Genomic DNA, 72089 nt, shown 5'->3' with positions numbered 1-72089 from the left:
GCAAACAGCAGCTGTACAGGGCACTGCAGGGGAACAGTTTGCAGCCATCTTGGTCAAGGCAAAAGGCAAAAGCCTTTGTGCAGAGTAATGTCAGCTAGCTGAATCCTGAGTGTTGGGGTGGACAGGGGAACCAGATGTCTGAACATGGGGCTGTTAATTACTGTTAAAGAATGTCTACCCTGCAGCTGGATGTCAAAGAAGTTCCAGGTCCAACCCCCCTGAGGGCAGCTCCTCTCCAGGGCTACTGGTTGCAACACGGGCCCTAGCAGCCAGTGGCCTGACATGGTGGCACTGGGTGAGCCCTTACCTGCAGCTCTGGTAAATCTGGTACTCCTAAATACTCTCAAGCTTTCGGGGATGCCTCAGCTAATCTGAGAGAGCGTAAGCAGAGATGAGTGCAGGAAGGCAATTATTTGTTAGCAAAGTGAGGCTTTTGTGGGCCTCTACCGAGGCAAGGCTGTGCCTGCCCACTGCTGCCCTGAAGGCCTGACACTGCTCCAAGAGCCTCTGCTCACCATGGGCTTTGGTATCATGTTGTGGTAGGAGCTGGAGCCACATGGCCAGGCACCTAAACCATCCAGAGAGTCAGTGACAGATTTCCAGGGGTGGAGGTGTGCACCCTGTGTGCTTGCTCGGGGCATACAGGATTAACACACCCTCAGAGCCAGACATCTTCTGGGGGGCTGTAAAAGCTCCAGCCCAGCCTTTAAAATCCTAAACACGATTGTTGATTCCCATGCTCCACACATGCAGTGATATATGTACTTATATTGGCAGGGGGTATATATAGTGGTGTATGTAATTATATTTATCTTGTGGTTCACTGCACAAAAGTAGAGAGTCCTAGCCAACGGTGGGAAAGTTTAGTTAGATAAAGCCCAAGATTTAATTTCTCTGCTGGGGTAGAAAGCTGTTATCACCCACACAGTGAATGAATTCGGCCCTCGGGTCTGATTCATCATTCTGCTACTTTGGCGTTGCTTTGATGTAAAAGCAGGGGACAACTCAAAATGCAACAATTACAGAGCATTCCTTCCTGCTGCATTTTATTACAGTGCTTCCTGAGTTTCACTTCATACACTTCACCTTATGACTGAAAGTACAGCAATAAGTTTCCATGAGATCTTGTCAAAATTTGGTTTCCTTCAGAGGGGCAAGCTCATAAAACCTTATTATTGTCATGCGTATCTCAGATTCTGAAGCAAATGCACGCAGTTACATGAAGACTGACAATGGCAATATTTGCGTGGCCTCTGAAAACTGCTCTTTAACAATTTAGATGGCTGGGATCTTTCCATGGCTCTTTTGAAAATCACTGGCTGGAAATAAAAAACAATATACAATGTAATTGTTATCCATTAGATAAAAGTTTGTTCTGGAATCAAAATAACTCATCCCTGGACTGAAATGGAGTTGTATTATAATTTTAGAGTAGCACTTTTCATTCTCATGCAACATATGCATTTGTAGGAAATGAAAACTGACCTATTTTCACTTTTTTCACATTTTTTTATATGTTCTTCTCTAAAATCATTCCAACGTTCATTATTTGAATTTAGCCAATTTTCTTCAGCACTCTAAGCCAGGAAATTTATAACCTGTACTTCAAATTAAACATAAAAATCATCACAAATTTTTTTGCTATAACTTAAAAATCTTAAACAGTTTTTCACATGGAGTAGCTTTAGATTCCTGCATATTATTGGAGTTTCCTAAGAACTCAAAAAATAAATAAAAAACCAACCTGGTTTTATGACATATTACAGTGTGACATGAAGACAGGTTGTTTATAATGTGTAAAGAAAACCTAAACCTGTAAAAATTACAATATTTTGTTAATAATGAGGAAGTTTTAAGTTTGAACTAATTTTATAAAGTTTTGAATTAATGTTGGATAGCTTCTATGCTAGAGTCTTGTGGGTAATTACAGTTGAATAGATATTTTTTGACTAATGTTTTTGTGAAAAAGAGTGAAGAATGTATGAAACCACCTTCATTTAAGGGTGCTGTGGAATGCAAAAAGATAAATCAAATACATATGGGTATATTTGCAAAAAGAGAAGTCAAAGTAATAAGGAGCCTTTCATTTAATACCAATGGGTCTAAGAACGTCTTCTAGATGTTGAGTTATTTTAGAAAAGTTAGAACTTCCAAATAAACAGCAAATTTGCTCCTATGCCTTGGATGTCTCCAACCTTGATTAAGTTGACTTAGAGTGCAAGAATCTTACTGACTTCAATGCTTACTGCATTGTGTGAGTATGCATGTATATGAGTATGCAGGTGAAAGAATGACTACACATGAGTCATATAAGAATCTCATCTGCAGTTCCATACTGGATAGTCTACAATTATGGGATGCATGCCAGAACAATTTACTTAGCACATGGCTCACTCTCTTGTTATTTTTGGGAAAGTCCTGTGTATGAGCTCCAAGCATGAGCTTGGAGACTTATCTACCATATGCACAAGACACAATTATCCTTAGGAATTTGAGTGGGTATTAATAGTGGCTTGTGTTTTTCTTAAAGAAAAAATAGGCTAGGGAAATTATCTGAGGGTTGCTTAAGGCCAATAAGTTCAGGAAGGAGATTGAGCTGCTGGAGCAGGTCCAGAGAAGAGCAAGGAGGCTGTGAAGGGATCCAGCACAAGTCCTGTGAGGAAGGGCTGAAGGAGCTGGGGGTGTTCAGGGGAGACCTCATCACTCTCTACAACTCCCTGAAAGGAGGGTGTAGCTGGGGGGGGGGGGGGTGGGGTCTGTCTCTTCTCCCAGTTAGCTACCAGTACGACAAGAGGGCATGGACTTAAGCTCTGCCAGAGGATGTTTAAGTTAGATATTAGAAAAAAAATGCTTTATAGAGAGGGTGGTAAGGCATTAGAGTGGGCTGCCCAGAGAGGTGGTGGATTCTCTGTCCCTGGACATTTTTAAAAAGAGAATGCATGTGGCACTCAGTGCCATGGTCTGGTAACCACAGTGGTAGTGATTAAGGTTTGGACTTGGTATCAGAGGTCCTTTCCAACCTGGCTGATTCTGTGATTCTGCGATTCTGTAATACTAAAATTTAATCCATTATTAATGAATTTTATTGTAACTTACAAATTATCCCTAGCAATAGCAATAAAATTATCACTAAAGATGATATACATACATTTAATTCACTGTAGCTTATTCAAACTGCCTCATCTTCCTAGAACTATTCACAAATAGTAGGTGAAAAGAATGACAGAGTGGAGGTTTTAATAGTTAGTCAGGTGATTTATTTACCCAACTATTCACAAGTTATTTTGCATTCCAGTGACAAAGGAACACTAAAGTTTACTGAAGATCCTTGTTGTGCTGGAGGGAGAAGGGACATGGAGAATGAGAGATGGAAGAAGGGTATAGATTAAAGTTGACTCCAAAACTTTATGCTGACATCTCCACCAGATAGAAAGTGTTACAGTTGAATGAAATGAAATGAAACATAGGATAACCAGGGAAGTGCAAGTCCAGTAGTTCAGTATAGCTCAGTTTTATACCTGGTGTTGGTAAAACAAATGTGATACATATAATTTTCAAATGCCTTAGTCATTCTCTGTGGGTGCTACTTACTCTTTACTGAATGCAAGCTTAATTTTCATAGCTGCCTACAATTATATATACCTAGAGGCATCCAAACATACTTGTTTGGATTATCAGAGTTCTCCCTGAACATTTTCTTCTTCCAAAACAGAAGAACTGAGACCATGAGTGTCCCAGAGAGATGCTTAACTACTGAGGAACACTCCCTAAAAGGTGTAAAAGCTGTAAAAAGTGTAATGCTGAAAAATAACCCTAAAAAAATAGAGTAACCGATGAGGCTGAAACTGAATTCTTGTTTATGGATGCTTTAATTCGACTACAGACACTGCTCTGAATTTCCTTATTGGTGCATTTCAACTATGAATTTTTTCATTCCATCTGCCTACACTATCATCACTCTGTCCTTAACTATGATTACATTGTTAATTTATAATTACTGATATATATCTTTAGATGTGACCGAACAACATTCTGAAGAGTTATCTATGAAATTGTTCAACAGCTTCTTGGCTTGCCATCCTGAACATTCACACTCATCAGTGAAAAAACATGACACTATTTTTGTTTTTTGAGTGTGTTGGTATTTATATACCAGCTATGTCCTGAATAAGAAAAGTATTTAAAAATATTTTCTTGAGAAAATTGTGAGGTTTGATCATATTTCATTTCAAATTTCAGTACAAATGTTACTCAACTGTTTCTTTGACAACCAGCTAGATTTTTTCTTTTGAATTTTTCTACTTGCTAGAAAACAATTCATTAGGTAGTAGTATCTGTATTATGAAAACACTTCTTAGGAATCAAGGACATTTTCTGAGAAGACAAATTAAGTGAAAGACATAGAAAAAACTGCTCCTTTTCTCTGTGGATAAGGAAATATACCAATTAGCTAATTCTTTCAGGATACTGTCCTAATTGCTTGCAAACAATTTCTAACAGCAGTGAAGTAACTGCATAAGATGGATTCTGTCTTTGTTCACTGTTTTCCCAAAATGCAGTTTTCTAACAATATGTGAATAAAATACAAGATTTGTCTTGAAGGAATAAAACAGAAACAATAAAAGATGTAGGAGAATCCTATTTAGGACCAGACTGATTGCCTGGCCTTTAAATTCCCAGCTAATATCAGACATCCGTGTAATAGATGTTTAAGTCTATCTGCAATGACAAAATGCCTGCCCTGTATATTTATGTTTCCTGGGATTCCCATGACAAAAATTTCCAAAAAAAAGCTTAAGATTTTCACTATTAAGACTTGTCACTGTTTTGTTTCAAATGCTGTCCCCTGTAGGGGAAGGGAGTGACTATTCAACCATTATCAGCTGTGCTGTTAAGAATCAAAACAAGTGTGTTACAAACAAAGCTACATACACAGAAAATGCACAGGTAATTTTCTTCAGGCTTTGAAGTGGCTTTAAGAGTTGCAAAAAATTTCAAAGACTCTTTTTCATCTCAACAGATTTGAGCATAAATATGGCCCAAAAGTGTTGTGGAAGTGTGAGAACAAAAAACTGGAAGAGGTACATGATAGGACTATCATATCATATAAAACTATACTTAACGTCTAGTCATATACACAGCTTGAATCATATAACCAATAAGGATTTTCTGTAATAAGTAGAACCTTTGACTTGTACTGTTAGTTTAATTGTGACAGAATGAAGAATAACTTTTTTTGTTAGACCACTAAAACATTATTTAGACTAGCAAACTGGTTTCCTATATTTTATATTTCCTATATTTTATATGTAAGATGGGCTCCCTTTTCCCCAGAATAGCCATTTGATGGTAGCATCAGGAACGATTCCTTACTAACTATTTCTCACTACATAATTTGGTTCTTGACGTGGAGAAAAAGATTGGGTCAATAATAGGATTTATGAGCATTTAAAAGAAATAAAATTATTTTTAAGAAAATAAACCATGGTTTATATATAAAGATTAGAATCCCATGGATTTTTATACATGATATAATTTTTTAATATTTGTATTCAAGCATAGACTCTTGAGGCTAATACTGAAGCTATTGTATTTACTTTGATTGTAGAACAGTGTTTTACTGATACCAAACTACTTTTAAAAAAAACTACTGATTGTAGTAAATCTCAGTAGGACAGGGACATTCTAGAGTCAAGAACATCATGACATACATTCACTATTACATTTACAGATGCAATAGAGATAATCAAACTGATAGCATGCTCAGAACTCAGGAATGAAAGCACATCATCTGAGATTGGAAAGAAGGAAGGATTAATATGGGAAGGAGATATATTTCTAGGAGCTGACCTGGCAAATTGCATTAACATCAAAATTGTATGAACATAAACAAAAATCTGTATGAACATAAATATTAATGAAGCAGCTAATATTTATGCTTTCAAGCTGGGCAAAATTTATTTTAGGTGAGAGAAAAAATGAATGTTATTGTACTGTCAGGAAAGCCTGTAAAATAGTGGAAAAAAATTATTGACATATTAGCCGTTCAGCTAATCTGAAACATAAGTCTGGGGATATATGGGCTTTATAGTTTGTTTAATGTGCCTGCAGTAGCTATATTTCCTTATGTTGAATGTAAACATCTACTTGAACATGCTATTTGTGGGACATGCCTTTCTATATGACTTGAAAGCTGCAAAGTATCCATATATAATACTTGTAAAATAATTGCAAAGGAATTTTTAGGTATCTGATACTGTATCACTAAAAAGTGAACAAATGCATTGTAATAATTTACTTTTAGTAGCAGTTAATTTTGATTTTTATGACATTCTTTCTCACAGTTTTTCTGTTTCTAAACCTTCTTAGTAATTTGTGATTGGAGTGCCTGTCCTGCTCTGTCCTGTCATAACCTGCCCTACTTTCCTAGGATTTGACAAGGATATATATTTAAAACATAAAAGTCCTTCTACTCCAGGATCCTTTGGCCAGTATCTATGCTGAGGAAGAGGATAAGAGCAGGGCAAGAATATAATGACACTTCCTCAAAGCCTCATTCCAGTAATCCTTGGCATAGGGATTTTCTGATGTTGATGTTGTATTTTTGTGCTTTTTAGCCCCAGGGAACCTTCTTGCTGCGAGTCAGTTCAATTGTTTTTGTATACCTTCATTAGGGTTTGGTTTTGCTCACTGTGGAAAAAAATTCTACAGTTTAAATTGTGTGGAAAAATATTTTGGTCTGAATCACACACCTGAAAATCTCATTGTATTGCCCCTACCTTTGCATGCATTTATACAACTGAATATTTGTAAATATTGAAGAGTGAAGAGTAGGTATTTGAGTATAAACACTTTTAAAATCAGGAAATAAACATGCAAAGTAAAATTTGAGTTGAAATTCAATGAAAACCTTGTGCACACTTGCAATATAGGCAGAAAGAATAACAGTAAGTAAAATTCTATCCCTGGATAGATACTAGTTATACAGTTAAGAATTAAGCCAAATAAAAGACTTCTGACTTTATATATTTACATATAAAAAGGAGAAACCACAGAAAGAGTTTCTCTGCATAAGGTTAATTCAGCAGACATTTAGTAGGCAAAATCACATCCTCCAATAACCTGGAGAGCTGAAAATTGATAGGTTCCCTGAAAATGAAACATACATTCCTTGTGTGATAGTGTAAAATAGTTAATATTTAGATTTATGAAATCTAGTGTGCCAAAATCTTCAGCTGACATGGAATGGAGAAGCTGTGGTGGTATATGTGAGCTGAAAATGAGATGTTTGGTTTTACCTTTTGGAATAATCAATATATGCATTAAGAATAATATTTCTTGAAATATACTTACTTTGAAAGTGTTTGATAATAGTTTGAGCGGAAAGTATTTTATTGGATTGGGAAAATGTTTTCTGAGACCTTTACTAGTATATCTACTCCTTAGATGAATTTATTTTTCTTTTTATTACAAATTATGAAGGCCACTTACTTATATTTTAAGTCTTTCCCACACTATTTTTATTGCAATCTCTCAGACACGTATTTGAGGTAGGAATAATATTTTTAATGAATCATTTCATAAAACCACATAATAGAATTTTCACTTAACACAGGCAAAAAAAAAAAAAATGGAGATACAGTACATGGTCTATAAGCCAGGCCATACTTGAATATTTTTTCTTCCAAGAATTTCAGCTTTAGCATATGTGGTTTCCCAAACCTCAGTGACAAGATGACAATTATTTGTAAACTGTATGAATAAGACTTAGAAAAGTGCTGTTATTAAAAGACAATTGAACAGTCCATCTGTGTTACTACAGTTCATGTACAAGATGTTCAAATAGAGCAGTTTCTGAGGTGTTATTTTAAATTGGTGACCGCATGCACTTACATACTAATGTGTTATAGTCTAAGGAGCTTTTTTTATGATTGGTTTTTGTATGTTTACTTTAAGGGAAACAGCAGTTCCCTTCAGTATGTCAGATTTAGCAAGATAACATTTCAGAAGTGGTCCAAAAGGAGAAAAAGAAAAAGATGCAACATTAACTGAGAGTAGAAGGATGTGCTATACACTGCAATACAGACTGGTTACAATAGTGTGTTTATTGTGGATGATTCAAAGACTTACCTTCTAAAACAAACAAGAAGAAAAAGAAAAATAGTAACATCATTGCTATATATTATGCCTATTGAAATAACATCTATTTGCTTCATATCTATGCAATTCCACTAGCCCAGTGGAAGAAGATGTGCAAAGCACTCCTAAGTGACCTATTCCAAATGAAATTACATTTTTGCATACAGTTACAGTTTAACTACAATAAATACCCTGTTAATTGATATTAAGATATTAATTACTATTCTCTTTGTTAATGTGAAGTTTGCAGTGAAGATGATCACCATTTAAAACTATTTGGAAGGGTTTGATATGTGTTGATATCAGGTCATATTAAAATTGTCAACAATGGGTCCCTGAAAGTTCGGTTGGCTGCCAAGATTCCTTAAATCCATCCAGAGCTGATGGCTGATATAAGACAAATGCACTACCTAAAGAGTTCCAGACAGAACTCTAAATAATGCATTTGTGCATTATTTCATATAGAGGAAAATTTAATTACTTGGAAAATGAAAAAAATTTCATGGCTCATTCACTTCATAGAATAATGGAATCATAGAATGTCAGGTTGGAAGGAACCCCAAGGATCACTTGCACAGGAACAACTGATTTGGGGTAAGTTTCTAACTCCATTTCCTTAGAATGGACCAAAATCATTATCTTTTATCAATTATTTTCATCAGTCATTTTTATGTTGACCATAAAGAGCCTGACTTTGTGAGGTCCTGACTTACACTGTCATGGTAATTGTGACTGAGCAGCTGATGAGGCTGCTGATTGTCTTACATGAATCACTTTGACACCTTTGAAACAATAGAATCTGATTAAAAGACATTGTTAGTACAGAGTTAAACATCATTATTTCTTCATTTTTGCAATGAGCAGTTTTGTAAACCTTACCTAAAACATAATTCAGAATGGTAGTAAATACAAAATTAATTTGAAGAGAGCAGCAAATATTTCCTATATCTTTCATCCATATTAATTTAAACTAAATTCTAAAGACTCACAATCTTTCCCTTCCCCCACCCCCAGGAAAAAAAGAGATTAATTTCTTAAAATTATTGCTATATATATCAGCTCATAACATCACCAACATGCACATTTTTCTGATTTAGATTTAATACAAATATTTCAAAATACCAGATCTGAAAAATGCTCTCCATTTTTATTACAGGCCTATTCAATAAAATATATACCTTTGGTATTATATGTTTTATTGCATACAGCAAACCATTTTCATTATCATCAAAAATACATTTTAGCATTTGTGAATTATAGGGAACTTTAATTCCTCACATAACCCACAATATTGGATACAGGATCTTGAACTGGCTCATAAAGATGTAGACATGATAAATCTGAGAGTTCTAAATTTACTAGTGATGAAGCTACTTAAACTACCTTTATGCTACTTTATTAGATGCATCATAAGACATTATTTTCATTGAAAATATGCTTTAAATAAGGCAAGTTTTGTAAGCATTTAAATAACATTATTTCTTACATGAAAAACTTCTTTACTTATAACATGGTCATGCCTCCTTTGCTATCTTGAAATCACTACACACAAAGCAATAAAATTACAGAGCTAAGCATCCTCGGAGGATGAAATCACAGTGATGAAAGCTGTGAAATACTTTATGCTGTTAACCATGTTGTATCAGATCACATTGTATGATGATACCACAATAGAAGAGAGGTGGTTATTTACACAGTGGTTCAGACTGGCAAATGTAAACAAAGATGAGTCAAGCACCTCGGCAATGCATTGGCTTGCTAGGTCATCTCCAAGGTTTTACGATGTTGTTCATTAGTTCCATTGTCAACTTGACATGAGGCACCTATTTTTAAGGTAAGAAACGGATCAGTTGATGAAGTGTCAGTGGGGTTTTCAAGTAAGTATGAATCTGTTCCCTTTTTTTCCCCATTATTCAGTCAAGGGTACACTAAGCTATGATCCAAGACAGATGAAATGCTGTTAGATATGTAGGCAGTTTAAGGAATTATATGGCATAGAGTGACTTGTTTTCTAAAATATATGAGCTAAGAAAACCTCCAGTACAGCAAGTTTAGGTAAAATCCGCATTTTAATATAGAGTACCAGAAGTTTGATGGATATTCAGAAACTCTTAGTCCAGTTGAAATTATTCTGAAACAGTTGTAATTGGCTTGGAAAAGCTAAAGTCTACTTGATCATCAGTGTAGATAGGAACACTGGAGCATTAAAAGGTATGACAGTTGGAGCGTCTTTCCAGATCTAAGTACTCCCTTCTTTTTAAGGTCAATCTGAAGGTGATTCCTGTTGTGAATTGGTTTTCTCCATCAGAAGGCTCCATTTTAAAGAGGGATTCATTGTTGCAGGAGACAGCCTGTCTAGCTATTCTTCCTCACTTCACAGTGTGCTTCCCTTCACTGAAGAGGTGCCTGCTGTCTGCGGAAAGTCTCCATAGGAGATCCTGTCACAAGAATCATATTTCTCCTTCTACTAGGGTCATAACTAGCATCATCTCTTGTCTGTTTTTTAAAGGTGTCTAATTATTCCAGGTTATTCATCACTGTGGTAAACACCTAATTATTGGTTTGAAAAATGTATCTGAGCCAGATTTCACAGTAGCCTGTAAATACATGTCACTTCCCGGTGTTTCAGGAGGTTAAGATTCCACTAACTAGACAAAACTTTCATCCTCACCCACTCTTCCTCCTAAATGCATTAAAATTCTTTGCGTGGGTTTAGAACTCTACTGTACACGTGAGAATGGTCCTCCCTCGCTTATGTTTCTGGGAAGTGTTTCCCCAGAAAATTCTCTGGGGTACTTGGTTTCATGAGTTACTTTCTCTTCAGAAAGAATAGTGGCTTATATTTCTCTTCCCAACCCTCCTACACCTTTTTTTCATGCCCAAACATCTTGAGCTGATGAATCATGACTCTTCTTTCCTTGCTGTTTATTCTCCTGCCCTTGTAGCTTTGAAGACAGTCAGTCAGGTATATTTCTCCTAAGAGGTTTTTTAAAATTGAGGACTCAATTGAGAATGTCATTCCTATAGTTTAATCTCAAAAAAAAAAAAAAAAAAAAAAAAATTTGTTGTGTCTGTGTTAGGAGCAAAGCAATATAGTTAGAGGTATTTATCAAAAATCCTAACCAATTTTCTGGTAGCTTGATTTCTCACATCAGATTTCCAAATATATTTTATAGTAGTCTGATTGAATCTTTTAGGAGAGAGGTTCACAGAGATTTTAGAACTAGAACCATAACCTGGCCAGAAGAAGCAGGCAGAAAGTGGTAGGAATAATTTTGTGATTTCTTTTATTGAGCCAGGCAATATGGATACTTGGGTTTCAACCTCTTTCTAGTTTTTTATCTCCACTTAAGGAAAAAAAATGTACCCATGCATAATTTTATACTTCCCTCAAGGATATCATTGCATTGTTATATCAGAAACATACTGTTGTATAATGTGATCTGTATGCCAAGGTTCTGTAACCATGCAAGGGATTTGATCAAAGTGCTTTTTGGTGTGGAAGAGATATTTCACTATAATATTTAACAGTAGGTCTAATAAAACAGACATTTTATTTGGATGCTCTTGAGTGACAATAATAGGATTCCCACTGTCAGACAGAGTCCACCTTCACTTGGTTGTTGTTTGTAATCAATGGAGAAGGTTTACTTTTCATCCTGTCTCCTGCATCATTAGAACTGTCCTGGAAAAAGAATTTTGCTGTGCAGCAAGTCACAATGATTCTCTTGTATTCTCTTCTGAAGTTCTGGTTCAGCAGTCCATATATGATAGCATTAAGGCAGCTGTTGAAATACGCCATGTAATAGCTAGATACAAACAACCACTCTGGAATCCTAGGGATTACAGTTGCTGGATTGACAGCCACAGCAAGGCCTATAATGTTCAAAGGAGCCCAGCAGACAGCAAACAGTACAAACACCACAAACATGGTTACGAAGTTTCTGAAGTCATGTGGTTTCAGTCTGGGGTTGTTATCTGGTTTAACTCTTCTCCTTACCTGAATAACCAGGATCCATATTCTCAAGTAACAGAAAGTAACTATGGCCATGGGAAACAGGAAATGGAAAAACACAACTGCTATTGTATATGCTGAGCTCACAGATTGTGCAAATGTACATGAGTAAATCCTGGGGTCATATTGGAGTGATCCCACAAACAGGTTGGGTACAATAGCAACAAATGTTAGGACCCAGATAAGAACAACATAGCACAATGAATTCTTGTTGCTGTACAACTTATCATATTTGAGACTGTGGCAGATATAGCAGTACCGATTGATTGCAATGCCTGTAATATTGAAGATGGATCCAATGACACTGAGGCCCATCAAGAAGCCACTAATCTGGCAGTGAAGGTATCCCAGATTCCATCCGTTGTGAAATACAGATGTGAGGACCAGTGGATATGGGTAGATTGCTACGACCAAGTCTGCAACAGCCAGGCTTACAACAAACACATTTCCTGCAAAATAAATATTAAAAAAACAAGTATTAGTTTTTCTTTTCCTCTTTTCTGTTACTTCTTCTGGTAGTATATTAATGAACAGCTTTAGCTGAACACTTTAAATATATATAGTTTCTATTTTCTAGATCAAAGCTCATTTGTATATCAGAAATAAGACACTTATTTTTAATCTAGAAAGGAAGTAGCTTAACTTAAAGATGCACTTCTAAAAAGATAACACTCTTTGAGTTTGATTACCATGAGCTAATGTTTTTATCACCATTATTTAATTCCCTTGACTTATGTTATCCCTTAACTTTTCCAGTCCTGAAATGAAAGTCTTTTTTTTACTCATTTGTATTTCAAACTTATGTGACTTTTAAAGTGACTCTTACTGAGTCTCCTGACCAGCACTTAAATAAATCTAACTTCTAAGAATCTAGCTAAATACAAACTTATTTCTTTCCTAAGTTGAGAGACATAATTAGTCTTCAATAAAAGTGGCTCTGGGCAGTGACCTAGACAGCTCCCAGACACTATTGATGCCACATGCTTCTCTGTCTCCGAAGTGGGAAATTAAGCAATGATCCATTCCCTTCGTTCATTTTTTTTAATTAAAACAAGGGGAGATTATTTAGACTGTGTTAATTCATGATGAAATCCCTCTCTCTTCTAAGACAATGAAACTCAAGGTAACTACATGTTTTGAATTAATATTTTGAGCACAGATTATACATTATTTTCTTAGTTGCTTAAATGATAACTCACCTGGATACCTCCCAATCATTCTAGTTTTTAAGGTCATAAGATAAATTCATATAGTTTTTATTATTTATGTTTTTAAAATAGCTCCTACATATATTGGTCTAGATATTTGTCTGTATCTACAGAAAACTATAAATATATATATGTGTGTGTGTGTGTATGTATATAAAAGCATGTATAGGGATGAATAAATAGGTATGTATGTGTTGAGATTACATTTTGCAATTCTGAGATTATTCACTGAGTATGAAATGCAAGTTCCTATTACTATGTGTAAGAAAACATATTGCTAGTTTTAGGTGAGGTGGAACTTCATTATTAGTCAAAAGTGAGCATGGTGAACTGTTATATACACTTATTTTGACCAGACAAAATAAAAATACATAAGAATAAGTTAAAAGAAAAGAGAAATGTATCTATAGCAACAGGGCATTTTAGCTGCTATAATTCTCAAATCTTTTTTTTTTAAAAAAACATATACATTCTCTGACTCAGGATTCTACTCATTCTCCTTTGTACCACACTTGATATTTACACTAAGGACAGCTGGAGCAAATGATTTGCTACACCAGTTTTCACAGGTCTTTTATCTGGATTTATAAATAACTTTCTCTTGATGGTGTCTGTAGCTGTTTCCTCTTTTACTCAGGAATTCACTGCCAGACTAAAATATGCTTATCCTGAAGGCTTTGGCAGAACTCCAGATCATTTCAGGACAAATGGTAGAGCTCCTTTAAGCAGAAGAAGACAAGGGAAAAAAATACAAACCACCATTGCTTTCAGCATGTACCCTTCACATAGCGGAAACATGATACAAGAATGGATAAAGAGGCTATAGGAAACTCAGAGCACTGTTTCTCTTATGAATGAAAAGGTGGAAAATGAATGAAAATACTTAAAGCAATGCAATGCATACAAGTATCCTATTTATATTTGCTTAAATATTTCTTGCATAGCTGGAGACTGGCCATCCCTAGCTTCTCTCTGTGTGTCATTCACTGAAATTTCTGCTGGCACTCTATATGAATATTGCTCATGTTATCATTATGTACTCACTTGAGCCAAAAGATTCAACGATAGGAAAAAGCTGAGTGTGTGTGGTTTTCCTCTTAACAAGACAGGTGGTACTCTTTTCTTTGAATAGCTATAGTAACCCTCTGCTTTGGGAGCAACTAAATCTAGGAAGAGTAGGTGCTCTGTCTAAATCAGCCCAATTTAGGATTCCATCAACTAGTGAGCAGTGTTTGTCCCAGCTTATCTTCTCAGTCAGCTGCTGTAGAGCAACAAACTGAAAGTCTTGGAAATACAAGCTGTTTCCTATGGAAACTGAAGGCTAACAGAATATCCCATGATTTTGTCTTAAAAAAAAAAAAGAAAAAGCATGAGCTTGGATATCAAGTCGCAGGCTGCCACTTCCCAGTTAACGTGTGCTAGATAACCAAAGCATTGGGCTAGAAACTGCCTCTAAATCAGATACATGCTTGCAGAGAGGACTTTTAACCTGCCTTTTGGGAAGGGTAATCCTCCTGAAGGCTCAGCTCAGGCATGCTGATAGCAAAGAAGCGATTGGTGACAGCCAACATGGCTTCACCAAGGGCAAAGCCTGCAAGACTAACATGGTAGCCTTTTATGATGGGGTCACAGCCTTGGTGGACAGAGGCAGAGCAACAGATGTCAGCTACTTTGACCTATGCAAAGCATTTGACACTGTCCTGCACAACGTTCTGGTCTCTAAAGTGGAACAATATGAATTTCATGGATGGACCACCCATTGGATAAGGAACTGGTGGGATGGTTGCACCTAGAGTTGTAATCAATGGCTCAGTGTCCAAATAGAGAAGTGTGATGAGTGGTGTTCCTCAAGGGTCAGTACTTAGAACAATGATATTTAACTTTGTTGGCAACATGGACAGTGGAATCAAAGGCACCCTCAGCAAGTTTGCTGGTGACACCAAACTGTGTGGTGAAGTCAACATGCTGGAAGGAGGGAATGCCATCCAGAGGGACCTTGACAAGCTTGAGAAGTGGATTCATGAAAACTGTTCAACAAGGCCAAGTGCAAGGTTCTGCACTTGGGTTAAGGCAATCCCATGCACAAACACAGATTGGGACGAGAAAGGATTGAGGGCAGGCCTAAGAAGGACTTTGGGGTGATGGTGGACCAGAAGCTCAATATGAGCCATCAGTGTGTGCTTGCAGCCCAGAAAGCTAACCAAGTCCTGGGCTGCATCAAAAGAAGCACAGACAGCCTGTTGAGGAAGGTGATTCTCCCTCCACTCTGCTCTTGTGAGACCCCACATGGAGTACTGTGTCCAGTTCTGGATTCTCAAACATAAGAAGGATTTAGAGTTCCTTGTATCCAGAGGAGAGTCACTAAAATGATCAGAGGGCTAGAGCCCTATGAAGACAGGCAGAGACAGTTGGGGTTGTTCAGCCTGGAGAAAAGGAGGCTCTGAGGTGACCTTACAGCAACCTTCCCATATCTGAAGGCGCCTACAGGAAAGCTGGGGTAGGGCTTTTTACATGCGTGTATAGTGAGAGGACAAGGAGAAATGGTTTCAAACTTGAAGAGGGGAGATTTAGGTTAGACATCAGGAAGAAATTCTTTCCTTTGAGGATGGTGAGACACTGGAACAGGTTAACCAAGAAAGTTGTGGCTGCCCCCTCCCTCACAGTGTTCAAGACCAGGCTGGATGGGGCCTTGACCAACCTGATCTAGTGGGAGGTGTCCCTGCTCATGCAGGTGGGTTGGAACTAGATAGTCTTTAAGGTCCCTTCCAACTCTAGTCAATCTTTAAATTTGAGTTCAAATAAATTTTCCTTATGAGCCCAGAAACTTTGTTGTTAAGATAGAAAATTCAAGTAAAATTTTATTTGGGGTTGGTATGCTTGTTCTATATTTTGAGGTTCATTGTTTCAGACTCTGAATCCAAATCTGAAGTGGTGCTGAACTTTCATGCTATATAGTAATCTATTTTAAAATATGGTGCTACATACAGGCACCCACCTTTAGTGGGAAATACTGGTATTTTATGAAATTCCCATATATATATATAATGGCATATTGTGAAATTAAATTCTTATATTTGCCAAACACTTGGTACTGTAGAGGTGAGTACCATTAAAAAACAAATAATGAGAAAATATCTTTATAGTTTGATTTGAAGACAGTGGTTTAAAGCAATGCCTAAACTCCATACTGAACCCTTTAAAAAGGTAAAAAATAAAAGGTTTTTATAACTTTCCTTTGAGAAAAAATTAATAATTCTCTTTAGAGGGTGATATTACATTGATGTGAAAAAACAATGTGGTTTATCATAGATCATGGAATAGTAGGAATTGGAAGAAACTTCTGGAGATTATCTTGTCCAGTCTCCCTGATAAAGCAGGTGTACCTAGAGCAGGTGGCAGAGGATTGCACCCATACAAATACCGGGTATCTCCAGAGAAGGAGACTCCACAACCTCTCAGCAACCTTTCTAGCCTCAAAGCAAAGCAGTTATCTCTCAGATGGAACTTCCTGTGTCCCACTTGTTTCTGTTACCCCTTACTGGATTCCTCTGAAAAGAGTTTGGTGCCATCCTCTTGACACCTGCCCTTTAGATATTTATAAGTGTTGATAAGAGCCCCTCTCAGTCTTCTCCAGGCTAAACAGACCCAGGTCTTTCAGCCTTTCCTTGCAAGACTGATGCTCCAGTCTTTGTAATCATCTTTGCAGCCCTCCACTGGACTCTCTCCAGTAGTTCCTTGTCTGCTTCTAGATACAGTCTAAAGCAATGTTCCATTAAGTATTTTCACCACCCTTACTGAAAAAGACAACTTTCTGCTCAGCAAACATGTAACAACATCAGGCCTATGTGCTGAATAAAAAAAAATGTATTAAAGCAACAGAGAACAAAGTGCTCTCCTGGACAGTTTGACATTTCCAAGAGTAAATTACAACATAAACGGAATATAAATGCTGTGACCCTGATAGATTATTACAAAAATGCTTATGGAATTGTCATTATGTCAATATGAACTCCATGATGTAGTTGCATTGATAGCAACTTGTACCTGCATAAGACATGCAAATCATTATGTGGGTTATTTCCTAGCTGTAGTGCTTAGTATGTCCTGAAGTTAATGGGAATTAGAAAGTTTCCAGAAATTTCTAGCAACTTAAATACGTGTAGAATATTAACAGAAAAAAAAATACACCTATTAAGTCTAAGTGGTGCTGAATGCCTCCCAAAGACTTAGACTCTAAGGAGTCTAAGTGTCTAACACTTTGCCAGCAGATCAAAAAGGACAAATCCATTCTGCAATTTTAGGAGAACTGAGAGACATATGGTGTTCAGAGCTCTTTCCTCAAGTGCTGAATCTGTGAGGTATTTTAACTCTTCCAAAACTTTTAGCCTGAGCAAAAAATAGGCAGTAAAGACGGGACCTAGCTTATCTACAGAAAAAAATAACGATTTTTTCAAGCGCATAGAACTTCAGCTAGAAGATTTTAGTACTTAAAAAATCTGAATTGAGAGATCTCATTTTTCTGACAACATCGATAAGACTCCTATTTCTCTTCCTTTTTTTTTTAATTTATTTTTCCAAGATATTTCTGTACCTTTCAATACCGGTTGCTAGGTCACAATTTCTGTTTACCTATTTTAAATTATTTCCTGTATAAGTAATGTATTGGCTTCTAACAACAAAAGCTTTTCAGGCACGATCATGTTTTCATCACCGTGCTACATTTGGAAGTAAATAACATTAAGTTTCCTATTTATGCATTAGTGCTTCAGATTGTACCAAATTCAGCCAAAGGAATTTAAAGTCTTCATTCTAACTGGAAATGCTTTTGCTTTTAGGCAAGACTGACTGCTCAGTGACCACGGTTTCTTAGGCAAAATCCCAAAGCCAAGTAAGGTTACCTGGAAAAGCAACTGTGCAGACAGTCCCAGCTTCAGTGAAGAAAGAGTTGAAAAGTTTAAGAAACTGACAGTCCATGCAGCTCAGCATCATAATGGCACAAAACAGCTGAGTAAAAATGCAGGAATAAATATTACATAAGGTCCTGTTACTCCTGGGAGCTTCATTCACTTTACAGATCATAATATCTGCTCCCTTAGATCTGAAAAGCCTATTTTTAAACTAAAGGCACTATTTATAAACCTGGCCTGAATCAAGAGGTCCACGTGCACATTAAATTTGAATTGCGTGATGGGCCTGTGGGCTTTGCTTCTCATCAGCAAATTAACTCTGATGCTGCAGGTGGTGGTGCAAGGAAATCTGAATGGCTTAAAGGCCACAATGAACCTTTCAGTTTTAAGCATATGTAGGAAAACCTTTCTTGTTCCTTTTAAGCTGAAAAAAGACCTTGTGTTATGTAGTGGTTTTCTTAAAACCTCATTCAAAAGTACAGATCTGTCATTATACATAATAGAAAGGATTTTCATATCCTTTATCATCTAGTAGGGACACTAATGAAACCAGCTGTGTAATTACAGACATGGCAACTGCCTACAGGTGTAATGATGTCAGGCAGGTATCTTGTTAGCACTGAGGAGAGAGTATTAAATATTTATGATTTCAAAATCATTTATCATTGTATGAAGGAAGAGATTCTGTATGTCATAGACAAGATCAGATACTGTGATGACCTAAGTAGCCTCAGCTTTTAACTGCAGTTGATAGAAATTTTGGGTGCTGAATCTTAGAGGTCTGGACATTTGGAGAACACATAACAGCGTATTTGAGAAATATGGAATAACAAATTTGCTAAAGACCATGTTATCAGAATAGTCCATATTGTAATACTTTATTCCAGTGTGCCGCAAGTTGAAGAATATTTGACATGATCAGCACAGCACGAATGAAAGATCATACTGATGCACTCTGAAAATAAAATGTTATCCTGTATTTAGATTATAATAATTATCACACAGAAACTTCGAGTGAACCTGCAGCAACATTTTAATTTGAAATGCCTGTGCCATCTTCTGGCCGAGAAAATTAGATGCATGAAAAAGTACTTGGCAGAAAATGGCAATGAGGAATGAGAGTCAGCATAAAGGAATAAATTATTTGGTGTCAGGTTCAAGTTGGCTGTAGCTGAACAGTATGCAGATGTGATCAAGTAGATGTGCAGATATGCCAAATGGCATACAGTTTTCTGTGAATTTGTTGCCTACAATATTTTTCTGCAGTCCCATGGCACAGTCTGTGAGTGAGACAACTACTGCTATCCTTACATTCTAAAAATATTTGTCAGTGCTATTCTGGGTGGTTCAGTCATGAGAGGAAAGTGATGTGAGTTTTACTGTCAGGCAGAGAATTGAATTGAATCCATATGCTGGATGAGTGCTACAGACCTGGGGATGTACCTTGCCTCTGGCAGTTCTGTATGACATGTCAGGGCTGCTTTGAAAATGTCTCTTGTATTGGACCTCTCACATGATAGGAGTAGTTAGCGTGTACTAGGCAGCAGATTTATTAGGTGCATGAGATACTGAATATCTCAGTGCTGGCAAGACTGAGGTAATTCTGGGTCTGCCAAGGAGGATAATGCTATCCACTGTATGAATGCATGTGGTGTAAAATATAGAGCACCTGAGAAAAACAGCAGTAAGAAAAATGCCTAGACTACCATTGCACATTTAGGCACCTTATGTAGGAGTAGATAGGACTTGTTTGAACATCATTTGTAGGACTTAACTTAAAAATCTAGAGGTAGTCGTGGTTTGTGTCTATTTTAAGGATTTTTTAAAAGTGCAGTTTTGAAAAGGACTTTAAGTAGCAAGTTGGAACCATCAGTGAACCTCAGGATACACTCATCATTCTGTTATATTATGCAGCACTACGATATATTTTGCTTTGAGAATCTAAATAGTAGGTTCATGTCCAAGATATTTCCTTTAGAAGCATCGGCAAGATTATTTTTTTTTATGGAAACTTCTATATCAGAGTAATATGTAGCTTATATATATATTACCTTTCATAACAAGACTGTATTAAACTGGCACTGACATACAGATTTGTATGTATAATTTGTTGTATAATATATAGATAATAGATGAGAGTGACTTTAGTTAAATAATTAGTCCTGAAATGGAACAATTCCATTTTCTAAACACTTTGTTGACAAGTCTCCAGTACATGCTGATAAACAGCTTAATTGCTCTTTGACAAAGGGTGCTGTACACATATTTCCTGATATTCAGAATAAATATGGCTGTAGTTATGAGCCCCATTCAGTGTCTAAATATATGTTTTCTTTCAGTTCTGTGGGTGGTTTTCACTAAAATGAGAAGTCATGATGACTGGTCCAGTCAGGTATAGTTCTGATTAAATTGTTCTTAACTTAGGTTTTCCTTGTCCATCCAGCCAAGGATGAACTAAGATGTAATATAAAATATCAAGAAGGCTTCTAATAACATTGAAGTGAATCAAAAAACCCTCCTGTATTGCAGGTGGAAGCTAGAAACCAGAGCAGGCAGATGTAGGGGTGGATGTCTTGAGTTCAGCAACCCTGGTTTTGGCGCTGGTATCTGCCTGGACTGTACTTTCTACAGTTCACTGGGCTGGTGTGTTTTCAAGCTGAGGACATCTATTCCCTTTGAACATCATCCCCTTCTGCTGTGATGACAATATTTCAGAAACCAAATAGATTTGCCCGAATAACTTATCCACTTTTACAGAAGGGAATTATATTACAACTTTTGATTTGATCTTTTCTATCTCTAATTTCTATGATTCATTTGGGAAGAAAAAAGTCCTGCAGAGCAGCTTGTTTTCCAAGAAGGTATTGCCTAGATTTAACAGAACACTAAGGTTGTCATCACAGTTCAGCAAGCTGTATGGAACTGATTAGAATAACAATGCTACTGATGTCAGAGGATCACGCTGTTAAACTGCATCACAGCAGAATCAGCCTTAAGAGCACTTTTCCCCCCTTCAACTGTGTTTGCAGTAGACACTTGAAATAAATGGAAGGACCAAAATGGAACTATCACAGTAATATCACAGCTCAGATAAATAAAACTAATAATACAATTCAGAGACTAAAACAACTGAAAAGGAAAAAAAAAAAACCAGGAAAAACCAGAGAGCGATGCTTGTGAATTATGTTTTGTAGTTTTACAAAATCTCATAGATCATTAAGGTTCCATGCTAGAAAATGGGAACCTACAGCCTATTCTGTTCCGTTTTCTAAAGTGTATTTTGAGAAAACTAGGATAAAAAAGGATACTTAAATTGAAACCACATAATTGACAGCAGAATTCTATACTGTATATAATATTGAACATGAAATCCCTTTCCTGAATCTCTTTGAGAGGCACAGTTTTATGTAACAGCATTTTCTGGCTAAACTGTCCACAGAAATAATCATGGGTAGAAAAAAGAAGTTTAAAAAACCTGTTAAGAATACCAAAGAATCAATTTTCTTCCTATTATGATGATAACAGTATAGTTGTTAATCCAACCCCATATTTAACCACAGAGTCTGCAGTATACATCAAAGCTGATGACATTTGTGCTTAAAACAGTCTTTCTAGTCCTTTCTCCTATAAGCAGCAAGAGTAGGATATAAGCTAGGAAACTGGAAACAGCACTATGGAAAATATCACTTATATACAATTAAACTTATGGGTACTTACTCTCCCGTCCTCTATTTCTCTATTAATTTTCTACCTTCCATCACATCTTTCTTTACCACCTAAAAAACAAAATCTTCTAACAGTAGCCTTTTTCCTCCCTTCCCCCACTTTTTTTTCCCCAAGTTCCTTAAAAAAGTTGAGAAGACACCAAAAATTACTGTATTACCCTCCCACCTTAGCAGTTTGATTATTTTCAGCTGTATTCATAGAAGGAATCATAGAATGATTGTATTTGGAATGGACCTTAAAGATCATTTCGTTCCAGCCCCCCATTGTGTCATTATCAAAGACCCACCTGACTCCAGTTCATTTCTTCATTCTTAACAAAGTTACCAAGCCTTAGGAGAAGACTTTTTACTAGCAGCAATTGCCTGAATAATGATTTAGCTAACTCCACTGACTTCAGCCATGTCGAAGTATAGGGTGAGCAAATCTGTGTTTTGATTTTCTTTCATAATTTTATTATTTAATTACTATTCCACTCCAGCTTGCTTCAGTTACTTGCCTCTTCTCCTGGGTTTTCTTTCATGAACAGTAGTATGGAATTTTTCAGAAAGTATTTATTTTTCTGTCATGCAAATCTAGGCTGGCTCTTTATCAGGGAATGCAGTTGAAGGACAATGAGGCTATGGCACTAGATAGTAGGAATGAAACACATAAATGCTGTAGACTATCAGCAGTACTATATGCTGATAATACTGCTAGTACTATACGTACTATATATATATAGTATACTATATATAGTACTAGTACTATATGTAGTCTGAAGACTACATATGTCTTCCAGAACTTATGCTACTTCAAAACACTCAGGACTTCTACTTGTCAAGTAGCACCACAAAAATTTGTCCACTACAATGAAATAAATTGCTGAACCAAATGCTTGCTGTCAAAAGTATTGGATTTTGTATTGCCATCATTTCAGTATGATAGGGTTTAAAAGTTGTGTTATGCTATGTCATCTGGAGTATTTGTACCCATTGATTTTTGTTGTCTCAGAAATATCCTAACTGCTGATCTTGAGAGTCCAAACACAATTTGTAAAATCAAGTTCAATATCTCCGATGTAAAAAAATGTGAACTTTTCTCTATGAGAAAATAAATAGATTTAGAATACTATACCACAAATATAATCTCAGTCTCATAATATTACATATATACCATCTTGGCTGTTGGACCTCCTTTCTCTTCTTAATGCCTATTTTTTGTCTTGTACTGCTTTGTCTATTAATTTAAATGTTAGAGAGTCTTAAAAAAAAAAAGCTTTTAAGCAAGATGAAAAGCTAAATATAGGCAGCTAAAGATAGTATCTTTTTAAATATTCAGGAAAAACTTCACCTGTTCTCTCTCTGAACCTTACTTCTGAGTTTTTCATCTTTCTTTTAGGCACAGGTTTTTAGTGTGCCAACATATTTCATTATTCAACAGAGTTTCACAAACCAGAAATCAACACCTGTACTTAGGAAGCTAAAAATAAAGAAGGCACCCAAAGAATGTTGGGGTAATTGTCTCAATTAATGATAATATATATATATATATATAAAAAAATCTATGCTTAAAGGATGCCAGAAATAAGAGATTCTGTACAATCCGTGTATGTAAAAGATATAGTGAATTTATATGTGTTGCAAAACATGACATGAAGTTTATTATGAAAAGGATAAAGTGTAAGGCAGCTTTAGCTTCAGACAACACTGAATAGACCCCTTTGGGTTTTTTTGCTTTTGTCTATTAGGGAATAATCTCTCCATTTTTAAACATTGTCCTTGTTAAATATTCTGCAAGAGACTGACAGAATGTTGGAAAAAAAGGAGGGGGGAAGTGTCTTCCATATCTCAGCCAAAGCCTCCTCTGTTTTCTTACTTTAATTTCAGAAACATCTGTATTTAGCTTTGTAGGTGAAAAGATTCCTTCAACAATTTTGAAAGTGAAAGAAGGCTTGAGCTCCCCAGAGAGCCACTTCAGCTATTTCCTTGTACAAGCACAAACAGGTCTGCTTTAGCAAATTAATGTATTTTTTCTAAAGTAGCAGCAGAAGATCTAAAAATTGTTCTCTCTTCAAAAAAATATGTAAACCTAAACTAACAGGCTTCATTTGTGTGAAGTGATCAGTCTATGATGCAGAATGAACTATTTTAGTAACATATAAAAAAGCCTCTTCCAACTTTTATTGAAATTGTATGTGTCAGCTGCAACCAGTCATGGGTAACAGCAGTATTTGCTGTTATTATATTAATTTTCTGATAGAATTGAATTCATATCTTGGGAAAGTCTAAGGGGATTTTTTTAATATAAATTCCAGTATCTGGAATGGCTGTGTTGGTTCTTTACAACATTTTTAGGTACATTTTATTAACAAGGTCAACCTAACTGTAAATTTGGTGTGGCAGGATGTTGAGCTGGTCAAAGCTTTAAAACAGATCAATTATCCATCTTCTTACAGTGAGCTCGATAAAGAAAACCATTTAAGACAGAGAAAAATAAAAATAAACCAATTTCTCTGTCTTTTTTTGTACTTTCAAGTCAGATCCTTTCTTCCAGGATTGATTTCAGTGATTTCAAGGACTTTGATGGTCTCCTGTGTTCCTCTTTTCCTTATTTCTTAGGCCTGATCTGTTTTATTTTCTTCTCATCCATCTCAGTCCCTGCTGTAGCTACAACCTGTCTTCTTCTTGATGCCTTTCTATGTCTGGTCTTCCTCTTGGCCAGAGCTTGCTTTTATTGACCCTCTCAGCTACTTCTGAGAGAGTTATCTCCACTTTCTTCTTAGGGATCAATCTCACTCAGACATGCCTTTACTAACAAAATGTAGCACAGAGTCAGAGAAAAGGAAACACGTGCCTTTAGTCAGACTTACAGGAGTGAAGAACAGTGGTTACACTTTTCATCTTCAAGACAGTTCCTGAAAAGGTCTCTTTTAAGTCTGCAGGGAATTAAAAACCTATGCTAAAGTGCCAAGTCAAACAAATGAACAAACACATCCAACATTTTTCTTTCAGGATAACAAACTACTTACAGGAGATTTTCAGCAGATGTATAAAAGTCAGCAGACAAAGAGAGCAGGAGCAGGTTCAGCAGTGCTGATGAAGAATCTACCTCAGCTTGGTTACCAAACCTTTCCCCTGATGATTCATTGTGTGAACATCAGGACAGGTTGGAGACAGCAGCACTGACAAGTATTGCTCAAAATAAGAACTTGTTCCACATTGCTGAACAACTTTTCAACATGGGAAGAATAGGGGGTAAAACAGATGGTAAATGTAACAAAATGGTAAAATTCCTTCATAAGACTGGATACTGAGACAAATGAAAAACACAAAACAAACCAAAAAACACTAGAAGAGAGAAAGAGCCCTAGTGTAGAGAGAAAAGATTTTGCCACAGAGGAATATGCTATTCTGGACTAAACTTATTAAATGTAAATTACATGTGTTAAAGAGGAAAATAATACAGTGTTGTTCCTTAGTTACTTTTCCCTTTTAGTAAATCCTATTCTATAGTACACAGTACTCTTTTGCTCCAAGATTTATTTGGAAGAAAAATAAGAAACCTGTTGACAACCTCTGTGTTTGGTAACCTTAGGCAGGCATAACTGAGGTTCAGCTCTTATTAATCAAACACCTAATATGAAGACAGGAATCAGATGTTAGCTTCTTACTATTTTCCTCTACCAAAAGGAGAATTTGTGTTCCACAGATAAAGGGCACACCAGAATCCAGTATTTTGTGCCAATTTGCAGTGTTTTGCTTGGTGTCTTTAATCTGTTCTAGCACATAAATTTTCATGGAACTAATGCTGTAGCTCTGTGTTCCATATCAAGCTCTTAGTTTCCTCTATTAGTATTAGACAGAAAGAAGAAAAAAAAAAAAAAAAAAAAAAGGGAAAATGCACCTCCACATAAATCTGACAAATTGTTCTAAATATAATTTTCTTTCTTTTACCACATCTCCAGAAGGAAAAGTGGCTGCTCAGTTATTTATAATTTCAAATGGGAAAAGCATTAAATGGCAGAAATAAGATTGGATTCTGCCCCTGCCTCATAGTGCAATGAAACTATACTAGAATTTGTATTCCTCATTTGATTAAGTTTTTCCTTTATTCCTCTTTTCCATTCGCTATGCATTATGTATTTATAATCACTCTTTGGACAAAATCTATATTCTCAGTTTTATATATACTATTACAGAATGACAGAATGTTTAAGTTGGAAGAGACCTCCAAGATCATCCAGTCCAACCTTTGATTAACACCACAGTCAACTAATAAACCGTGTTCTTAAGGACCAGGTCCAAATGCCTTTTAAATGCCTCCAGGGATGGTGACTCCACCACTGTCCTGGGCAGGCCACTCCAATGCCTGACAACCCTCTCAGTGAAAAAATATTTCCTAACTTCTAGCCTAAACCTCCCCTGGCACAGCTTCCATCCATTTCCTGTGGTCCTGTCACAGTTTACTAAGGAGCAGAGGCTGTTTCCCTCCTTGCTCCAACCTCCCTTGAGTAGTTGAAGAGAGCTCTAAGGTCTCCTCTCACCTCCTCTTCTCCAAACTAAACACCCCCAGCTCCCTCAGCGTCTCCTCACAGGACTTGTGCTCCAGGCCCTTAAGGAGCTTTGTTGCCCTTCTCTGGACACTCTCCAGCACTTCTGTGTTCTTCTTATAGTGAGGTGCCCAGAACTGAACACAGTACTCAAGATGTGGCCTCACCAGAGCTGAGTAGAGAGGGATGATCAGCTCCCTATTCCTGCTGGCCACTGAGTTCCTAATACAAGCCAGGATGCCATTGGTCTTCTTGGCCACCCGTGCACACTGCTGACTCATATTAAGTCAACCATCAACCAATACCCCCAGGTCCCTTTCCACACTTCCCCAAGTCTGTTGCTTACCATGGGGTTGTTATGACCCAGGTGCAAGACCTGGCATTTGGCCTTGTTAAACTTCATACAATTAGCCTTGGCCCATTGGTCCAACCTGTCCATGTCCTGCTGTAAAGCAGCAGATTGACACAGCCACCTAGTTTGGTGTCATCTCCAAATTTACTGAGACTACATTCGATCCCCTCATCCAAATCATTAATGAAGATATTAAAGAGAAGAGGCCCCAGCCCTAAACCCTGGGGGACACCACCCATGACCGGTCACCAGCCAGATTTAGTTCCATTCACTACTACTCTTTCAGCCTGACCATCCAGCCAATTTTTTATTCAATGCAGGGTGTATTTATCCAAGCCAAGGGCTATAAGTTTTTGAAGAAGAATGCTGTGAGAGACAGTATCAAAAGCTTTACTAAAATGCAGATAGACAATGTCCACAGCTCTTCCTTCATCCACTATACTAGGTGAGTCATTTTGTTGTAGAAGGAGATCAGGTTAGTCAGACAGGACCTGCTTTTCATAAACCCATGCTGACTGGGCCTGATCACCTGGGTATCTTGTATGTACTGTGTGATGGTACTCAAGATGACCTGCTCCATAACCTTTCCTGGCACTGAGATCAAACTGACAGATCTACAGTTCCCCAGATCATCCTTTTGTCCCTCCTTGTAGAAGGGCATTACATTTGCCAGTTTCCAATCAACTGGGACACCCCCAGTTTGCCAGGACTGTTGATAAATAATGGAGAGTGTCTTGGTGAGCACTTCTGCCAGCTCCTTTAGTACCCTCAGGTGGATGCCATCCAGTCTCATAGATTTGTGCACATCTATGCAGCACAACAGGGCACTGATCATTTCCTCTTGGACTGTGAGGGGTTCATTCTGCTCCCCATCTTGGTCACCCAATTCAGGGAGCTGTATCCTCAGTGAACAATTGGCATTGACAAAGGCTGAGGCAAAATAAGCACTCAGCAGTTCAGCCTTTTTCATGTCATTCGTCACAAGTTTTGCTCCCGGGTCCAGTAAAGGGAGGAGACTCTCCCTAGCTTTTCTCTTTCTATTTGCATATTTCTAAAAACTCTATTATCTTTAATGGTACTGGCCAGATTTATTTCAAGCTGAGCTTTGGCCTCTAATTTTCTTCCTACATATCTTTGCAGTAACTTTGTAATCTTCCCAAGTTGCCTCCCTTTCCTTCCATAGCCTGTAACTTTCCTTTTTTTGAGTTCTGCCCAAAACTCCTTGTTCAGCCAGGCTGGTCTTGTACCACACTGGTTCATTTTAAGATTCACAGGTACAGTTTGTGCCTGTGCCTTAAGGATTTCTGTCTTGAGGATTGTCCAGCCTTCCTGGACACCTTTGTCCTTGAGGACTATATCCCAGGGGGTACCACCAAGCAATCTCCTAAACTTATCAAAGTCTGCCCTCCAGAAGTCCAGGGATGAAGTTCTATTGACTTCCCTCCTTATTTCCGCAAGAACTGAAAACTCAACCATCTCATGGTCACTTTGTCCAAGACAGCCACCTACCTTTACATCTCCCACCAGTCCTTCCCTGTTCACAAAGAGTAGATCTACCAGTGAGCTTTCCCTAGTTGGCTCAGTCACCAGTTGTGTTAGGAAGTAATCTTCCACACACTCCAAGAATCTCCAGGACTGCTTCCTGTCTGCAGCATTATATTTCCAGCAGGCATCTGATAAACTGAAGTCTCCCACAAGAACAAGAGGAAGTCAGTCCGAAACCTTACCGAGCTGCTTATAGAAAACTTCATCAACCTCCTCTCCCTGGCTGGGTGGTCTATAACAGACCCCTGCTATGACAACTGCCTTGTTGGCTTTCCCCCTGGGTCTTACCCATAAGTATTTAACCCTATCATCACCATCATTAAAATGCTCAAGACAGTCGAGACCTTCCCTAACACAGAGGGACACACCCTAACACAACCCCTCCTCTCCTTCCACGCTGATCTCCTCTGATCAGTCTATAGCCATTTAACCCAGCACTCAGTCATGGGATGCATCCCACCATGTTTCTGTGATGGCAATTATATCATAGTTTTCTTGTTGCATCAGAGCTTCAAGCTCTTCCTGGTTATTGGCCATACTTCATGCATTAGTGCAAATGCAATTTATCTGCTGTATCTTTCTGCATGGGAAACTACTTGGAGTTTCTCAGGTCCCAACAAGCACTTCCACTGCTCATCACTGACTGATTTATAACTGTGTGCATTGGTGCACATGTACTTGAGCTGGGCTGCTGATTTCACTCTTAATTCAAGCTTTTCATCCTTAGGCTATTCTCTAGAGAGCCTGGTTTCAATCCCCTCGCCCTTCAAACCTAATGTATTGTATCTATTGTATCTAACAGTATACACTTAAGAAAAAACACCACTCTTTAATGTTTTTTATGTTCTATATTTCCATTCCTGTCTTAAGACAGAAATTAACAATTTTGTTACAGTAAAACACTCCTGATTCTACCTATATTTGAGTGAGCAAAAATTATTTAAAATGCACAGGATGCTAACCACCCAAGAATTACAACATTCTGTTACCCTTAAAGGAAAGCAAATTACCAGAAACAATAGAATTTAAATATTAGTAGCTGATTATTTAAAATCTCACTATAGTCAACTGCTTCAGATTTTTTAAAGTCAAATACAGAAAAATTAGCATGATTACAAAAAAAAAACTTGAATAGGATTTGAATAGCTCTATGTTTTGGATTTTGATATCTTTTTAAGTTTCAAGATAATAATTCATTATGATGCAGTTTCCAAAATTAACAAATCAGGTATAACCTCTCCCCACTTAAAGTTAACTCTTCTGTGAATGGAATTGTTATTTGTACTCAAGTGTGTTAAGACTGAATACAAGCACCCCAAAAGATTCACTCATGTACAAACCTGAGAAGCAAACTAAAGACTGAAAAAACAGATATCTCAACAATTTGTTTTTCCCAGCAAAAGTTAAAGAAAATAAAATAGTGCTTTTCGCAAAAATCAACAGTATGACCCTTTCTAAGTTGAACTTTGTATGCAGAAATAAATTAAAATTCCACATGGAAAAATTCACACAGAATACTAGAGAAAGAGATAATAGTGACCCATTTCTCAATCTGGAAAATACATTTCAGAAAAAAAATTAAGGGCTTCTTTGAAGTGTCTTTTGAAACTATATACTGTTTGCTGATGGCTGGTGCTTTGCCTTTCTATATTGTGAGGTCAATGCTTGCAGAACATCAGTTTTCACAGATCATATTCTGAGCAAAGGGATTATTTATAAATTATAAAAATCTCATAATTACTACTCTTCTTTAAGAGGTTAATTTAAAAATCCTAACCCTAATTTAAAAGCCAACTTTGTATCTTACAGATTTTGCTAAAAGGTCAGAAAAGCCAAACTTCTATTTTTAAAAGAATGGTGGCGTTCATAAGAACATTGCTGTAATAAATTCTGGGCTCCTAGTAATCTTAAGAGATCTGCAGCACAGTCATGTCCAGCCGGTCTTGAACCAGTAGATACTGAAGATATATCACTTCTAGAAACAGTAAATTAATGTATTGCTTCCAAAATGATTATGGGTTTTTTTCATTCTTTTGCTTCCTGCTACGATTTAATTTCTTGTCCCCTTCTTCTTCTCTCAGGTTGAGGCACAAGTAGTGGAAAATGTCAGCTCTAAAAGATGAGCTTTGCTTCCACAGCATAGATGCTACAAAAACAAAAGGAATGAGGTATTTGGAGACACCTTAATCACACTAGGATGAAATCTTTTGCTTCCTTTTCTTCTCTTACTGATAAATTGCTGGTGGATGTTATAGGGAAAAGTTATCCTCTGAAGAAAAATGTTTCATACTCCCTAGTCTGCTAAACGTGTAAAAGCATAACACAGCCCATTACTGAGTGAAGGACAGACTTTTGTCCTGAAGTTTTTAAATTAGCAGTCAAGAAAAATTAGGTGCCTTTGTCAATAGCATGTGTCAAGCTCAGGTGAATTTGATTGTATTTCTTATATAACTTCTGGAAATCTTCAGAAACTATAATTAAATACCCTATACTGATGATCTTGACATTCTAAACACATGACCATGTCTCATGGAGGTTGTACTAGAATTACTAAAAATTACTATAGTTCTTAAATATTTGAAAGTGTAGAACAAGCCTATGTTCTCTAGAGGAGGTTTACCATTAAACCTACTTCCAATCTTTCAGATATTTTTTTTATTCTATTTGGCAGATACTTTGTATGCTATTAAATGCTGTTGCAGTCACTGAAGATAAGAAATCTGTCAAGCCTGATGTCTCTTGTAAAGTTACCTGTTCTGAGTACAACTGACTTACTCTCAGTTGTGTTTAAAAATAACACAAGTAACACAGTAGATTCAGTAGCCTGAGTGCATCTTCCAATTATAGGCCTGCATTCTTACGGCACAGATGAGCCATAAAAGCAAACAAAACATGAAAGAGACTTAATTATGCTTTCACATTACCATCTCTAGGAAGGGCTCCATGCACGAGAGGAATTGTAACTGCAATGACCATTGCAGGGAAAATATTGAACATGTGTTCACTGTCTGGTATATACCAGACAAACAGAGGGGATTTTGTTACATGCCATATCTGTGTTTTTTCTTATGAATGCATTGAAGGAAATCATTCCAGTCCAATTGGGTTTGCTTGAGTCAATCAACATAATCACAGTAATTTTGAGGAAACCAAACAGGTGTGCAGGCACTGAGAATAACGTTTCTCAAATTTCTCAAATTTCTCAAATTTAAAGTCACTCACAGTTGACAATATGTCCTTATCAGGGCCTAAACCATAAACTTGCCAAAAAAAAAAAATTTGACAGATGTGCTATAATTTTATTAATATATTAAAATCTATCCTATTATCACACCAGCATTATTCCTGAGTGATCATAGAAACTCCTACTAACTAATGATTTCCACATCCTTTACAGGTTTAACTTTTGACTGTAATTTATCAAACAAAATCAGTTTAAATATCAATGCACTTACAGAAAATCAAGAAAATACAAATAATCCACTGCTTCTAGGGCATATTTCTCAGCTGTGTTGTTCTTCATATGTGCAGACACTGGGTAAGAATGTTCTGAATAAGAATGTTCTTTAAATTATCTTTAAATTTCTTGGTCCTTGGCCACTTAAGAACAATATATATGTAGCAAGACGAACCTCTTTTAGGGTACTGCGCTTCAAGGCCCAACGAGGTGTTCCAGCAGAGACTCACGAACAGTGTTCCGAACCTATAGCCCACAGGGTTGACTAGCCTGGATCAGTGCTGTTGCTCTGAGAGTGACTGATCTCTCTGCTGGCTAACCCAGGAGTGAGCCCTACCTGTGTCTCAGGCCTCACCTTTTATTGGCCCCCTGCTCATGCGCAGTGGGGGCCTGCCCTAATTAGGCACAGGTGGGCTTGACACAAGCTCATGCTCACTCCCTGGCAATTAGTGGCACCTGGTTGCCTCTTTAAACTACACATATACAAACAAAAAAGAACACAAAAATGAAGCACATGTAATTCTCAGTTCTTAATGGCATATGCTACCTAGTGTAATAAGTATAACTTCACATGTTATGGTGTGTCATCACAGCAGAAACTTTCCCTTCTGAACAGATGTTCATTTTATGAATCACTGAGCTTTTTTCCTGTACTCACAAATCCCATGCTATTGAGAGCTGCAGTAGTTCAACAGATACAAAATTCCTGGCCAGTTGCTGAGCTACATGTCTGTGGAGTACTTTTAATTTATTTGTTTTATTTGCCAAGCAAGTTATAATACTTTAGTATTTCAGACAATATTGTAATTATTGCAATAGTTGGAATTCTCTTTGTTAGTAACATTTTGATTTTTGGCTTCGATTTTACTCTGTATGATTAAATTAAAATAATTTTTAATCAGAGAGGTAGCTTAGATTATATTTTAGGAGAAATCGTGCTTTCCTTAGCCATTATTACTAATCCATAGTAATTTTATGGGAGAGGACTGGTAAGTGGAACAAGAGTTACAGTTAGCTAAATCATAAATAGTTACAGTTAGTTGCAGTTAGCTAAATCAGAATGACCCATTGTAAGAAGATTTGCATGGAGGGAAGAGATACGCAGTACAGGTAAGTTGTTCAGTATTCTTAAGTATGCCTATTATCCACAATATGCCTAAATAGTTGATATAGACAGGGGTCAAGGTTGGAGGAGTTTTACATAAGTTTCTAAACCCTTTCCTTCTCCACTAAGCTAGAAAGTGCACAGATAAAGGCTTTGGTTAGGGTCCAGATCATCCATTTCTGCAAAACTGTCTCTGGAATTAGTGACATCCAAGGGAGAGTGACTCTTCAGGATACTCAATTAGTTTTAATTTTTTCTGAGACAAAATGATCAAAACAGTGAATCTGCATATTTGACAGCAGAATTCTGCCCACTGACTTTTTGAGAGCTAGTACCATACTACTCATGAAAAACTCTGCAAACAGCTAGCCAGAGCTATCGCTAGAAATTTTTTAATTCAAGTATGACATTAATTCAGTGAATAATTTTGCCATAAAGACTTCTGTTGCTTCATGAAGTTTAAATTTATATTTGCAATATTTTTTTGAAAAATCCTAGATAGCTGTCAAATGTGGATTAAAATATATGGGAAGACCTTAGTTTAGGCACTTCTTTTCTCATACGATAAATTACACATAATATCTACATACCTGCCAAGTTTCACTCATTTCAAGTGAGACTAAAAACCAGCTTGCTCTCAAAATTCAATGCTCAAAGAAAAGTCAAGTAAGAAGCAGTGATAACATCTTTAAAAAAGCTTTGTTGCAAAACCAGATACGTGTCCAAGTTGAAGTCACAAGTCTTTTCTGAGCCAATATTCAGAAAATTTAGCATTTTGAATGTGCATCCAGGAACAAGTCCACCAAAAATATTTTAATGAAGTGGTCTCTTAATGACTTCAACACAGTACAGCTCTCATAATTTTTGCATCTTTAGTTTAAATGTATTCCATCTTCAAAAAGTTGCAATCAGGAGCAATGACTTGTGACTACACATAAGTAAGTAACTGGATGTTTTTTATTTTGATTTCTGAGAAAAGAAATTATATACTGGATACCTGTTGATCAAGCAGTCACTAGTCTTCCTTCTCAAATAAAAGAACTTATCTAAAAGTACTTTTCAAAAATAAGTATTCCAAAACTGACCAAATAGGTGTACAAGCAGCAACACAATTGTATGGCAGCACCACAACTTTAGTTAACATTTTAACTAGGGTATTAAGAAAGCTTTGTATAATATTTTTCAGTGCTTAGTGTGATGTTCCAAGGAGAAATCAAGCACGGTTCCTGTACTGTGAGCTGTAGATGGCTATACATCTTCTATAAAAGAAGTACTCTCCAACCTATTTGTTAGCCAAGACACAGCCATCACCACTTAAAGATTCTCACTAGAGTGTGGGGAACTGGCTGAAGTAGTCTGCATGCAATTTAGGTATATTTTAAATAGCCCTAAATATGGTATTGACCTCAGAAAGGACCATCCAGCTGTGCTAGAAATGTTCACAATTTGGGCTTTAATTTTTTACATGCAGAACCAATTGTGTAGGCTGGCTACAAAAATAGGTATAAAACATTTGTGGAGTGGGTTTAGTAATGATTTGACAGTAGAGGCAGTAGAAGTTTCAGAAGATTAAATCATAGCCCTTTTTTATAACTTCAGTTTAGATTTTGAAAGCTTCATTTGATGTTTTGATTCAGACACCAATTACTATTTTACTTTACCAGTAGCATGTGTTAAACTGCCCTACCTGTCATACTAGACACTATCCTGAAGTTGCTGGTTTAGAATCAAAATAGTATAAGGAAGAGTAAAGGAAAAACCTTTTTCCATCTGTATGAGAAAGCAAAGTAGAAAATGTTTATAATTGTCTCATATCTGTTTATTTATTTATTCATCTTTTCATATTTATAATACTGATAGCATTTCACTGTGCAGACTATGATGAAAACAAGAAGAGGTAAAATTTATTGACAAATTCTTATTCTAGCAGAAGGATCAAACTTGGATTCTAAATATTAAGAAATTCTTCTGGAGATAGCATCTCTAGACATCATAAAAAGAAAACAGACAACAAGAAAAATTGTTTTCAAATACTCCTGTCTGGATGTCCTTCTTCTAAACTGTTTGAAATTTTTCAACCAAATATGAAAGAAAGTCTCTGAGACACTGCAGCAAAGTTTCTACAAGCTGCATGAAAACCTGTAGCTGGCCAAAGGTAGGCAAGCCAAGGCTGCAAACAGAAGGGACACAGAAATCAACAAGGCAACAGGATTGAAGTGGAATCCCTTTGAGCATAGACATGGAAGTGCCTGCAGAACAGCCTTGTGTGGAAAGCGCTCAAGCCTGTACTGGGTAATGAGCACATTTGAGTGCCTCTGAAAGGCCTCTGTGCTGGTGCACACAGTGTGGAGAACAAGAAGAAAGAGCTGGAAGTCTGTGCAGCTCTTGGGCTATCACCTCATTGGGATGATGGAGACATGGTGGGATGGCTCACACGGCTGCAGTGCTGCAGTGGAGAGGTACATGGGGTCTTTAGTAAGGGCAGAATGGGAAGACAAGGAGGAGGATCTTCCCTTCACATAAAGGATTGCAGCTGGAATGAATAGAGCCCTGTCTTGGGATGGGTCATGAGTCAGTGGATAGATTATGGGTGAAGATTAACGAGCAGACCAACATGGTCTCCTGTTGTAGCCAGTAGTTACTACGTTTCTTTTGATCAGGAAGAAGTAAATAAGGTTTTCTTCAAAACAGATGAAGTCTCAAAAAAAACTGGAAGAAGCCTCACATTCACAGACCCTGGTCCTCAGGGATGCCTTCAACAACACTCATTTCTGCCAGAAAGAAAATGCAGCAGGGCCCAAGCAATTTAGATTTCTTGAGTGCTTTGTCGACAGTTTCTTGGAATAGGCAATATAGGACCCAGCAAAGTTGGGTTTTTTAGTGAACAAAGGAGCACATGTTGCAGTCTTGAAAGTCAGCCTTGACTGCAGTGACTATGAGATGGTGGATTTCAGGATCCTAAGATAAGGATTTGGGCAAAAAGCAGGATCACAGTCCTTAGATCACAATATTTTTGGAGGATATGACCCTGGAGAGAAGAATGGTCCAGGAGAGCTGTCTGAGATTCAATGATCATCTCCTCCAACCTCGAGAAACATCTGTCCCAAACAATTAGAAAATCAATCGATAGTGGCAGAGACTTGCATGGATAAGTCTAGCATGGAGCTAGTAATTGAACTCAGATATAAAAAAAAAAAAAAAGAACAAGAAGTGGAAGCAGGAGCAGGTCACGTAGGTGGGGTATAAAGCTTCTTTCCAGTCTTGCAATGAGTTGAACCTTGAAAGAAATTTGAAGGGCAACAAGAAAAGATTCAAGTACATAAACAGCAAAGAGAAAGCTGGGACAGGGAAACTGGTGGCAAATGGAATGCCAAAGGCTGAAGTGCACAGTGTCTTCTTTGTCTCAGTCTTTTTTGTTTTCTTGATTGTAAGAAAAATAGTGTCATGCCTTGTCCAAGATGACTTAAACAAGTATGCCCAAAAAAGACCGAACGATAACCATAAATTCCAGGATCTTGGCAACCGAGTGGGTTTGAGCCATATCTACTCAAAGGTGAGACATTATTGGAAAAAACTATCAAGAAACAGCTTTCTTTGGAAAAGTACTTCTTTGTAAAAATTTAAATAGACAAAAATTTTAAGTAGACATTGATATTTCTATATGAAGTATGGATTTCATATTGCTGTATCAGAAAAGAAAGGAACATTGTAGTTTCAACATGAAGAAACTAAGACCATAGCAGGTCTTTCATTTAAACTTCTGTACTGATTCTCAGCTACTGTACTATGAGTTTTCTCAGTAACATTTTGTGTCATTAAGGATTATCTGCAGCACTATGAAACAGGAGGCCTTACCCTGAGTACAGCAGAGTACAGTTTTGTAGAATGCACATTAATCTACCTTGTATTGCACTTTATCTTTGTTAGTACATTGCCAAAATATATTTTCCTGTTTTTTCTAGATTACATAGAAATGTTTGTAGAGATTAAAAATTTACATAGCTTAGAGTTCAATAAAAAAAAAGCTTTATTAGTTGTGATTTCATCACTGGAAAAACACCGTATTTGACATTGACAGACTCTCTAGGAATCAGGAAGTCACAAATAATCAGTAGTAACAAAACAAAATGAAGGTTTTCCTGGATATATACATATAGTCTTTTCAATGGGGTCCTCTCTTTGCTAGGTTAATTTTACAACTTATATGTGTAATTATACAAGAGAAAAATTTAAGTCTGTACATATACACATACATATGCACATACACATAATCATGCTTACATGGACATATATAGTATTATATATAGGCAAATAAAGCCAAATTATCTCTGGTATAAATATAGCACAAGAAATAAAATACAGGCAGCTGTGAGAGGGACCCCTATGAGTATCAGAGAAGTTCCAAGTCTGATTCATGTTTATGGCAGAAACCTTACTTTATTACAAACCAAGCTGAACCCTGTTAATTTTTTTTATGTCCATTTATTTGATCATAACTCACAGGAAAACCAAGCTGTTGAATCATAATTTTTATATTTCTTCTTAAAAAACAAACACAAGTCATTCTGGGGAAAGGTGTCAGTTCTGTTTGTTATAAATATATTTTCTTTTCCACTGCCCCCAAATGTAGTTGCATCCTTGTCTTCTCACCCACCAAATGAGTATTAAATAAAAGTTCCTATTATTCTTTACTTACCAATTCATCTTTTTTCACCTCTCAGAGCTAGAACAGCATTATTTCTCTATGTACTCTAGCACTCAGATGAGGGGTAACTAATTATGTTGAGTAATTATGCTGGCTGACAATTCTATTTGTCGTTCCTCTCTTTTACTCTGTTGCTTGCATCTAGCAATATGAAAAGCAGAGTAACATTAATCTCTTTCCTACATAGAGTTTTCCTATACCTTTTCCTTAAACAAACTGTCTGAGATTTAGTCAATGTGAGCAAAGAAATTTAAGTAATAAGGAAGCAGTTGTCTTCATAGGAGAACCTTGAGCTGAGGTTCTAAACTGGGCCTTATGGATGTGGATGCCCAAATCCCACTGAAGTGCAGTGGGAATCAGTAATCTAGTGATTTTGGGCTTTTTTGGAGAATCTCAATTACATTTTTCAGCAGTACAAACAGCAGGATTTATTTAGCAATTGTAATAAAACCAGCCAGAAGGACAGTTCACAACACTGTAGCAATTATAAGGAATAAGCAAAGGAATGACTGGAAACTGTGATTAGAAAATTATGGTTCTGAAAACTGAACTTTAGCTTATGATACAGGGAGAAATACAGCAGATGACATCAAATCACTTTTAACACTCTCCCATAATGTCAGATGCCTTTTAGTACTTGAGACATTCTGACATGTGGATTAAAATAATCTTTGGCTTAATATCCAGAGTACACTTATTTTTGTGCTCCCTGTTAACCATTACATTTACACACTTCTGCTTTGTGTGCCTGGCTGGGAGAAAGCACCACTGAGTTTTCTAAAATCTCCAGATTATTTCAAATAAAATTCATTTGGATATGCATTTGGGTATATCCAAAATATTTGAATTCTGCAAAAGGCTAAGTATTCCAAATTTCCTTTTTTTTCTAGGTGTTTTTTGTTTGGTTGGTTTTTGATCATGGGTTTTTTGTTTGTGGTGAAGCAGAACATAGGGAGTATGGAGTTCAAGAAAAAAGCTGGGGGACTTGCTGGGAGAAAGGCAATCACAAACAAAAAAGAATTCTTTGTGCTCATGAAAATTAAGGTATGTTTCCAAGCAAAGATCAACCAGTTTCTGTGAATGTACATACAATTATGAAATGTTCACCTGCAGATATACATGAAATGAATTAGGTACCATTACCTGAACAAAACTGGAGCTATATTTTTATGGATTTTCAGCTCCTATAAGGATTAAAAAAATCACTGTTTCACATATTAATACCACTTGACTGCTTAGTAAAGAACACAGTTATGAATCCCATGTTCTTACAGACCTGAGTACTAATTTAATGACTCAGTGACAACAGTACAATTAATCAGTTCCTGCTACAACCAGAAAATCTTAAAAAAATGTTACTATAAGAAATTCCATCCCTATTTGAAGAAGTGAAGCATGAAATGGAACACATTACAGTTTGGTTTGCATCTTAATAATCTAAAACCACAGAACATTTTCCCCTCTAGTGTCTGGTACTGGAAATTACAAGTAGTTGAATGTGATTTTCAATTGTCACAATATTTTACTTAATTTATAAATATTTTCTTAAAAATTTGAGCATGTTATAGTCTTAATTGGACCCAACGAGTTGTTTTGAAATTATTTCCTATCAGATAATTTTCACACTGAAATCAAGGAATTTTATTGTTGATATCAATGGGTTTAAATTCCTTATTAAAATAAGAAACTGGGAAAAGGAGTTATCTTCATACCTTTGAGGTGGGCTCAAGTAACATTACACTACTTAGAAGAAAATATAGCAAATGTAGATTGGAACTCATACTGAAAATTTGGATATTTAACTTTAGAAAAGTTCTACACCTTAAAATCTATCAGTATCTGTACTACCTGGAAATGCTTTCTAGGAATAGCCTTGCTATTCTGTTAACTTGTAGTCAGAGCCTGATTTGCCCCATCCAAGCTTGTTTCTCAAGGTTCTATGAACTGAATTCAATGGAGTCACAGCTTGATCCTGACACTAACTAGAGCAGCTAAATATAAGAAATTGAGAAGAGCAACTTAAAGTGACTGCTATCTGTATCTGCCATAACTGTGTCCTACAGAGTCCATTGAGAAAAGCAGGTGTGTACTATTGTAGTGGATGTTTTCCATATGGCATTTCCCTGACAGTAAACGGAGCTTTGGAGAACAGATCATCAGAATCATTAATTGCTGCTTTAATGCCACCATAGTAACCAGATTTTCTCATAGGCCTTGAGAATAAGCTCTCTGAATACACCCAGTAAGTGCTAAGTATTATTAAAAAGAAATCAGACTAACCACTGGAATGTTGCTAATCTTCTGCCTGGAGCATACATTCTCACAGAATTTACAATCTATTATAAAATTACATTAAACTAAAAGCTTTTTGTGTAAATGGGGCTTAGACTGGATTTTGATGCTTCTTCTAAGACCTCATGAGAAGGGTCTCCATCGCAAGTCTGTTTGCTCCAGTTTTTATTCCAGTGAAATGTGCTATTCTTTGCACAAATCTTACCCCCATTGACTAAATTTATGTAACTTTTCAAATTGGTGTACATGGCAACTTTTGAACATTGTTTCTCGGGTTTTTTTGGAGCTTAGTTGGTGTTTGGGGGGTTTTTGTTTTTTTGCTAAAGATGTGCTCATTTTTGCATACCCAAACTACTGACTTTTATCGGGAAAGGCAAAAGGATTTATTATTTCTTTAAGAAAAAAAATTTATCACAGGATCTCCTAGAGTTTTCTTGTTTTCTTTTCCCCCCATCTAGTTTTGTCTTCCTTAACTTGTTTTCTTTGAAGTCTACTTTCTATCTCCCAGACTTTTCAGTTGGTTCTTACCTGTTGAAGAGAAAGTGCAGATGAAATCAAAGATGTCTCTACATTTTCAGTGTTTCTGTGACTATTCTGACATAGATATGTGACTATAATTTACTCTTCTCCTATTCCAGTGAAGTTGCCTTTAGGGGATTCCCTTTTTTCATGATTCTATTGTTTTAGAATTTTCTAGTTCTTACCTCTTTCTTGCCTAAGAGGAGCTCACAGGTGGCTTAATCCTTTGCCATATGTTATCCATACTTCTACACTAATGACTGTTGTCTTTCTCTCCTTTGTCCCTCTGTACCTCTGCTCCCACTTGTATGTTCAACATTGACTGTTCTGGCTTCTGATATCTTCATAAGGGTGTCCCATATTGCCAAATACTTAGTTAGTTTCCCTTAGGGAAAAGGGAAACTTTGCAATTTTTCAATGAAATCTCTCACCTTGCTCTTTCTCAGTTATCATTAATAGGCCTTCCTCTCAGTGATTCAGGGATGCTGTACATTTAGAGGACTGAGTAGTTATCCCAGTAACTAACTAGGGCTAAACTAAAAGCTGCTTACAGGTAGAATAGAGCAAATATGATAGATGTTTGATTAATGAGAAAAAGATGGCTCTCAGAATACTGCTCATTATTTTCAGCCATCTACATGACACTCTTACAAAGCTCTGAGACACTGTGAAAAGCATGATGGAGAAATCTGTCTCAATTGACAAGCTTTCTCGAGGTACTTCCATTGATTTTTATAAAAGGCTGTACTCCCAAATGAGATACTTTGGTTGGTACTCTACAGCAGAAGACTTGAATGACACCCCAAAAGAGAGTAACTGTGATATAAATCAGAGAAACAAGAAATTAAGAATGCTAAATACTACCCATTCTGGTTTAAGAAGCAGGGAGTTTGGAAGTAATAATTAATGTACAAACAAACAAAACCAGGGAGCAGAGATAAAATTTCTATACTGCTGTCTAATCTCTCAAACATATTATTCATATTTCAAAAGTCTGTAGTTGCCAAAGGTCTGAAAAACTTTTGGTGCCTGGTCCTTTGGGACAACACCACATTTTCCCTGGGTTTTGTGGCATCTAATATAAAAATATTAGAGGAGGAGGGTATATTCATGAGAAAGAACTTCTACATGTGACAGGTTGTTTTATTATGATTCTCCTAGGAAGGCAACACAAAAAATGTACCATTTTTAGAGACATTTTATAAACTTAAATACAATACTGAATTCCATTATAATTTAAAATGCTTACCATTCTGCTATAAGGATGAAATCAAATAGCTAGTGTTCAGTTAAAGAGGATGTTGGTCATCCTAGTGGAGACATTCTTATAAACGTAGCTCAGGCTCAAGAAAAATGAAGAAATTGTATTCTAAGAGAAAAGAAATTCCAGTGTCCTGTAGGAATCTCAGAAAAATGTGCTTTATGTATATCAAGTAATTAATGTCTTTTACAGAACTTAAAGATTAAAGATGCTGCAACTTATTATTTTCTGTGTCCTTTAATGAAGATAATTGCCCCAGAGGGAAAAAAGTTCTAAGCAGTTTGATGCAGTAACACACAAGATTTTTGTTGTGGCATTTACCCACTGCCAAAATCACTGCTAGCAGATTGCTTTCAAAATCTTGAAGAGCAAAAAATCTTACTAAGCTTGGGTGAGCTGTAAAAATCTGACATTTGTTAAACCTTTGGCTAAATAGTGCCAAAGGAAGTATAAATCAAATACTTTGCCTAAAATGACTCTTTAACAAAATCCCAGAGCTGGTTGTAGATGAATTAACAAGCAATTGGCTGCAGAGGGAGTTCTCTGTTGATGGCAAGCTAATGAATTCTGACAGGTTGAATGGTGCAAAGATAATGGGCTGAGCTGTCCACTGACTGTAAAGCAGAAGCTTATTAAGCTTAAGACTTAAGGAAAACACCACAACGAAACTGGATTAAAATGAACAATTTATTTGATATAGAGGTTGGACTTCAGGAGTTCAGTTTCTTTACTAGAGACTGATGTGGTAGTCCCATTCAAGCACCTGAATTTTCACACTGGCATCATGACTTGCTACACAATTCATGATTGTTCTAATATTGCCATTCAATCTGCCTTGCCAAATATAAAGGCAACAAAAAATTGAGTTAACCGTATTAATACCATTTTGAAATAATATCAGATTCATTTAGATGTAAAGAGTTAGTATTGCATAATTTGTTGGAAAAGTTTTTCAGAACAGAGTAGCTCGTATCAGGTTTCAGGAGATGAAGGAACAGTAAATAATAGTAAGATTTACCAATAACAGTTACGCAGGTTTTCTTCCAGAAGTATCATTTTGTGTCTTTAGAATCATAGCTGATGAAATTAAGACTTCATGTAAGAAAGGTGGCAAGATATATATGAAAAGGCAGGATGACTTTTATCAGACCTAGAACCAGTAAAAAATATGTAAGGCTTATTATGTGAAAAAGAAAGCTTTGCTTCTAGGGATATTCAGTTGTTTAGCTTATGCACAAAACAGATTAATTAAATCTCTTAGAAACCAGTAACAGAAGAAAGAACATTTACCCTTTTCATCTGCAGCAGAGTGAAAAGCAATTAAGATGATACTTATTTTGTTTCCATTTTTTTCTGTTTGTTTTGTTTTTTTTTAGATGTCATCTGCGAAAAGCAGACTGGACTGTACTTGACTTTTGTTATCAACCAAGGCTGGACACTATTATCACTAAAGTATCAACAATGTACTTTCATAAATTAATCCAGAAACCTAAATACAAATAAAAAGAAACAGAATCTGAATCTGAAGGTGAATTTAGCAAGATATCAAACTTACCAAACTTCCATAATGAGGTTCTAGAAATTTTGATAGCTATGGAAAAAAAAAGAGCAACAAAACTTCAAACAATAAGACAGGGACTGCCTTCCACCGACAAATATGGAACCTTCACAGTTAATAGTCAAAAGCAGTATCTTACTTTAAGATCTCAGACTTTAGATAAAAAACTCTTATTCTTCTCAAAAAATATGTAATAGTATTGAAAAGCTGTTTTTTTCTCTAACAAAATGCTGATCTATCTTGAAGCATAAAAATACAATATACTTTGAAATTAAAGATTTTGCCCTCCAAAACTGTAAATGCTCCAAAACATGCAGACAATTTTTGTCATAAACCTCAATAATTATTCAGGTAATCCGAAACAAGTTTCTAATTGGGCAAGTTTCTATTTCTATTTCTAGAACAAGTTTCTAATTTCTTCTAATGAAGAAATTTTTCTTCACAAGGACCTAGATCAAAGATAAAAAGCAAGTGAATATTTCTCATTTTATTGGAAAAATGATTATGTGTTATTGGAAAATTCTATGTGGCTTTAGTATTTGTATATGACACAAATATGTGTCAGAGATAGGGCCCTTAGATATTGATGATAGTACTTTTAAATTCTCTTCATCAGTTCTACAAGCCACGAGAAGCAGGAGAATTCACACTTTCTGAAGAGAATGAGAATGTAGTTACTGCATGCACAGGTGCAAAGTCAGTCTTTACTCCATAACCTTACAACACAGAAATAAGCAAGCAGATTCTGAAATACAATAATGAATTGACTTAGGAGCCACTTTTGCAAGTAGACCTGATCCTGTTTTAGGTAGTGTAAGAAGCAGACTGAATGACCCCATGGAATTTCTACAGCAGCTATTTGCTCTCATCCCTCTAGAATTTGACATATTTAGTATGCTGAGAGCTACTAATATTTCATTCTGGGGGCACAAAAGACTGCAGGGTTGAAGGGAGATAAAGGGGAACAGATCAAAGTTTCCAATTAGAAAAAAATGTAAATATATATTGTAGTTGTTATGCACCCTGATTTATTTGCTTCCAGGTCATGCTTCTATGTCCCATTCAGAACTGAAGTGCCAATCTAATGTCACAGATAATTTTTCAGCCACTGCATCTGCCAGGTAGAAATCAGACAGCAATCACCCTGGCTATATAGTTTCCAATCTGCTGAAAATAATGTGAGACATTTCTCTATTCTGGATAACTGAAATATAGATGAAGTCTAAAAAGACTTTCTGCTTCATGCAAATGTTTATTATACCATTGGCAAAGCATACATGTCAGGCAGATTTGGTTTGACAGTCCAACAGGTAGTAATCTCATCTCCTTCTGTAAAGAGATGACAAGTATGGTCCTTGAAATTTTGGAAGGAAAAGTCTGCTAAAAATGTCAGTTTAAAAGACATGATAGTCAAAGGAATCACTGGCACAAAAGAGTGAAGTTGTTTGCTCGCTGGAAATGGTCAAATTTGTCCTTTGCAAGCCATCCTCTTGTCTTTAGAAAGCAGAAAAAACCCTAGGTGCATAATAACATCAGTAAAAGCTTTCAAAGACACACAAACTGCAGAAAATTTGGTAGACAAAGGTCCTTCTAAACTTTGAAATGCAATTGATGTGCACAGCTTTGGCCTGTCAGTACTCAGTATTGCAAACTTTATTTTGATGAAAAGAAGCTCCCTCTATTAATATGACTTTTGTGACAATTCAAGCAGCTGAGGATAAGCCAAAGGGAAATGCAGTGAGTTGGAACTGATTTAGATTTTTAGATAAATCCATGGATTTGAGTGACTGGAACATGGAAATAGTAGCCATGTAGATACAGTGGCATAAGAAAACTTCCAGTTACCATTGCTAAAAACGTGTCTTAGGAACTTCATTTTGAATACTTTATTCACCAGAAGAGTCGATTCATTTGAGCAGAAAGCACCTTGAGTGTATGGCTATAAAACAAAATATTTTGTCTTTTCTTCTCGAGTGTAAATGGCACCAAAGACAGATGTGGTGTTGGTTTTGGTTTTGTTTTATTTCCCTAATTGTTTGATACATCAATCATGTTCTGCTTTTGTAGAGGTGCTGTAATAAGATGAAGACAGAATTCTCTGAAGTAACGGAAGTATTCTTGGGGCTTGTTGCAAATTCAGTGGCATCATTTTGTGTGTCCTGAATGTTTTCTGCTCTCAAAAGCATTTGAGTCCTAACTTTGGTTTACACAAGAAAACAGAAGAAAAAAAAAAATATCTTTATAATGGCTTTTAGTTCCCATACACGAGCCCCAGACCTGCAAAGCATTTAAACACAAGTCCGCTTCAGGGACAAGAATTTTTTGACTTGGACATTCACACTCTTAAAATGTTTATCTTCAAATGGAATTGCACAAAAAAAAAAAAAAAAAAAAAGAGCAGTGTCAGGAGAAACAACAATACAAAGAAAAACAAAACCAACCAAACAACAAAACAAAACTAAACCAAAAGTAGTAACTACCCTCCCCCTTCTTCACTTGTACAAAATGTTCATAAAAAAAAAACTTCGTCTGAGTCCCCTGTGAAGCTACTGTATTTGAAAAACAGCAAGAACCAAGTTTCTAAAAATGTTCTTAGCAAATTGTAAAACTTTGCTAACCTGCCCAGGCTTTCCTGAAGCATGGACTGATCCCCAGTTGTTCCTGTTCTGTTGTAGTTCCCACAGCACAAAATTCCTCCATCTTGGGGACAGAAAAAGAGGATAGTCACTAATAATTGCAGCACAAGTGCACCATATATACCATTCAGCCGGAAAGGTTAACTCCATACTTCTGCTAAGCTCAGCTGTTCTGCTGTTCTCCTTACTCTGCCTTGTGAGAGAGAGAAGTGGTACTTGCTTTCCACCTCTCAGTTCTTCTGAACTGCAGAGCCCTTTTTGGTCAGGGACTTTGGTAAGGGAACGAGGAGAGTAAAAGGGGATATAGAGTATGCACATGGAAAACAAACACTGCAAAGCTCCAGTTCTTAGTGTGCTAACTTTGATAACTCTTTTACTGCTAGCACTTTGTTGTGTGCATATCTTACTATGGGTGATTGCTATCACACTACACCACTTGCAGCTTCAACAAGTATGTCTAGAGAACGGCTTGGCCAATCCTGGTGCACTCTCTGAAGCCTCTGCAATGATGCAAAGCACACTGAAATTGTGTAAGGAGTTTTAAATGGCATTATGTGGAAATTCTGGATATGAAGACTTTATAAAGCCACTTAATTACAGGGTAGTATCCAATCAAGTTCTCTTTGGGCTTGAGTGGGCAGGTGACATATTGAATAAGAAAGCAGCGCAGCTTCTTATGTCTTGAAAATCAATGTAAAGAAGCAGAGCTCATTATGGGAGCAGGGGGTAAGGGAGGTGAGGGTGGTGTAACATCAGCTGCAGCTGAGTGTCTCAGACGTGGGAGATGAGAACATTTATATCAGTTAAGGATCTGATTATTTGATTTAAAGCAGATTAATAAGGAAACTAGTGAGCTCCACAGCTGCACAGATATCCCACTTTGAGACAAGAAAATGTGGGCAATGCCACTGCTATTAAAATCTACTGTGAAACCCTCAATTAATTGTAAAAAATTAGCATGACTGAATTCAGCAGGGCTGAATTTTCATCCAATAGATGAAAGATGACACCAAACTGGGAAGAACAGTTCAAGATACTCTTCCCATTTGAAATTAGATCTGAAGACAAAGGTATCAGTAGATGCATTTTAACATACTGAGAGGACAGAAAATCTGAGTATCTCCATCAAAATATGTGTTGCCATCAGGCTGAGGGAGGTAATTCTTTCCCTCTGCTCCACTCTTGTGACACCCCACTTGGAGTACTGAATCCAGCTCTGGAACCTCCAACTGAAGCTGTTGTGCCAAGTCCAGAGGAAAGCCACAGAGATGATCAGAGGCCCTTGTAAAAAAGTCCCCCCCCAGCCTTCTTGTAGTTGTCACTAGGGGTTGGTGAGACAGTGGCACAGGATGCCCAAGGAAAGTGTGGATGCCTTCTGCTTGGAAGTGTTCAAGGCCAGGTTGGATGGTGCTTTGAACAGCCTGGTCTGGTGTGAGGTGTCCCTGCCCATGCAAGGTGGTTGGAACTAGATAATATTTAAGGTCCCTTCCAACCCAAACCATTCTATGATTCTAGGAAAGGTATGCAGGTGATAATTACAAATGAAGTTATTACTGTAAGGAGTGCTGCTCTGGGCAATAAAAAAGATGTCTTGCAACAGGGATATGTATTTTCCATAGCATGTCATATGCATAGTATATATACATACAAATATAAACTGAACAGGCTTTCATTCTGTCACATCTCTTACCTCTCTCCAATACGATTTAGAGCTGTGACACACATCTGGAATGAATAATCAGGAGAGAATTCCAGAACAGTGCTGTGATCATACCTTAAATAATAAGTAATTGAATGAACCTGATTCCTACTGACATGATTACAATCCTTTTAATAGGAATGTCTGTTGATGCTTCCACTACACAGAAGCTTAGTCCATGACAGTGGCAGTATAAATAAGCATGGAAGTGGTAAAATATTATTTCTATTAATGTGCAGTTTCTTTTCTGCTTTTCTGTTTAGAAAAGATTTTCAAATCAGTAGATGAGGCCCATGGAAATGAAAAGACAAGTTGTGCTTTCCCCTTATACTGGTCATTATAGTTTCAGTATTTAAACTCCTGTATATCAACCAAGGAACCACTCCAATGCTTTTCAGAAAATCTGTTTGGATTTCACAACAGCAGTAATAAATGTCTGAGTCATGCAAACAGCTTGATTCATGGTATACTCTATGTGACCTCAGGACCTCTATGTGCTATTTCTTCAGAAACAATACCTTTTTAGGAGTCTTTTTGATTTGCTGTTGTTTTTATGAGAGAATATTTGGCTGCTAGTACCAGACGAGTATTTAAATTTTAAAACCATGTTAATTCTATGATGAATACTTTTAAGTCAGTTACTCATTGCCTCTTCTTCACAAAGCTGATCAGAGGACTAGTAGACCTTCCATATGAAGAAAGGCTGAGAGAACTGGATTTATTCAGCCTTGAGAACAGAAGGCTTAGGGGAGCCTTTAGTATCACGTAACAGTACATAAAAGGTGGCTAATAAGAAGATGGAGACTCCCTTTTTATAAGGAGTCACATGGAAAAGACAAGGGAAAATGGGTACAAGTTACTCCTGGGGAAATGCTGATTGGACTCCAGAAAAAGAAAATTAGAGCATGAGTACAGGTAGCCATTGGAATAATCTCCCAAGGGAAGTGGTGGATTCCCTTACACTGGACAGTTTTAAGACTCAGCTTGCCAACAGGATGCTGGGCCATCTCTTTTAAACTATATTTTTACCTAGAAAGGTTGGACCACATGGTCCTTGAGGTCCCTTCCCACCTGGCATTCTATGATTCTTTTAAAATGAACATCAATGTAATAAACATAAGAGTCAGTAGAACAGAAGCTTTCTAGAAAGTTTTGATGTCTGCAGTTAATGTGGCAAAGGCCATAATTCTAGTAGAAAGCATCACTAGCTTTTCTTAGCCTGTATTTCATCACTACTTTATAGCTGTCAGTAAAATTTTCATATATACATAGCCACTGTCAACTGGTATTCCAAGTTGCTTACAAGGACATAAACAATTCTATTAGAAGTTTAAAGATTCACAAGCTAGAGAAGAGCTGAATTTCTTACTATAAATCTGTTCACCAATGATCTGCAGTCTTCTGAACATGTTCATCAGACATGTTGGTCTTGGGAGAAAACAGAAAAAGTTGCCTGTAAATATGAAACACTGCAGTCCCTCCCAGCAAGTACAGCAGTGCTTTTTGGCCAAACTGAAGGGCTGATCACTGATTTCACAAATGTACACTTCAAGACAATGTTAACTTCATTGTTGTGACCAGTCTCAGAAAGGAGAAAAATTCAGCTGAAGCCATTCTCCTGCTTCCAGCAGAGTACAGTATCTTCCATGGAGTTTTTAGATTTCAACAGCATGGAAAGCATTGGAAATGTGGTGAAAGAGATGACAACACTTCACCTGGTAAAACAGAGATTTTAGGGCCAGATCTGTGAAAAACCATCATGAACTTTAGGCACTGGTGCCAGAAATAAGAGAAGATGCATTATGGGGCATATTAGACATTATTTGAACTGTCATTTGAGATACAAATAGAGGCAATATCCAAAAGCTGTATTTTCACTGAAGCTAGACAATTTGAGGCACAAAACTCGACTAAACAGCATGGCTGAAGGGGCTAAAAGAAAGCTAAAAGAATTCACATTAACTTTTGAACTTTGTATCACTAGTAAACAGTTCATATGCTTAATTCAAAGGTCTCCATTATGTACCTAAATCAAAAGAGAGGTGAATGGAGATGACAGTTTTAAATGGCAGCATATGGAAATGCTGGAAATAAAAGACTTTTTTAAAGGAAACCACTTTATCTGATAACATCCCAAACCTGTAATCCAATAACAAATGTTCAGTTACAGGTATACTAAAAAGACCATGTTATAGTGGAACCCAGCAGATAGATGAATTACAGTCTCAGGAATTCCGTTAGCTTTGCCATCTAACAGATAACTGTCAAAATGGTATGTATGTATTGGAACAATTTCAGAAAAAAAGAAACCAAGCATCTCCTAGTTTTTATCTTCATTTTATCACAGAATCACAGAACTGTCAGAGTTGGAAGCAATCTCAAGAGGTCATCCAGTCCAACTCTCCCACTAAAGCAGGATCTCCTATATCACATTACGTAGGACTGCATCCAGGCAGGTTTTGAATATCTCCAGAGAAGAGAATTCCACAACCTCCCTGGGCAGCCCATTCCAGTGCCTTGTCACCCTCACAGTAAAGTTTTTTCTTATGTTTAGGGGAACTTCCTATGTTCCAGCTTGTGCCCATTGTCCCTCATCCTGTCACTGGGAACGACTGAGGAGGGTCTGGCTGCATCTACCTTGCACCCATCCTTTCAAAGACAACTGTGAAAAGCTAAGTAGGAAACTGCCTCAGTACCTAATGAAATAGCATCTAATTACACAGTTCATTTCAAGGTCACTTTTGAAGGTGCTTTGGACCTACAGTCTCTAATTAAAACACCTTTCTGAACTAATGGCATGGATAAGGAAGAATATTTGGAGTCAAACTCAAGTGTTTGTTTTCAAAGCTTTCATTCTTGCAACACATTAGATACACTGAGATTTTCACAAGCAGAACAATTGTTTTTAAAACACATGGGAAGATCAAGACTGAGCTGCATACTGACAGACTCACAGACCACTCACAAAAGAGCAGGAAGGGTACCAAACTTCAAAGTCAGAAACGAATCTATGTAATTGTTTGTATAGAACATGTACAACTGTGTACACAACTGGGTCTCTATACAGAGACAAGTTTTGAAGTAATAGGTCACAAATGTGGAAAATAAAATCATCATCTGCCACATTTAGAATAGATTACTTACCCAAAAGATACATTCACAAATTTCAGCCTCGCTCTAAAGTATTACAGAATAAATCACACACAAAAAGTGGAATTCAAGGCAACTCCGTATCCATCAATGTATTTAGAATACCTATCTATCAGGCTTTATAAAGGGACTGAAGCCAAGGCATTGCATAGTACTCATTTACTAGGAGTAATAGGTCTCCCTCAGCCTGACATTGTGCTTTTAAGATGAGAAAGGATCCAAAAAACCTCAGGTGAGATGACCTTAGTGGAAACCGTAGTCCAGGATAAAGACAGTTCTTAACACTTCCTTGAAAAGCTCCACAGTGACACTGATGCTGAAAGGCTTCCTTTTTCCCTAAGCCTCAATATGATAAAGTAGGCATGCTCTGAACACATGCATCCATGAATGGAAAAAAATCTAATTGTACACTGTCTGAAATTCTTTGTGGGGCTGGGGGCATCCCTGAGCATTGTAAATTTGTAATGATTCATAAACTCCTTTAAAACACCCAAGTTTCAAAAAGTCTGATTTCTGATAGACTCAGAAATACACCTAGAAAGGAAAGAACCATTAAGGGGATGAATTTGTCATGACAAATGTTAATAGCACAGCCCTAAGGCATGCTCTGAACTACAATTTGTATTAATCTTGAAGATCCTAACATAGCTATTAAGAAATAAAAAGAGTCTATTCACTTAACCACAAACATTTAAGATTAAATAATTAAATAGGTGGTGAAAACAAATTAACTATTCTGGACAAGGAAAGTGGATACTGACAGAAAAAGATGAAGAATCCACTAAACAGGGCACACTAAATACAGTGTTACATATTTTTTTTCCTACATTCACCTGTGGAATAGTGGAACACGTTGACAAAGGAACTAGGAGACTAAATTAGGTACATTACAGGCACCCATGTAAGAGCTAAGGACATGATACAAATGCAGACATAATATAAAGAGGCACTGAAGAAAGCAGTGACAGAAAAGAGCAAGTTGGATTAGATAACCTTAGGGATGTAGAGAAAGAAACCAAATACATCAGCTTTATGTTCTCTCCATGGAAAACCAAGTCAATTGACAGAAAAGATGCAGTCATAGTCTGGTGCAAGGCTTCTAAATGGCACAGAGGTGCTGTGAAAGATTATATTTCCTGCACAGTTATTTCAGATAAAAAATCACTGACTGTCCTGCTGAGACAACAGACTGTTCCAGAGCGAAGCTGGGAAATGTTCATGGGAACATAAGTATTGGAACAAATAAATTCAACAGCAGAACTGGAATCCTACACACAAGCCACTATCACTCAATGAACTCCAACAATGGCTTAGGAAATGGGCTTTTACAATGCTGCAACAGTACTTGTGACAGGAGACAGACAGTTGTAAAACAAGAAAAAAATCTCAGCTGAGAAGAAATTACTTATCATTGCTATATATGCCTTAAACAAATATCAGCAAATAGATAAAGCGGGACAAAATAAAACAGCCTGCAGTCAATTCCAGATATTTAATTTTCTTGGAAAATACTTTTAAGGTTATGTTGAGCATTACTTCAGTTGAAAAGAAATTGATCTTAACATCATATTCCTATTTCAATTTTTGTAAGAGGGAATCAAAGATGTCACCTTGGTCCATTTTCTTCTTCAAATATACGATCAGCTCTGTCAATGGCATTCCTGTACTGCCTATTACATCTCTACCTTAAATCAGCATGTCATCTAATATTCTTTTTGATCTGGACTGTTCAAGTCTCATTTAAAAAGTGTTTACTCTTACAGAACTTCACAAGCTCTGAAAACTGAATATATATTTAAGACCCTTTGGCACTTGTGGCATCTTCACTTCCAAAGCCAAAGGCTTCATGTCTAACTAGGCTTGGACAGAATCATTCCAGGGAATACACTGGCCCTTAAAATAGAGTATCTACTTTTAAATACAGCTGAGTCAAAATTTATCTAATATTAGAACTTTGAAAAAAAACTCCATATTGTTTCATCATTAGAATTGTATTAGTATTTCTTTATGTACTTCTGTTGGCTATTGTTTTGGTGTCAATAGTTCACATAACATATACACTATCACTACTCAAAGAGCTTTGCAGTCTATCAAAAAAACCAGTTTAGACCCAAACTGCTGAGTAAGTCTTTGGTGGCAGAAGAAATGTGCAGTAATTTTTTTTCTGGATTCACAAAAGCAGGAAACGGGAATTTCAGGTGCCTAAAAGTTTCAGCTTCAAAATTATTCTACCATTTGCTCCAGTTAACTGAGACTGTTCCCACAACTCATATTAATTAACTTTTCACAGCCCCTTCTCTCAGGACAGTGCCAGTACACCATGACATTCTGAAGGCAATGCTGAGTCATTAAAATAAGTAATCTATCTGTTTAAACAGCTTAACTTGAAGCAGACGTTTTCCAGTGCCCAAAATGAAAAAAAACCAAAACAAAAAACTGTGAGAAGCAAGGAACATTTGTCAGTAATCTTTCTAATACACTTGCAGAGCAATACTGTATTTCAGATGGTTCAAATTTATTTTTTCTCTACTTTATAGAAAATTCTTGTATTTTCAAACTTGTTTGACAAAAAATTATGTTATTGCTGCACTTTCTTTCAGATCCTATTAGTAGGAGTTATTTCCTAGAAGGTTATCAAGCTTAGCTTGCCTATGTAATAGAAAAGACTTACCTTCACAGCTGAACATCCCTGGTATTTCACAATGACTTGTAAACTGAAAGGATTTGATGCAAAGGCAGAAAAATTATGAAATGCTAAAGTGTCACTTTTGTAGTTGTCATTTCCTAAGTGTAGTTGCACTTTATAATGACATAGGGCTTGATGTAGAAAATGTGTAGAAAAAAATTACCTAAGGACTGCAAAAAGCAATAGAAGCCAATGGATTTACCTATTTTTAAATGGAGAGCTTGAAAATCATGACATAAAGCAAGATCTATGAGGGGATCTAATGAAATGTAATGAATTACAAGCTTTGTACAACAAATATGGGAGGAAAGATATGACAGATAGAATGACAAAAAAAGAAAACTGTACTAAAAGCAAAGGTTCCAGGGAGAACAAAAAATAGAGGTCACGTGTACACAAGTAGTTAGAAATATAGTATTCAATATATTGATGCAGATTGAAAGAAAAAGGTCACTTCTAAACTTTGAGTATGGATATAGAGCAATGAAATCTACAGAGGACTGGGAAGATGGTTCTGGAAAACAATAAGGGAAAGGGCAACTGATGCCCTTTTGTTAGGACTTCAATAGAAGATTTTTTCAAGTCTGTTCTTTTGAAGGAGCACAAATAACAACATTGGAGAGCTTGCTGCCATTTGTTGTTGAAGAGCTGGAAAAACAAGCTAAAACTGCTTGAAAACTCCAGAGAAATAAAGGGCAAGAGAAAAATGACAAAATGAACTATGCCCACTTACGTTTATTATTCAGTATTTTAGAACAAGCTGGATAACATGCAGTTCTATTTTAGTTACATGCAGCAAAATGCTCCCTTATCCTTTTCTGATAATGAACAGGTAGGAAAATTGAATCAAATTGATTCCCTCTTAATCCTGCAATCTAAAATGGTCCGAAGTCTGGTGAAATAGAGATGTCCTGCACAAAAAAACAGGTCCTTCCATAAAGCCTTCTTATGGCAAGGTTTATGATAGGGTCTGGTATCACGCACACCCATCTCTCACAGGTGGTGCAGAAGTATCCTTGAAGTAGATGGACTGTTCTCAGTGGTGGCTGAGAATTCCAAGTTGAAGCTAAAAACTAAGTTGAATTATTATTATAACCTGTAAATTAATTTCAATTAATTTCAGGACAAATAAGTTGGGCAACTTACCATACACCAGGATATTTCTCAAATTACTCTAACCTCAACACCCCCTCCTCAAACCAGAATGTTCAGGTCTCTGAGGAGTCCAGTTTCTTTCCCAGGAGCAAGAGAAATAATAGAAAGCAAGAAAGCATGACAGAGAACAGCACTTATTTGAGGCTGTTAGCTGAATGACACCCTGTGGATTAAAATCACCTTGAATGACTGAAAGTTTGCATGGAGACCCTCACTGTTCACCATGAGTGCGTGATGGCTGCAGCTCCCACCACTGGGTGGGCTGTTGGACTTCAAGTCTGGAGAACGATCTCCAGTAGCACAGTCTGTGCAGGTACACACACAGAAAAAGAGTAGTAGTTTAGTTCTAATAACTACTTTCACACTTAAACCTCTGAGAGGAAGGTTGGGTTTAGGATTACTGCCTAATTAGTGCCCTGCTATAGCTGACCTATTAATCTAACTTTTTCAGTTATATTTTATTCCTAACTTGTCAGCTCATCTGACTTTTTTCTTACCCCCACAGAGGTTGTTTTGAATACAGAAGGCACAGTATTACCTTAATTTACAGATTATCATCAGTCAGTCCTTTATTTCCAGTAACATTCCAAGATACTAAAAATTTCCATTTGTTAGTGTTTCCAGAAAAAATAGTTTGTCATACACTACATCTGTACTTATCACATAAATATGTAGAAATGCTCCTAAAAATTCCCAAAATCATTTATATAAACAAACAAATAAATATGCCAGTGTTACTGCTAGAAATTCCATTTATTTCATTGGAATACCTATATAAGAAAGTAGACACACAAAAAACACAACACAAGCAAATTCATGATTTGGAGATTTATTTGCAAAACAAGCAAGTTTCATGTTTTTGAGTGAAACAAGCAAACATTCTATCCAGCAATTCAAAAGATGGAAACAGGTGAAATCTCTATGAAATCTGAATCTGAGCAATAGAGTTTGCTGAGTAAATATGGGGACAGAAGATAATATGAATATCTACATATAAGCAAAATATCTTGGAAGTCAATTCACTGCCTCACCAGTAGTCTATGAAGATATCTCTGCCAGACTCCAGGGTAGCCAGACTCCAGTAAGCATCCTGGAAGCAAAGCCCTGTGACTGCAATAGCCTGAGAAAAGTAAGGGATCCAATTGAAAAGCTTACCAGGAAGGGATGCATCACCATCATGACAAATGTGATACCTCAGTACAAAACAAAGACCCACAACAAGCAGATTGCAAATTATGTGTCCACTGTATTGCTTCAACTTAGCTTATTTGCTTTTTTTTTTTTTTTTATCATTCATACTTCTGCATTTATGCTTTTAGGATTCATCCATATCTTTAGGACACCTTTTAGATAATGATTACTGCAAGTAGTATTAACAAGGTGCAAATGTAAGCTTTGAACAACTGTCTCCTCTAGATTGTCACAAAGCATTCTTACCAGGAAGGAACAATTACAAAAGCAGCACTCAACCTCCTTTTAAAATGCTAGCATTTATAATGCCCATAAGAACAGTGCAGCACCTCAGTGTACTACAGTGTACAAAAACAGATTTCACAGAATGTGTAATTGATCCCACAAGGGAGAGACCCAAGTCAGTAAGAACTCTAAAACAAGAGCTTTTCACTCAAAACCTGACAGTTCCACCCTCAATGGAAAAATCCAAAGGGCAAGGGGGAAGGAAAAAAAAACAAACTTCAGAAACAAAAAAATTAACAAGGATTGTGTGATACTACAAAGTTATCCTTCAATATAAGAGTAGTCATCTTCATGCCATCCTTGGCATGTTACCCAGTGGCCATGGGTTGTCCAAAGAAAGCTGTGCAAATGTATGATGAGCAAAAGCAGGACAAATTCCTAGGATTGTTCAAAAATAATTAAGCAAAAGTGGATATGTTAGGTAGATACAAAATATTGCTGGAAGAGAGTGCCTATGAACAGCACAGGGATTTTCCCATACAAGCTATGAAAAAAAAAAAAAGGCAGGTATCCAGCAGTCAACAAATGTTCACAGCTGACAATCTTATGAGGCACTGCAGAGATCCCCAGTAGAGGGATACACTGAATAAGCAAGAGAAGAAGCAATCAGCAGCAGAGCTGAAGAGAGCTGTAGGAGAAGCTGCAAAAGAAATGGCCAATTATTTGCTTAGAAAAAAGATGCTTGAAAATCTTTGCTGCAAGAAAGTGCAAGAAAATCTGATTGCATTTTGAACTCTACATAAAGTATTTCATATATGGTAAGACACAAAACTGGTTCTGTCTTCTCTGTACTTACCTGTATACAGAAAAGATGGAAAGTTGTTTTATCCAGTCTAATGGAGAATACTGTGTTAACCCTGTGGTCCTGGATGCTTACATGCAGGACAGATGCAACAAGCTTGGCCAGTGAAAGCCACATTTACCTGGCACTCATGGATCCTAAGGGCCCTGTGAGAGCTGTTTCAGTATGCATGAATTACAGAAACATTGAAGTTGTTCTAATTTATACCATGAACTAAGCCTACCATTTGTGTTTAGGTGGAGGAAAGATAAGGAAACATTACTGTCTTTTGCAACTGTCAGACAAGTAATGTTATTTTCTTATGTATGAGAGACCCTGTTTTCTAGAGGGAGTGTTTATCTCCACAAGAATTATATAAAAACATGTTATAATGTACCAGTGGATGTTGCACTAGGGAAAGAAAATAGGAAAATGAAAAGGTACTCTCTGTAAAAATATCCAAATAATTAGAGGCAATAAATGCCTTTATATATTTAGATTCATTAAAAAAATGTATATCACAAAATGAAAAAACCTTTGGTAAAAGTACCTTCTGAAGCATGATAAAAATCAGTAGGACTTCCACATGTTTTGATACAAATGCGTTTCTGTATATCCCCAAAAATATGAAATAGTCAAATACTGAGAAAATCCTTAGCAACAGGCATTACATTATCAGGAAGGAAGAATAAGATGGGCTTATGAAGCACTGCAGAGAATCTCAACAGTATATTTCCCTAAGCAATAAACCAAAAATCAAGGCAAGAGGTGAAAAGATAGTCATCAGAGGCAGATTGGTTAAAGAAATTTCCAGAGAAACAGCATACATATTTATGATGATGTTATATGTGGCAACAGAAACACAAGACAATCTCTTAAATTGGTGCTATAGCAGCGAAATCCTAATTCTGATATTTATTCTGCTAATTGAACATATTAAAGAACTGAGAGTTTCTAGAAAGCAAAAGAGGACAAAGATAGTATCAAGGATAAACTGACATGATCTGACTAGACAACTAGTACAAGCAAACTGACCTTGACCTAAGAAACAGAATAGCCATCTGGTTAAAACAAACCAAACCCTGGAAATAATAGCATCACAGTGGTAGATGGTCTTTCATATTCTTTATTGCCAAGGGTGTTCTTGAAGTACCAATTCTCAGACTTAACAGTTTATGTACCCACTTCACATTAAATTTTAATTGGCTTCCTGCTTCAGGGTACACAGATCAGGCACTGAGAAGTGCAATGCTCCTGATCTGAATGAGCTTTATTGCAAGGACACCAGTGATCCAACATAAATCTTGTTTTGACTACAAAGCCACAGTAAAGACTTATCTGCTTACCACATGTGGGACTTAAGGCTGTTGGGTTTAAGGCAGTATAGAAGCCTTCTTACTCAATGGGCAAGCACTGCAGCCAAAAAACTGAAAGGAAACTGGCACTGACCTTGGTAAGTGGTTTGCTACTGATTTCAGTAAAACCAGGATTTCACTTTTAGGAAAGGTATTTCCAGAGGTATGACACACTTCTGGGTTTAGTCCTCTCTCACAAAAGAGGAAAGGTTAACTTGTAAATAGAATAATAGAATTTGCTATCTGCCTCTTCTGGAGCAGCAAAAAGACAGACAAGAGATGACATTTTTGTTCTTGTTGTAAGAATAGAGAGGTGTTCATTAACATTAGGTACAATAGTAAAAGCCAATAAACTGATAGAAAATACATTTAAGTAGTGAGAAAACCCTTCTTGAGCTAGAATGAAGAGAATAAGCTGTAGCCTGAGGTGAAGGGTGACTAAAAGGATTTGTTGAATACCTTGGATATTAGACTTTATGATCAAGAAGGTCCCTTACAATTCTTTGTTCTAAGCAAGAACTGATTCAGTAACACAGATGTAGGAAAGGCTGGGAAATGCAATGTGGCATAATGGAAATGTGGGTTTTGTCAAGTTGCAATGATGTGAGCCTGTATGTTAGGTGGAGGTATTATAGCACTCAAGTTAGAGAGGGCAAACATAAACTGTTAATAAAAACAAGTGTGTGGGGGGGAGCTATTTATAGGCCATTAATTACTCATCCAAACTGAAACAAAAATGCAATTGAAGTAACTGATTCATTCATATTTATGCAACCTTAGATTTCTCATAATATGTAAGTCCTGTATTTTCAACAATACCCAGTCTCAAAAAAAGTCTGTGAATGCTGTTACTTGAGGAAAAAATAAAAAAGGTACTGCATTTCTTAATTTTATGAGGAACTCTGGGACATTTTACTGAATGGGGCAAATCGAGGATGTTAATGTGGAAAATTCACATAAAGAGGTCCTTCATTTGAGTATCTCCAGCACAAAAATATCAGTACCCTAAATGTATTACACTAAGAATACTTGTGTCACCTCTCAAAATTAAATTGCTTCTTTTGTCCTCAACCCAGACAGGAAATGGAGTGTGTCCTTAAAAATAAAGTAAAACTACGGGGTAGAAGACTGCTCATCACTCAGTATAGAAAACAGGAACATCAAATGAAATCTACATCTACCACAGGGTAAGGGGAAGCGACATTCATTATTTTCCCCCAAAACACACATAAAGGTGTGGAAAGGTATTTGCTGACACTTTTTTAGGGTGTGACTGGACTGCAGTTTTAAAGGTTGATTCCTGTGCTCATGCCCATTCCTCCCTTTGGCCAGTGGCTATAGAGCTGGCCAGCTTCTCTGCCTAAATAACACAGTCCTGGCTGCTGCACTGTAACCACACTGGGCTAGCACTTAGGTGCAGCTGATGTGGCCAGGTAACAATATTTTTGTTACCAATTGAGCTTATACAATACCAGGAAAGAAGCTGATCTCTGTCAGCACTGGGGCAGAGATCTCTACTTGGTAACCTCTCCCTGAAGACCAGTTCCTTTTGCTAACCTTGTACCCCAAAAGAAAAGTCAAGGTAGTCAAGGTGAGACAATATAAATAGACCTTATATTTCAGCATCTTATGTAGAATTATACTTCAGACCATGTTGAGTGATGTTTCTGTAGTCCTAAGTGAAAAAATTACATTTATCACCAAACTTAACAGAAGTAGCTAAATAGTCTGTTTAAGGGTATGAACAGAAAAATAAAAGATAACTGAAACCACCCATAAACCCTTCCAGCTGCCTGGTATGTACTGGAGTAGAAAACCCCAGTGCTTGGTCACACACAGCAGGGTTTGAAATCATCTGCTTCTATTCCCTTGTTCATTTTAAGAGAATAGGGGACCTTAGAGAGATTAGACAGGTTGGGTGAAGCCTTGAAGGACCTCCTTAGAACTCTGGCAATGGAAAAGATGAGGAATCCTCACAATAATAATAATTTTAAAAATCCAGCCCCTTCCCCAACCTCAGAATACATAATTACCCAATTCAAGTCCCTAACTGAAGTGTAAGACTCAGAAATAATCAAGAACTGCACTTCTGTGATAATCAGTACAGTAATAACTATTCTTCAAAAAGCTGACCTACCTTTATGACCTGGTACTATATTAGATGCCTTATAAAACCAATAAAACAAAAACAAAAAGAGCTGAAAGCTTTTACTTCTGGTGCATGATGTTTCTTCAAGGAAGGGGCTTAAGTTTGCCTTTTCTTAACAGATAAAAACCTCATTTGAAAAAGAATTACAGGACCCAAAACTTTGCACACTTCATGGTCAGTTATTACAACAATACTATTTAAAAACTACAGAAGTCATTATTTGAGCTGTAAAGAGACTTAATGATTACACCTTAGTTTTTGCTCCACTTGAAAAGGAAAAGATTAAGTGGTTTGCAGGCTTATCTGAACCTCAGGTTATTGGCAAGGTTTTCTTCTTTTTAATATTTTATCCATTTTTAAAACTAAATAAAAAGATAATCAGAACTGTATTCTGTTGTGTGAGGTGGGAACCTTGGTTATACCACCAAATTATAATACTGTTCATCTCTGAGATTCCAGGAGAGCTAGATTTTGAAAGAACACTTCTTTAGTAGCAGCATCTTTATTATAGTCCCAAGTAACTACACATTTAAACACACATTTATTTATTAAATAAGCTAAATCCTAAAATGTTAACAAATTGTATTCTGTCATCCTGAAGATTTCTTAGTAACACCTGTCCTCCTGAAACAGAGGTTGGTAATAGTTTCTCAGGAATGGCAAAGGTGGAATTTGAGGTAGCTCACCTATGTGAATAGAAGACAAACTCCCAAGGTTGACAAGGTTCTTACATGAGGTTGCAAAATTAAACTGGGATGCATAGCTTTGAATTGCCACTTTGACATTTTTATTGCCTTAGGAAAATAAGCCTCATTGTACAAACAAAAGGGACATTGTCATAACATCACTGGATGCCTACTGTTGTTAGCATTCTCTGTCACTAAACTAGACTTGCTGACAATGTATTTCTAGTGCAAGACAATGAAGCATTTACATTATAACAAAACAGAAGTGGGTAATGTAAAAAAGAAACAGAAAAAAAGAGAATTAAATTAGAAATTGCTAATGAAAAGATGAAAAAAAATTTGAGAAAAGGGAAAAAGACTCAAAAAATGTAGTATAGGGTCTCAGTACCAGTCTGCTGGCAGCAGCAAAAAAAAAGAGTGGTGCTTGTAAAAACTTCAGAATGCAGAATCTTGCAGAAAGATTAAATATCTGAGTTTGACAGACATATTAGTAAGAAGAGTATGTCTACCTTTGGTCACTGACAGAACAGTGCCATTTTGACATATTTCTGAAGTAAATCTTTGCTTCACTAAATTATTGAATTAAAACCAGTCTGAAGAACAGCTTTATTTGGAGTGTATTTTTAATGCTCAGTTCTGTTCAACATTTGGCAAAGTTCATCTAGCCATCTTCACTAGACATTTTCCCTTCTCCCAAACAGCTTACCATTTTTAATACTGGAAGTTATTCATGTCTGAAATAATGTTCATTGCCATCAAGATCTCAGTTTTCCTTAGAACTCTGAATTTGTGCTACAACTTGATCTTCAAGTTTTCTCCCTTGAGTCAAATATTTGTCAGGCTAACCATTTTCTCTTCATCTCTCAAAAGATGTCCATGGATCACCTGTGAAAAAAACAGTAATTCCATTAGTCTGAATTCATAACAAGAGTTTCTTCTATTAGATAAAACAATCTTCATTAGAGTATTTAATATTATAATATTAACACTAAAAAACCAAAACATCATCAAGAACAATCATTCTGAAAAGGGTGATGGCATTGTCAATCTGATAATCAAAAGACACATCCATTTTTTATATTTAAATTTATATTCTAGGAAGTGCACTAAGAGAGAAACACACTTCAACTAGATTCTTACAATGCTCAAAAAAAACTCAGGGCCAGTTTGAAAAGCCTCCAAAATAAAATGCTTACTGGTAGATTTCATCCTCCCATTTTACAACAGCTGTACTATTTAACAAATGCTGGATTTTAAAAAAACAAAAACAAACAAAAACCACCCCTCCTAAGTAGCTGTGTTCCTTAGCTGTTCCATAAGCAACTTCACTGATCCTACAGATTTTGGTCAAGGATTACTCTTTGAGTTCATTATTCTTCTGAGAACTCAGAGCTGTCTTTACAGAGCTGTTTGGATCTCATGCAGCTGAGGGAGCTTTAGCACACAAACACTGTTTTGTCCCCTTCTTCATTGCTGTCTCATTATTTGTCCCCTTCTTCATTGCTGTCTCATTCAGAACAGTAGCAACACATACTGAAGCTTAAGCACGTGTGCAGTCCTAGTGAAGTTATCCATATCTTGCTGCTCTGTAGAGCCACAGGGCCTCAACAATGTCAAACTTCCCCTCTGCCTTCTTCACTAGCAACAAAACCATGTTTTAGCAACAAAGCAATTGGGACAAGGACATAGGAAACTTGGAAAAAGTGCAAAACCCCAAATGCATCTAGCACAGAACAGATGGGAGAGAAGGGGTGGGGAGTGTGTGTGTGTGTGTGCAGCTTTCTGCCCTGATGTGGCAGGTAACTAGGTGCTAGTTACCCCTTTGGCATCAGTCCCTGTGTTACCCCAAGTATCATGTCAAGTATTAGCAAACAAGAGAGGCACAGAAGAGTGAGGCTGCTGGGGCTCTCTTCTTGCCCAATTTAGGCACCCTTCCAACACAGGGGGTCTCTTGCAGGGGTAAGTCAGGGCACCTCTTGCCCTTCACACAAACAGCATCCAGGAAAAAGCAAGTCACCCAGCCAAGAGAACAGTTTCAAAAGCAAGAGAAAGAGCAAGAGGTGTAGTAGAACTTAAGAGAGCTTTCTTTATTGACCTTAAGAATGGTTCAGTCCTGCAATCACTGAGTACCCAAATCCCCCTGTCACTAAAATGACAGGTATAGGTAAACTGACATTTTAATTCAACAAGCAGTAAACTAATCTCCATAGTCAAAGACTTAAAACTGTCCCCTAACCTTGTTCTTGATGCATTGTTTTTCTTGGTGTGGGTAACAACAAAGGCATAAGGATACTAGCAATCACTGAATTTGTGTTTAATATTACGTAAATAACTTCAGATAATCTCTTCAGTTTTCTGAGATGCTCTAATCCAGTGTTAATCACTTCAAGTAATATACTACTTGTTGCAAAGACTACTAGTAGTTCTTTAATCCAACTTCCCTAAAGCTAGTTATTTCATCTTTTCAGGTTGGAACTGATGAGTAACATTCTTTCTGATTTATGGCTAATGATGGAAAATGAGATGCATTAGGATGATTACACCAAAAATCTTCTTAAAATGAGTTATTTTCATGCTTTCTAAAACTAATTAAAGAAAGTACATCAGTTTAAATTTCAAGCTGCATGAATGTGCTATCAAGATATGGGCATTAAAATCCTTATGCCTTGAATGTTTCCCTTGAACTTTGTTTTAAAGTTAAAAGATCACAGACATCATAAACCATATTCAGCCTTTGTGTAGGACAGCACTGAATTGTAGTTGTTCCCATCAGGACTGAATTGGTGTCAGGTGCCTGTTAGACTACAAGTCACAAAAAAACTTATTACAAGTCAAATACATTAAATAAAAGAGGATCCTACCAGTTGCATCATCAGCTTCTGTGTCTAGAAGAGCATCTACTGAAGCCATGCTTGTGACTATGAAGGAGCCTGTAGTATCAGACACTCCTGGCTTGCTGAGACAAACTTCTTTGAGATACTGACTTCTCTGCTTTGATCAGTGTCTTTTACTAACCTTCTGACTGTCAGGAAGGTTATATCACTTGTTGAGATGGTTTTTCTAGGCCTTCCTACTATTCCTCAATGCACTTTTTAAACTGTAAGTCCATAGGTTCAATTTGTAGTTATCTTCCAAAAATAGCTATATATCAGAGTGGAACAGAGATGCAAGATGTTTTCCCCCACCAAATCCACCTTTCTGGAAAAGTGTTAAATACTCCTTCTTTCTGTTTGTCCTCTCTTCTTGCAAAGAAGGAAGAAAGTCTTCAGTGAAATACATTTTCTTCAGGAGGTATCTTCTGTTCCTCCCTGACCTTTTTCCAGTGGAATTTGCATACTGTATCCTCAATAAATGTGCCAGCAAGAGACTTAATATAGGTTGTTGTAAAGTCAGTTTTTCTCATTAGAGCTCTGTAAAAAGTTGTTACTGGCTTTATAATTAGCAAGTTACAAATTAGTTGCATGTATAAACCATATTATTGTCAATGTAATACCTTCCTCAATACTCTTATTTGTGTAAGTAAGACTTAGGAAACCATCTTGATACTTAGAAATATTGGGCCACAGTTTTCAAAATACTTATGTCTTATCATAAATTTACTCACATGAGTAACCCCTTCTTAATTTAGTGCTAATGAATTTAATGGTGCACTCATGTAAGTAAAGTTAATGCCCAGGTATAGGCTTTTGCAGGATAAGTCCAAACCACTTCACACACTTTTTTGTAGTATATTAATTATATTATTCCCAAAGTTTCTATTAATGCATGTACTAAAAAAAATTCTTCACTTTGAAGAAAAAATACTTGAAAGCTTTTAAATTTTTACTATTTATTTATCCTAAAACTGAATATAAGCTATTTCCCATCTTGGACCAAGTATCTACTTGCTTTAATTAATCCTTAATTTCAGAGAATAAAGCAGTATTTAGTTCACATTCTAGTCTACTATAATTTATGTTCAAAATAATGCTTTGTTCTCCTAGTTAGAGGAGATAACAGTTGCCAGTTTGCTGCAGTTCTCAGCAGCCACTATGACACTCAAGGCAAGAATGAGAAATGCAAGAACATGTGTCAGGATTCAAGAGGGGTTACACGAGATTTACAGTAGAGAATATGTGCATGCATGGAGCCAAATCATTCAGCTCTGTTTCCAGAAACAGGCACCACATTTATTTCAGATATATTACCAGACATATCCATATTGCTAACTACCCAGCAAAGTCATGAAATGTATTTAGTAATTAAGGGGGAGAATAATATCACTCTTCCTTCTGGAGTAACACCAGTAATATGCCTATCTCTACCCCTTCTACCACCATCTGAAAACCTCCCAGGGAACAAGAGTAGCCAAGCACTGACTTAGACTTCCAAAGCCTGATTATCCTCTCAAACATATATTTAGTATTGCAGTATGCAACCCTGCCAACTTCACTGAATGAAATTTCTGTCAATGAAAGCAAGAAGAGAATACAGCTTTTAGAATTCACAACAGTGACAACTGTAGGGAATGAACAGTGAAATCTCCTGGTCTTTCTTTTGATCCTGTGAGCTGGCATTCCACTCTGGCTGAATAAAACTGAAACATACAATCCATTTGAGTTACCTGGCTTAACCTCAGAAAGTTAAATAATACCACTGTTTGCCTGAGTCCAATATTAGCTACCTTTATTAAACTAGCTTATAGCAAAGCTCAGGCTCAATTTCACCCTCAGATAAATTTTAAGCCACTAGCTAATGAACTTAGTAGAGTTTTAATAAAGAACCTGACTGACAGCTGTGAAAAAAAAATATAAGCAGCCTCTCAACCATTCCAGAGTGAAATTCTGCTTTCATTAACAATGCAGCTCTATTCACATGCTCCCATATTTTTTTTCAATGAAAGATGCATAAGGGTTTGGAGTGCACAGATTTGGTACACGTGCACAGCAGCTGGTCTGACACGATAAAGCAGAATGAATCTGAGGAAGTTCCAGCCTGTCTGACCAATAACCCATGAACTAAGAGGGATTTACTCAACTGACGATCACAGAATCTACCATGTCAAAATTAGATTTATTTTTAAGAACGTGTCTAAATCTGTTTTCTGTCAGATGTTCACCATTCCCCAAAGAGCTAGACTGCAAAGAGGTGAAAAAAAGAAAACAAAATTACTGTCTTGGGTTTGTTTATTGGTTTGCTTTATTTTCCTGAAATGTCTGTAATTTAGAATTTGCTTGATTTGAAGCTCCAACCATAGTATTTGCTACTGGAGGCAATTCTGTAACTCAAAGAAAATCGATCAGAAGAGCAGCACCCAGCATGCACAGACACACACCGTGTGCCAAGCAGCAGCATTCCCAGCACCGGGTCTGCATTTTATCCTTAAACAAAGATCACTCCCCCCCCTCCTCACCACCCCTCCTTTTTTTTTTTTTTTTTACTAGGTGGGAACTGTCGAGAGCTAAAAATAGCACCACGATCCGGCAGCAGGCGCTAAAAATACCCTTACCCGCTCTACCACCGACTCGGTTCGGGAGATGAAGCCCTTGGCACCTGTCACAGCCCGTACCCGCCAGACGGGGATGAAGGCTGAGAGCGCCCAGCCCTGGAGTTCCGCGCCCGGGCAAAGTTCTACCGGCAGACAAAGAGGCCACAGCGCTGCGCCCCGCAGCCGCCACCCCCGTGGGACCGCCACCTCCCGACTCCGGGTGGCCCCCCGAGACACTTCCCCCTCACCAAACCCCCCTCTCAGCCGCCCCTTACCCGCGTTCCGCAGCTTCTTGTTGCGGTAGACGGAGAGGATGACAAGGAGGTTGCCCAGCAGGTCCACCACGATGGTGAAGATGAGGACGACGGCTAAGGTGGAGGTCACCCAGGGCGGGCGGCGGGGGGTGCCCTCGGACGGCGAGTCCCGCGGGAGGACGGAGCTGTTCAAGTCACTCCCGTTCACTCTCATCCTGCCGCCGCCTCCCCGGGACAGAGCCGGCTGAGAGCGGAGAGGCGACAAGTCGGGATGGAGGGGGTGTCCCGGCTGCAGCCGCGGGGCTTCCCGTCCTAGAGAAGAGGGGGGCTGGGGGCTCCTCCCATGGCTGCCACCACAGCTCCAGCAGGGAAGTTTCCCCGAAGTGTCCGTGTGTGGCTCCGGGACACTTTTATACCGCCCCCGCCCCTCCCCGCCCCTCCTCGCCCCTCCCCTCGCTGCCGCCGCCGCCGCCGCCAGGTGACACCGCGGCCGCCCCCGCCCCCGCCCCGCGTCGGCACGTGCACGGCCGGGGCTTCCAGCTGCCGCGCGGCGCTGGCGGCGGCACGGGGACACAGCGCCCCCCCGCGGCCAGGGGCGGGGCGGGGCCCGGGCCCGGCGGCCCCATTCACAGCGAGGCCCCTGCGTCCTCCATTCATGCCGGCGGCCGCTCAGCTCCATTCAGCGCCGGGCGCTCCATTCACCGGCGGAGGCGCGAGAGGGTTTCTCCGTCTGCGGCGATGCGGGTTGCAGCAGCGCGAGGAGTTATTTTTAGCTCCTGTGGTTAGCGCTGTCTCTTAATTAGGCGCGCGGGCTGAGCACCCCCTCCTCTCCTCCCCCGTCCTTATTTAACACCGCACTCGCACAGTAACGTGAGCGCAGCGAGGAACCCTCCACGGGGGAGCGGGTCGGTGCTGCTATAAAAAGCTCCTCGCGAAGCCGCGCTTGTGGCGGCGGTACGGGGGGGTTGGGGGTGTCCGAGGACCCGCGTCCCCGGAGCACCACGTGTCGCCGCTGCTCTGGGGAGGTGGGGGGGGGGGGGGAGACACGCCACCCCGGCAACCCCCTCACTTCCCCCCATTCCTTACCCACCCCCACTGCAGCGCAGCCGAGCCGAACGCCGCAGCTACGAGCCCGGTGGGGTCTGGCTCCGCTGCTCCCCAAAAGCAATGCGGAGGGAACGCGGAGCCATTGCCCAGCCGTGTGAAGGAACCGGTTGCATGAATAGGCCACCTGCTCACCACCTCGTACCGTGTCCCGGTAAAAAAGAAAGGCACTTTCTCGTGGCTGTGACAGTGGCACTGAATCTCCTCGTTTGCGTGGCATAAAGCTGTTTAAAACATGTAAGCAAACTGGGCATAGGAATTACTCTCCCATTCAGGATAACTGGCTGTGAGCGTGGATGGCAATTCCCTCCCTACTCCGCTGAGCACGGGGCTGTGAGCGGTGGTCTCGGGCGAGCCCAAGCACCGCCATCCTCTGCGAACCAGATTTGGGTGCTATGACTTGGAAGTACCCGACACTCTGACAGCGGGGTCGGGGGTGTAGGGGAGTCCCAGTAAGAGCGCGGGGCCCCTGCTGGGACGGCGGAGGCTCCCGCAGGCAGCGGCTCTGCCCGGGGGCTGGGGAGGCTCTCGCTGCCGCCGCCGAGTCACGCACCTCCTACAGCGCTCGCCCGCCCGCCCGGCGCTGTCAGTGCTGGGCTTGTACCAGCGGTCCCAGGTGGTGGGTCACCAACGCCACCATGGCCAAGGGGGTGACCCCGCCGCTGGCCGCGTTATGTAACGGCGGCGATTATCACAAGAAAAATGTCAACCGTACCCCGAGGCACTATCGACGACCGCGTTTCCCTCTCCCCCGGGTCTGAACGCCCCGCCGGGGGCAGCCGGGCCGCCGCCGCTGCCAGTGCTGCTGCAGAGGGGCAGGGAGGCGGCTCAGCCCCCCGCCCCGGCCAGCCCCGCAGCCCCAGTCCACAGGATGAGGCTGCAAAGGCTGTGGGTGTCGGGGAACCCCACACAGCCCTCCCGAGCTCTCTATGCACCCCAGGTTTTCTTGCACGACCGCAGGCAGCGGAGGAGGGAGCACGGCGGCTCAGCCTTCCGCTGGTGCGTGAGATGAGGGAGCACTGATTTATTTGATCACTTACTAACTTAGAAAATGCTCAATATTCCGGCAGCATGTTCTTCCTCTCCCGCCCCGATAAACAGCAGAGCGGGGGAGGTATGTCGGAACAACAAAGCAGTCCCTTCAGATACTGCCCCGAGGAGAGCAAAGCCCATCACGGGAGATGCAGAGCAGCAGCCCCCAACGGAAGGGAGGTTGCAGGAGGTTCCCCCTCACCGCGGCGCCGCAGCCCATGGACAGAGTGCGGGGGATGGATGTTGTTGAGCACACACCCTGTCCGTGTTCCCCCCCCGTCCCACGCCCCCAGAGGTGATACTGCAGAGAGAAAAACGAGCGTGTGTGTCCTTGTAGGCGCATTGCAAATCAAGCTGTGAAAGATTAAAATTAGGGAGAGGCAGTGCTAGGGAGCCATCAGATGAAGGGCAGGCTCACGGGGAAACAGAAAGACTGCCCGGTCCTCAGTGGACCTCGTCGGGTGTTTCACTGAACGGGGAGGGGATGCCCAGAGAGAGCTGTGAAATCTCACAAGGTCAGGTATTTTTAATCATAAGACAAAGTGGAGATGATATCCAGCCCAGGATTTTTCTTCAAAGAAAGGGAATCTGGTCCATGCAAGAGCTGCTATCATGTGTCTCAATGGTGGGATGTCTGTGTGCAGTCATTTAGTTTGTAATTTAGACCCACAAAGGAATGGAGACATCACTCTATCCCACTTGAATCTTGTGACAAGAGCATACATCGGACGCAATGCTTGTGCTGCTGAGAGCACTGCTTAGGGGAGGGAATGCTTCCTGAAAAGGCATGAGTAGACATCCTATCAGAAAGCCCCATCTATCAGCGCTAAGGAGGACCCCAAGCACCAACAGGGGCCAAGCTGTATTGAGATGCTTTGTGCTTTTGCTCCTTGTGCCAACTTTGTTTCTTAGAGAGTGGGAACTGAGCATCAGCTCATGGGTCAGGCTCCAGGGTCTGGACTTCCTTCCCAATCTACCCTCTCACCTTGACAGAGATACCTTATCCTAGAAAATAAGCTGCTCTAAGGTTTTACAGGTGTTTACTCATACTCTGGAGAGTCAGAGACTTTAACATGCCACTCAAATAAGCAGGCTGTGAAATCTGCAGAGGAGCAAACCTAACAAGATCGGGCTTGTTCACACTGATCAGCATGCAGAGGCAGTCGGTCTTAGAGGCAGATTATGTGCTAGTGTCTGTTACATCCTCTGAGGCTGGTCTCTCTTTCCTCACATTTTCTACTTTTTTTTTTTTTTTTGCTATGTATGCATTTTTAAAGTAGAAGAAAGTGATGTTAAATTATGCTTTACAAAAAGCAGTATAGAAGTGATCAAGTATGAGAACAAGCAAATCACAAGGGCCAGTCACCCCTATTACAATTTAAATCAGGATTGCCTTCACTGTAATCAGCAAAATTATCACAGATAAAGATCAGATTTTGATCAATTTACTTTATTACATGAAGAAACACAGAACTTGTCTGATGCATTTTAGAAGATCCCTGATTTGTACTTGCTTGAGTTACATTGCAAGTGTTCCTGTTGCCAGTCCTGTCTCTGGCCTTGTTTCCTGGCTGTTCTTTCCTGATCAATTCTGTAGTCTTGATTTTGGTCCTGTATATCCTACCTTGGCTCTTTGGATGGGTGCTGAACCTGACTCATCTCTTTTCTCTGTCTAGCCTATCAATTGAGCCTGCTGTCAGCATTTGGCTCTGCCTGCTACTCTTACATCCTGGAGATTGTGCTCTGGTTTGGGAGGGCACTGCCTGTTCTGTGTTATCCCTTGGCTCCCAACTTGCCTTCTGTCTTGGGTTTATTCAGTGGTGTTCACAGGGGTGGCGCCTTTGAGAAGCTGCTGGAAGCTTCCCCAGCTCCAATTCTAGCCCAGCCTCTGACCAAGGCTGAGCAGATATGAGAAGCTGGAGGAAGTGCCCAAGCAGAGATTTCCCTAAAGCCTGTGGTGGGATAGCAGGCTGTTCCCCTGCAACTCGTGGAGAAGCACATTGGGGCAAATGTTGATCTGCAGCCCCTGAAGGACCACGGTGGACAGACATGGATCTGCAGCTGTGCAGGATCACGCAGAGGGGCAGATGTGGATCCGCAGCCATGGAGGACCCTGTGCCAGGGTGACTGTTCCCAAAGCAGCTGTGACTCTGTGTGCAGCTCAGGCTGCAGCAGCCTGTGCCTGAGGGTCTGCACCTGTGGGAGGGACTCAGCTCAGAGGGGTTCCTGAAGGACTCTCTGCCATGAGAGGGACTCCATGTTAGAGTGTCAGAAGAATGTGAGGAGTCCTCCCCATGAGGACGAAGGAGCATCAGAAACACCGTGTGGGGAACTGACCCTGAAGCCCCCCTGCCCGACCCCTGTGCCCTGAGGGGGAGGCAGCAGTGAAGGGATCTGGGCCCAGAAAGAAGGGAAAGTAAAGATGTAGTCACGTGTTCTCTTTCTCCTGATAGATGATTTTTTTTCTTCTCAAGTTAAGTCTGTCTGGTTTTGCCTGTGACTGTAACTGGGGAGTGAAAACCTCCCTGTCCTTGTATCAATTAAGAAGCTTTTGGGTGGATTTCCTCCTCTCTGTCCCACAGTAGGGGTAGGAGGTGAGTGAGCAGAAGTCTGGTTTCTACCAGCTGGGTATAAATCATGACACCTTCCCTTGGGGAGAAGCTCTCATTGTTACTCAGCAAGGGACACCAGGTGGGTGTGTGTGTGTGGGTACTGTATCCACACCATCCTACTGAAAAGATAGATGGATACGTAGAAAGCATGAAAAGAAATCAGCAATTCAGCTGGTTCTCTGAGTAAGAGAATGGAGGCCACTTCACATGCAGGACTAGAATGTGTGATGGGCAGTAACAGGACCAAGTACTGAGGGCTGGTACAAGTGCCTGGCAGGGAACAGTGTGGGAAGGCAAAAAGCATAATGTTTTTCTCCATATGGAGAAGTCTTCACCAGAGTACTGCATGCTTTCCTTTTCTGTTCTTCTTCAGAGGGAATAGCTGGGGAGGCTGATGACAGATAGTGTACCTGGGAAGGGGCTGATTTCGACACAAATTCACGAAGAAGCCATTGGAGAGCTCTACTGGGATAAGAAAGTAGGTAAGCTGTGGTGCCTCTGGCAGTGAAGCAGCAGCTTCTGATATCCTT

General features: G+C 38.3%; 1 protein-coding gene across 2 annotated transcripts; it reads right to left on the bottom strand.

The window, feature by feature from the left end:
* Positions 1-11726: 11726 nt before the first annotated feature.
* MTNR1A (melatonin receptor 1A) lies at positions 11727-67153 on the bottom strand. 2 transcript variants are annotated; one of them, XM_030449854.1, is made up of 2 exons: positions 66833-67153; positions 11727-12603 (listed from the first exon to the last, which is right to left on the bottom strand). In XM_030449854.1, the coding sequence occupies exons 1-2, from the start codon at positions 67023-67025 to the stop codon at positions 11735-11737; spliced, it is 1062 nt and encodes a 353-aa protein (XP_030305714.1). In that variant the 5' UTR covers positions 67026-67153; the 3' UTR covers positions 11727-11734. The 2 variants fall into 2 exon arrangements, 1 of the variants encoding a protein (XP_030305714.1); XR_003987526.1 differs by lacking the exon at positions 11727-12603 and adding an exon at positions 61821-61975 and having other exon boundaries at positions 66833-66910.
* Between the last annotated feature and the right edge of the window lie 4936 nt (positions 67154-72089).

The sequence above is a fragment of the Calypte anna genome, chromosome 4A (genome assembly GCF_003957555.1).
Source record: "Calypte anna isolate BGI_N300 chromosome 4A, bCalAnn1_v1.p, whole genome shotgun sequence".
In the NCBI taxonomy this organism is placed as follows: domain Eukaryota; kingdom Metazoa; phylum Chordata; class Aves; order Apodiformes; family Trochilidae; genus Calypte; species Calypte anna.
This window is presented reverse-complemented; position numbering and strand designations above follow the sequence as displayed.

What these genes read in the sequence shown, in the direction of transcription:
- MTNR1A (XM_030449854.1), bottom strand. Translation starts at nt 67,025, where the DNA reads ATGAGAGTGAACGGGAGTGACTTGAACAGCTCCGTCCTCCCGCGGGAC. An exon ending in CAAGAAGCTGCGGAACGCGG is followed by an intron (nt 12,604 to 66,832) that starts GTAAGGGGCGGC and finishes TTTATTTTGCAG; the next exon opens with GAAATGTGTTTGTTGTAAGC.